The sequence below is a fragment of the Mytilus trossulus genome, chromosome 9 (assembly GCF_036588685.1).
Source record: "Mytilus trossulus isolate FHL-02 chromosome 9, PNRI_Mtr1.1.1.hap1, whole genome shotgun sequence".
In the NCBI taxonomy this organism is placed as follows: domain Eukaryota; kingdom Metazoa; phylum Mollusca; class Bivalvia; order Mytilida; family Mytilidae; genus Mytilus; species Mytilus trossulus.
In genome coordinates, this window is record NC_086381.1 from 61,945,494 (window position 1) to 62,017,582 (window position 72,089).

The 72,089-nt window shown below is 31.7% G+C and overlaps 2 protein-coding genes and 1 long non-coding RNA gene across 3 annotated transcripts in view; all 3 read left to right on the forward strand.

Moving 5' to 3' along the window:
* Window positions 1–15,928: 15,928 nt before the first annotated feature.
* LOC134684831 (peroxidase-like protein) lies at window positions 15,929–53,735 on the forward strand. Its single transcript, XM_063544141.1, has 11 exons — window positions 15,929–16,106; window positions 16,480–16,615; window positions 17,144–17,337; window positions 19,388–19,576; window positions 20,424–20,472; window positions 21,667–21,767; window positions 22,494–22,595; window positions 23,944–24,030; window positions 25,755–26,472; window positions 52,950–53,119; window positions 53,629–53,735. Exons 1-11 carry the CDS (start codon window positions 15,929–15,931, stop codon window positions 53,733–53,735), a joined length of 2,031 nt encoding a protein of 676 aa, XP_063400211.1.
* On the forward strand, window positions 32,374–39,847 carry LOC134684095 (uncharacterized). Its single transcript, XR_010101168.1, has 4 exons — window positions 32,374–32,501; window positions 37,577–37,646; window positions 38,470–38,544; window positions 39,443–39,847. It is a non-coding gene; the product is annotated as an uncharacterized LOC134684095 (long non-coding RNA).
* Window positions 53,736–70,310: 16,575 nt separating the features above from the next.
* Window positions 70,311–72,089, forward strand: part of LOC134684832 (peroxidase-like protein) — a 14,175-nt gene continuing 12,396 nt past the window's right edge. The window contains exons 1-2 of the mRNA XM_063544142.1: window positions 70,311–70,485; window positions 71,074–71,242. Coding sequence (XP_063400212.1) covers window positions 70,311–70,485; window positions 71,074–71,242 — 344 coding nt within the window. The remainder of the gene's footprint in view (window positions 70,486–71,073; window positions 71,243–72,089) is intronic.

The following is a 72,089-nucleotide window of genomic DNA, read 5'->3' on the forward strand; positions in this document are numbered from 1 at the left end:
TGTACGTATGATCCATAGGAAAACTAACTTTCAATCTTTTTCAATCAAAATTTTCTATAAAAAATGAATTTTTAATGTCCTGTCTTTCATCCCAAATGACTATATTTGCAAGAACGATTGTTCTCCCCCTGAAAATATACATGTATTCTCATGGCAAATTATGAACCAGACGACAACCAAATAACGTCTAATTGAATAACAGAATCTTAAGAATAAGATCTAGTGACGTTGCTGCCATAAGAGTGATGTATATAGTGCTATATATAATTGTGACACATTCATCATGTTCATTGTAAATAGTGATTTATGTAAAGCTCTGATTTCTAGACTGGGCTATTCTCTTTATTTCGAGCATTAACAGTAATATTAGGTTTTCAATATGATGGAGGTTTTAGGTCCAAAACACATTAGACTGAAGCAACACTGAATATATTATTGGTCGAAACCTGCATTACGTTATGCTTATATAATTTTGAAAAATGATCTTGACTAATAGCATCGCGTGATAAAGGATGGATTCAAAACAGTGACTGATACTCCATAGTATTTGGCATTATTAAACTAAATCGTATCGAAGGTACCAGGATTATAATTTAGTACGCCAGACGCGCGTTTCGTCTACATAAGACTCATCAGTGACGCTCATATCAAAATAGTTATAAACCAAACAAATACAAAGTTGAAGAGCATTGAGGATCCAAAATTCCAAAAAGTTGTACCAAATACGGCTAAGGTAAGTTTTGCCTGGAAAAAAACATCCTTAGTGTTTCTAAAAATTCAAAGTTTTGTTAACAGGAAATTTATAAAAATGACCACATTATTGATATTCATGTAAACACCGAAGTTTTGACTACTGGGCTGCTGATACCCTCGGGGACGAAACGTTCATCAATCAACTAAAACGTTTTGGTAGACATAAATGTTAAAACTATTATTTGTAGAATCTCATGCTACCATGGACTATACATAAAAATGGTATACAAAAGAAAAACTAAACTGCCAACATTACATTGTAACCCTTTCGAATTTCACTCCTTTCATATCGTTGCATTGTTTGAGAGCACACTTTAAAATTTGAAAAACAAAATATCATTATAAAAAATCATGGTTCTTGAATATCTTTAAATCTTATTAACTTAGTTACACATTTATTAAGTTCACGAATCGACAGTTGGCGTACCCTGGACTGAATATATGAATATTTTATAATTTCCTTTACAAACATGATGTTGATGCTAGTGGAACCCAAACAAATCTTGAATGGTTCATTTTATAGGATTTATATGTCATCAGATAGTGTATAATGTTAACAAAATCAGTAGTACAAAATTACAGTAAGTGTACCTTAAAATGTAACATCAAACCAAATATCATGACCCTGTTAGCTTGATCTACATGTATGTAAAAAATCGCCAAAAAACTCAATACTCTTTAACTTTGTATTTGTTTGGCTTTTTAACTATTTTGATATGTACGTCACTGATGGGTCTTATGTAGACGAAACGCGCGTCTGGTGTATTACATTATAATCCTGGTACCTTTGATAACTAATTAGTCCATCTGCTCCTTCAAGTTATATACAAATTGTAAGCCATCCCAGTTCCGAGGATTAATTTATAAACATCATGATTCAGGATACGTGTAAATTGACTATGAATTATTCAATAGATTAGCAAACATTGTTCATAAAATGATATATAGCTGCTTTATTCGGTTAGTGTAAAATGATCAAATCATCTCTCTTATGTCTAAAATGTGTCAACATTCATTTATGTTCTTTGTTTCTTTAGGAATAATCGTAATCTTGATCACGTACACAGACACGAGAGCTATACAACTTAGTTTCTGTCATCATAACTCAATATATAACTATTATAAACGGAGACAGACAAATGCCGACAAGAACCTAAATTTTGAAAAAGTGAATTTTGCATCTGTTTATAATTGATAAAGCAGATATTTGCTTCAATATGTCAGCTTAAAATCATTGATATTGAGTTCAGAAAACTAAATATTGTTGTTCTCTTGTTTTGGACTGAGGCAGAACAACCAAAACATTTAGGCATTTTAGAAAAAAAAGACTTGCGCTCATTCAAGACTAACAAATGAGGCTCTCTGAAAAACATCTAGATGATATTATTGGATATTTATTCTGATGCAGGGTTTTATATACATATAATTGTACTTTCGAAGGAACTTAAACCAATTCTGTATAAAATTGCATACAGCAAGGTAAAACAAAACATCTACCGCACTCATAAGATATTTCATAATTGGATGTATTTCTGATTTTATTTGAAGTGATATTATTTCCAATGTGTCAATAACAATTATGTATTTATATCATTAATGATCTAATAATTGAAAACGTAACAAAACAATTGTACATCCAGAATGCAATGACCATATTCATACCATCATAAAATTCACGCAAAAGCTGATTCAAAAGAAATCAAGGTTTCATCATGAAGACAGAGGGTCATTCGTATGTCAAGGATTGACTTAAAATCGACATGAAAAGTAGATTTGTCTTAATGTCTCTGTAGTTATCTACTAATTAGGGCTTGAATTATACGGTATATTGGAAAAAATTATAGAAGAAAATGTCTTATTACAAGCTACAATAAAACAGGAATCGTAAAAGATGAAAAGATCAATCTGTCCTTATAAAAAAGGAAACAACACATTTCACATTTAAATATAGAAAATATATAAAACTACATGACAAAATGTAAGTCAGTTTTACTACAAATTAAAACAAAGAGCACTTTTAACAAATAACTCACACATGAAGTCCGAAGTGGCGAAGAAAATTGAGAAAATCTATTAAAGGGAAGAAGCGATGCTTATTTTATATGGATGTGTAAATATGCACAAATGATCGGCTAGAATGGAAACGTTTAATCACATGTCTTGCGAAGAGAGTGCCAAACAAAAAACATAATCAATCAATCAATTGTTCAGCCATGCATGCATGTTTTGGTGCCATGTGTTTAATTGAGAATCCATGACCTCCATTTCTGGATGAACGGATCCCATTCGAAGGGGAGCGGCCATTTACAATTAATTTTATTTTAAAAAAATGGTATTAATCCATAATCGAGTTGATGTGATGTATTTGTAGAGCCTTATTCCATTACACTATTATGATATCTCTGGAACATTTCAAAATGCCAGTTATGGAAAATGGTATTATCTAGCGGTAATGACTCTTGAGATGGATTTTAAGGTGTATTTAGTATAATATAGTCTACTGAAATGACTTTGCAAATCTATGGTTTATAAATAACATGTTCTTTTGTGATGACCGTTTAAAGACCTATAAATTCTTATAACTGTTCACCGGTCATTAAACTACGTCCATCAACAAATGTCAAATTCCGAGAGAGCAAATTTCTAAATGATGAGTAGTCGATATTTTGACATTTTTACTAGCTGTATTTAATATACTGTTTAAACTAATTTTAGAATACTGTTCTTTTAATGGTTCTTCCGTAATGCAACTTATCGTAAATTCAAAATCAAATACATATTTTGAAGCACTTATCAACACAACAAAAAAGGATGCAAAGTAGATACAAAATTCGAGCAAGGAATTACAGCTGTGCCTTAGGAAGATATATTCTTTAACTATGATAAATGTCTTAATCTTTTAAGTAAATTTTAATCAAAACAATATCGGAATTGTCATGTCAAGATCTTAATACTGGAAGTTGGTGCCAGTCTCATATTTTTCTTTGATAGCATTCGAAGTTATGTTCATATTCAGACCTATTGAACCGATATTATTAACTGATTGTCTAAGTTATGTCTTTCTATTGTTCAGAAAATTATACCATAGAATTGCGTTGGCCTATGGTGTAATCGTATACAATTGAGAATAAAAATGGGGAATGTGTCAACGAGTAGAGCAGGAAACAGCACAACAGCACCAATGGATCTTCTACTAATCACGAACTTGGATGTTTGCTTTAGCTGGTCTCCTGAAAAATGTTGATCAGCAAAGAAGTACAATACAGTAAACTCCGATACATAAGTGCCAATGAAAACGCAACACTTTTGTTTAAAAAAAAAATCTTATAATTTTATTTTATTTATATTAGAACTTTGTACAGTTGGTTAAAAATGACTATAAGACAATTGTCGACAACTTTACGGTTGAGGGATTTTTTGAACAAATTTAAATGCGAAGTAAGGGTAACTTTGAACGGACATACAATGAGTTCACCGTTTATAAACCTACGCACCATTTTCACGATTTTGTCATTTAAAGCTTGGCTAATGTCATGCATTTTTCCGCCCATATTGTTAGGAAACTGCAATAAACATGAGTTAATGCCAGGACTTTCTGACAACCAGCGACATGCAGTTTCGGGCATGATCCAATGAAGCCTTTCACAGCATACAATTACGAGAAGACTGAAGTTGTAGCCTCTACAATAACCCAAATCGTTCACAAATTCAACAAAAATGAATCATTTAATGATAAGCCACATCCCGAGGTACAAAAATCAAGAAACGATCAGCCAGACCGATACATTTGGTCTTAGACATATCCGATATTGACTGTAAAAAGGTCACGAGAGTTCAATGGTGGTCAAGGTAGATCCTTTGGAGTAATTTCAGTAAAGCACCATTTGCGCAGAGATTGTTAAAGAGCACCAAAGTCTTTCCTTAGTGACATCTAAACGGCCGTCAGCTGTAAACATCCAATTCTGTAGACCAAACAATCATTCATTATGTACCAAAAACCGTCAGTGGTTGTAACATAGACATTGGACACCCATTTTGGCCAAATGTCACGTGTTTCGCCCGATTTTGGTCCGATCGAGCAAATTTTGCATCAAATTAGACATGGTTAAGACGATGACAACCACCACCAATATCATAAAGTCAGCTTGAGTACGCTTTGCGGGACAAGTGGAATAACCTTCCTCGAGATCACATTAAACGTCCGGGATGATCAATTCCACGGCGCTGTCGAGATTGCGCTGCACAACGGAGTTGTAACATGTTTTGTGAGGACTGTGAGTTGATGATTCGACATTGGATGTTGCGTTTACCTAAAGCGTCTAAAAGATGACAATGAAACATTTTTGGTTGATATCGATCTGTTGTTAGAATGTCAATTTTCAAAAACAATTTATTTTGAAAGATTATCATTTCTAATTTAAATTTTATTTTTGAAAAACCAAGTGTTGCGTATTCATTGGCACTCAGTATATAAATAAAAAAGGAATTAACAACACACTGAGTATGGCTTCCTCTGTCTACTAATATTAATGAAAGAGTTCTCTTTCAATGCATTTGTTTTCATTCATAGTATTGAAGTGTGAGTTGTATTTGATCATTATACATAGCATGTATAAAGTTTGAGGATGAACACGGCTACGGCCATTTAAAATTTTGACAAAAAACATCTAAAAAGTGACGTTTTTTGGAATATTTGATTGATTTTTCACATTTCAGCTTGAATCGGAGCGCTTTTGGATACTACATCAGTGAAAATGTTTCACATGAACTAATTGCATCTATTGAAATACACACTTAAGTGTTTAAAAAAGTTTCGAACATCATTCTGTGTTTTCCTATTTGTCCCTGTTAGATTTAAACTGTAAGAAAAACACATTGTGCAACATTTATCTTTGTTTCAAATAAAAAGATACTAATCTTCAGATTACATTTTGTTGCACAAGGAAAATAAAAACCATCAATGAAAGCAAACCAATCATGTGTTCAATCTTTTTTCCCTGTGTTAAAAGCTCAAGTAACCTCAGCCTCAGCTCTCCGAAATATTTTATAAGAACACAAAAATAAAATTGTGCTTTGAAACGCTCAACATATACGTTCCTGACTAAAGAAACTTCTAACTACAATGTAATGTAGGATTTTTTTCCCTGCCACTGTCAAATGCAATTTAATCTAGTTAGGTTAATTTATTTGTATTACATCAAAAACAGTCATTTCGAGGCTCATGTTATCTACATGCAATGATGATATGAAGTTAATGTTAAAATATTGTTTGATTGACATCTTGTTATAATTGACAACTGCATATCGTTTGTAAATAAAATCATGATGGACACCAGGATTACAATTTTATTCACACGTCAGACGCGCGACTCACTCACAAAAGACCCACCAGTGACGCTCCAATCAAAACATGTTTAGATTGAGTTAAGCCTGCTAATTGATATTTATCGAGTGTTTTTCTATGTTGTGATGTTATGCTATTGTTTCAGAAAAAGGGAGAAGGTTTGGTACCATTAAAACGTGTAAACCTGTTGCAAATTTGTGCACCTGTCCTAAGTCAGGAATCTGATGTACAGTAGTTGTCGTTTGTTTATGTAATTTATACGTGTTTCTCGTTTCTCGGTTTTTTATATAGATTAGACTGTTGGTTTTTCCGTTTGAATGGTTTCAGACTTGTAATTTTGGGGCCCTTAAAGCTTGGTGTTCGGTGTGAGCCAAGGCTCTGTGTTGAAGGCCGAACATTGACCTATAATGGTTTATTTTTTTAAATTGTCATTTGGATGGAGAGTTGTCTCATTGGCACTCAAACCACATCTTCCTATATATATTTTGAGGTCAAATAAAGTACGAAGTGGAAGACCACAGAAGACCGATAATTCCTAAAAGTTTTGACAAATAGAGCTAAGGTAATCTGAGGTAGAAAAGCATTCGATGGGGTTAATAGTTAAATATATAGCTAGTCTGATAATATTACTATAAATAGCAAATAGCTAAACATGTATGATACAGATTATTTAAAGGTCAACATGTTAACTTTAATGCCTATATGGATATGAGGGCAAGTTATTTCGAGTTTATCGATTAAAACTTAATTATACTGAATAATGTCTTTATTTTATTTTTTAATTTTACTTTATTCATGGTTTATTTTTGTTATTCCATGGTAACTGTATTTGATAGAAAGATGTATGGATGCGATGATGAATCTTGTAAATTTAATGACTCAGATTTTTTTTTTTTTTTATTTACCTATATATAATATCGTGTAATTTTACACTCTCAAGTTATGTTGCTTCTGAACATGTTTTGAACTTAATTGACATTTTTGATCTTTACGTTTAACTGACTTTTTTGGCATGACGCGATTACAAGAATGTATTAAGTCAATTTTTTAACATGTTTAATCCAATTAATTTATTGATGTGCATGAATACCACAGAACTTTGTAAAATCAATTGTTGTTCACACATGCATCATTATCAGCAATAATGAACAGCAATTGATAAAAATGTCGACTAAAACTTTCATAAATTGAAATTTTGACATTTTCATTTTCATTTAAGAAACATGAGTCAAGTAAATGAGGTCAAGCATATGTGACATGTCCTTAAGATTGTTTCACTTGCATACCATACATATTAACACTGACAAACTGAATCAATTACAAATATGCATAGATCAACAATCGTGTATACTATTGTGGTTGAGAAAATTAAAATATCAGGTTAGCATGTCTATATATTACTAAAAGACCAAATTAGACTGATAACAAAAGTTTATCACGTTTACCATGTTTACCAGCACCTAAGATGTTTAGCAAAAGATTGTAAACCTGACGTCTTACTTGTATGCCCTCTATTGTAAAGAATCACACTACTTGTCAAAATCTTTGTGAATATACGTGTAAAGTTGATACTCAACAGGTAGAGAAATATGTGGTATACGTGCCAATGAGACAACTCTCCATCCAAGTAACAATTTGTACTTTCTTCCTGACAAGTAGTGTTGTCCTTTTAACGGTGTCGTGGGCGTTTGTATTTTGAAGTTTCGGTGTATCTGTGGTTTCGTTATTTTTCTCTTATAGTTGATATGTTTTTCCCAGCTTTGGTTTGTGACCCGGATTAGTTTCGTTTAAATCGATGTTATAACTATGGAACAGTTGTTTATAACAATTGCTTTTCTTTGTTAAACAAAACCCTCTTTGTTATTCAACCGTGTTCTAACTTTCCTCTGATCGTGGTCTTCGTTGGCTTTATTTTTAATGTATGTCCATTTTTATTAACTAATAAGATCTAAAGAAAGTGTTATAATAGTCCGAATCATACACTTTAAACCGAAGAATGCGTGTCTATTGACCTTAATAATAGAATTGCTATCTTTAAAGGTGTGTTGATCAAATTTAAGGTACGTTCAATGGATGTAAACACAAATCTAAATAAAATGAATCGATACAATTACACTTATTTTCAAAAACTATAAATTTTTCGAAAGTCCTTGCTTCGTAGTATGCATCTATTTTACAAAATAACCATTTAACAGGAACTGACGTCATTGAATATTTACTTAATAAGAATTGGTGAGATGCTAGTTATCAAATTTCAAGGAAACGCGCGGGTAACTGCAAGTTTAATTATTGTTTATTTCAGACTAACATCCCGTTGAAATTGTTTTTGAATTTAAAGGAATTAAATTAATTTTCTTTTGCAATTTTGAATTAAAAAAAAAATAATACTAACAACTTGATTGTTTGGAATTATTTCATAACAACTTTATTAATTTGTTTCCGTATTTTGGGATTTTACTTTTTGTTACTAATGTTAAGTTTTATGTAAAGAAAGATCGAAGTCTACTACTGTACTTAATTTTGAATACAGATTTACTTTTACAAATTGTGACATGGATATAGAGTTGTCTTTTTGACACTCATACCACAGCTTTTAATATCCAATTAAGAAACTAAAGAAAAAAATAGTAACTTTATTATCATACTAAATTGACGCATAATAAAATGTGATAAAAATATAATGTTAAAATACATATTTTTTTTTGGAAGATAAATGTGTATTTTTATTATAGAAAACTTTTTGTGTAAAAATTTTAGTGTATTAGATATTCAATCCCATTCGTGTTACCTTTAGAGTATTTAATTAGAAGGTTACTTATCGTTACCCTAAGGAACTTTATTTTTAAAAAATGTGAGATGTTTTAATTGCAATCTTACAACATCTCTTTATTTGAATATAGTAAAGTAAACGCGTAACATTTACATGTCAAACATACGACAGTAGAGCAAATATGTTTAATGGTATATGTGCCAAAAATTTGAAATTATGTTGAAGTTTTGGAATAAATATACAAAGAAGATGTGTCGTATGATTGTCAATAAGACAACGTTCCACAAAAGACCAAAATGACACAAGTTTTCTTTTCATCCAGAACACCATAACGTTGTTGCGTCAACATGTAACTGGTAAAATGAGTGACCTTTTTATAACAAGGGTTTTGACCCATATTCCTGTGTTTACTCACACTTGGAACATATGAAACTGCGTGCTGGTACGGGTATGATTTGGTCATCGATCATTTGTTTGTGTTGGTTATAAATGATCATAGAAAAGGAAAGCAATTATCTTCTTTGTAAGAAAAGTATTTATTTCTAACATACTAACTGAATGCATACGACGAGGAATAACTCTACATTTGATCACAGTAATTTTGATGTGGTCTTTTAGATCCAAGTTTATTAGTAACAACAGTTCATAAAAAACTAATATTTGGAAAAGAAACACTTGCAGTTATGCCCAGCTTTACATTGCTGTTTGTTTTCTTATTCATGTCAATGCATGTTTGAATATAACATATTCACAGTCAAAGGGAACACGAGTGTGTATTTCGCTATTATTTAAAGGAAAAGATCGTATGATACTGACACGAGGCCATGATAATAATGAAACCCAGGATAAAACAAACATCAACCATAATCGAAATAAAACGAATACGTAATAAGATCAATAATTGTCATGAAACTATATAGAAAATTTAGAAACAGGTTAACAATGCATCGAACGAATATTAAACTCAAATGTTCTAAAGAAGTCAGGTTTATACGGAAAGTGATTTCCGTCTTAATGGTAATATTCATTATGAAAAGTCAAGATCAAAGATGAAAAAAAAAAAAAAACTACGAGGAAAACTCAAATTTGGTTTATGTAGAACAATAATGTACTTACCCTGGTTGTATAGCTAGCTATACCTCTCACTTTTATTTAAAAATCCATAATAATGGCTACGACAACTGTGGGTGAACAAAACATACATAATAGGTAAAGATGTAAAGAATAGAGGTACATTAGAGAATATAGTCCTAATTGTAGAGTCAATCGCGGAATTGGTAATTCTGCTATTGAAACCATTGATTTTTCCTGAAGAATTAGGGATGAAACGACCGCATTATATATACCACAATTTCATATGTTTACGCCACACGTACGTTTTGTCTACAAACGTTTCAAAAGCCGAACCAAAAATTAAAATAGCCAAACAATTCTACTATATCACAAACTACGACACAGAAACATTGGCATTCCAGTAATCAGTTTAACGTATAGCAAATATGTAAAAAAAAAACAAATAACGAACACGGCAGTTTAACATTTGGCAAAAGTATTAACATGCTGAATCAAAGGATTAATGTAAAAGAAAATACATCATTCGATACTGAATAGTATCCCTTTAGCATAAAGTAATTTATTAAAAAAAATACTTTCTATATTTTACTTAGAGGGTCATTCACCGTATATACAATGTATTCCTAGCTGGGTACCCTATTATTGTAAATGTTTCATTGTCAATCTAGTATGGATACACGTTGGGTGTTTTAAAACGAGTTAATATAGTTTACTATCAGGTAAGAACAAAATGTTATTCTCATGAAATACACGTTTGTACACAAGAAACTAAAATGAAAAAAAATACAAGCCTAACAAAGGCCAGAGGCTCCTGACATGGGACAGGCGCAAAAATGCGGCGGGATTAAACATGTTTATGATTTCTCAACCCTCCCCCTATACCTCTAACCAATGTAGAAAAGTAAATGCATAACACTACGCACATTTAAAATTCAATTCAAGAAAAGTCAGTGTCTGATGTCAGAAGATGTAACCAAAGAAAATAAACAAAATGACAATAAAACATACATAACAACAGACTACTAGCAGTTAACTGACATGCCAGCTCCAGACTTCAGTTAAACTGATTGAAATATTATGATTTCATCATATGAATATCAGGCACAATCCTTCCAGTTAGGGGTTTATTATCATACCATCATAACATATATGAGAAGAACATAACCCGTGTCATGCCAACAACTGGTTTTTGAATACATGTGTTTAGTTCCGATGCAAACACACTATAAGTGAATCAATATTAACGCCAAAATAAGCAATCTTTAATGACCTGACAACAGTATCGTAACTATATCCCTTCTTGATAAGTCTATTTAAAGGTTTTGTTAGTTTCTGCGGGGAATACTGACATTTTTGTGCTTTATAAAGAATATTTCCATAAAAAATTGGATGTAAAATACCTGAACGTATTAGAAGTCTGCATGTTGAGCTATATTTACGAATGATGTCCTTATACCGATGATAAAATTTAGTAAATGTTTTGACTAGTTTGTGATATCGAAAACACTGGTGTAATAATTTTTCAGTAATAAATAAATTTCTATCGTTAAAATCTTAAACATTGTTACATACACGAGCGAATCGTACAAGTTGAGATACATAAATACCGTAAGATGGTGACAAGGGAATGTCACCATCTAAAAATTGGTAATTAATAGTAGGAAATGAAAAATCATCTATTTTATCATAAATTTTAGTATTTAGATTTCCTTTAGTGATATATATATCCAGATCGAGGAAAGGGCAGTGGTCATTGTTATTATTAACTTTCTTTAAAGTAAGTTCAGCAGGATACATTTCATTAATATACATACTGAAGTCGTCATTATTGAAAGTCAAAATATCCTCCAAATATCTAAAAGTATTATTAAATTTGTTTATCAGATGTTATTTTGATGGGTCTTTGCTGATTTTTGTCATAAATTGTAACTCATTACAATACAAAAAGAGGTCTGCAATAAGTGGTGCACAGTTAGTCCCCATTGGAATTCCGATAATCTGACGATATACGGAATCTCCAAAGCGAACAAGAATGTTATCAAGTAAAAATTCAAGGGCATATATAGTATCAAAGCATGTCCAATTAACATATTTTTTTTTGTTTAATGCTACTAAAAATGACCTAAAAGAGTTTGAACATATATATTCACATTCTGACTTTGTAGCTTATTTAACATGTTTACTGTCTATAAACGCGTGAACTGAAAAAAAAGAAATAAAAGATCAGTTAGTTCTGCTTTTCATATTTAATGTTTATTAATGTGTAAACTGGAAAAAAAAGATATGAAGAAACAGGTATTACTGCGCACTATGCCCTACATAATCAATCTTGGAATATTATTTTTTGAATAATTGCAGATACTCTTCATATCCCCTATATGTGTCTACAGTATATATTAAAACGTATACATATTCGTATAAAGGATGTCGAATAGCATTAATTGTTTAAATTGTGACATAATGATATTATTTTTCAAAGCAAACGAAATGTAGGTGAGTTTTTATAGATCTATATATAAATTTACGACTGTCTATAAATAAATCTTCTTACGATCACTGTTTTTTTTTTCTATTCAAATTGATTTTTAAAAATCCCCGTAAGTAGATTACATGTATATTAAATGTGTGTACGAAACAGGTGCAGTAACCGTCTTAGTTTCGCCACATATTGAGTCCAGTTTTTTAAATGATTTTTTTTTTTATAACTTCAAAATTTATTGATTATAGGAACAAAAAGCTGTAGAAGGGGAGTAAACAGATAGTGGTTAAATAAGGAATACAAATATTCTACGATTTTTTGAACAAAAACAATAATTAACGAAAGGTAGTAGCGCATTCATCATTGTTCATAGTATATAACAATAGATCGGTCACGTGAACAGTTTGGTTTTTCCCCCGTAATTTTGTGTATTTTTTTGGAATAGTTACTCCATTGAGTATTCTTTGTATTAAAATGACTTCCTCAAGGATTAATACTCTTGTGTAAATAAAATAGAAATTGAAAATAACTATTGCAATATTGTAACGCCATCTTTGTTTGCCCGCTGTATTCTTTACTATTAAAATTCAGTATTGCATTACAACCAAAGTAAAAGATTGAAATATGGCTATATAATTATAATAATCTTTTTCTTCTGAATTGAAAACTCATTTTTAGGGATATGGTGTGTTCATTGAACTGTGCTTAATACAAACATTCGTTGTCATTCACATTGAGTGTTAACTAATGTTGTACTACTAGTAGTAAGGTATATACACAAAAAAAAAACCCAACGGAATGAGCAAAACTATAGTTCTTTGTGACACCTATGGAGTGAATAATATGTTTTATTATGTTTTATTTTTTGCACTGCAAGTGTAGTACACTTACTAGGATATTTTTTATCAGCCGGAACGTAAGCATTGTGGTAAACTCAGTCATTATAAGATTATGCACGTGTGACTTAAAACGAAATGAAGATAACATGTTTAACTGTCCATTATTCCATAAATAACCAAAATGGATTTGAGAGGCTTTATCTAGTCATGTGAAAAAATAATTTAATCTCATACGAAAGAATAACCTCAACAAGCTTTAATAATTCATAGTTGAAAACTCGTTCTGATACTCGGTTGATTAAAGATAGAAATGTCGGTCACTATTTTGCATGATATATATAGTTCACGACTTGTTCATATTCATCGTCGTTTATTGTTACCCAATAACTCAGGTACGTGTAATGTTTGTGTTTTTTTTTCCAATTTCGTATAGATTTTTCTTTAAAAAAAAGAATAACTAATGTTATCTATAGTTTCTCGAATTTGTTTATTGTTTGCTATTAAAGCGGGTGGTTTGGCATGCCACAAAACCAGGTGCAACCTTTTATTTTTTATATAATGCCCTGTACCTACCCAGGAAAATGGCCATTGCTATATTATAGTTCGTTTCTGTGTGTGTTACATTTTAATGTTGTGTTTCTGTTGTCTCGTAGTATTTTTTATATTTGACACGTTTCCCCCTGTTTTAGTTTGTGCATTAGTCTTTTTTTCTGTCGATTTATGAATTTCGAACTACTGTATACTACTGTTGCCTTTATTTATGATATGTTAAATAAGAGAGTCAGTATTTGAAAGGACAAAATGCGATAACGTTTCTTTTCGCTAGATATGCAATGTCATATTTCTCAAACTCAGTTTATTTTTTGACAGACGTCGATTGTATCTAAATTTAAAATAAAAGATACGGACACGAAGTCAACAAGATTATTTTGAATTAGAACCAAATGTAGATCGAACAAACAACCAAAGACCAATAAAAACAGAAGAGAAATGGCCAAGTATTGCTGTTTATCCGTCTGTCTCGAGTTTGATACTCATTATATACATTTTTTGAGTATTAAACTAAAAGTATCTCGGTATGTTGATATTTTACAAAACATGTTTGGTTCTGCGACATGATTGAGCCAGTCTAAGCCTCCGACCTTTGTCACACTTGTATATTTTTTTTATTTTGGTTCATTCATATGTTTTTGAAGTAAGTGAGATGTCCATTTTCACTAAACAAGTACACACTTTTTTTAAGAGCCAGCTTAGAACCAGCTGCATTTGCAGCATTTTCTCGTTGCGTTAAAGATTGGTGGCATTTGGCTGTTGTCTGCTTTTTGATTGGGTTGTCTGCTTCTGTGACATATTTCCCAATTCCATTCCCAATTTGTTTTCTTCCTATGTGAATAAAGTAGGAAAAGCAAAGAAATGTTACAGGCGTTGTCAGTTTGTTTTAGATTTACGAGTTTGACTGTCCCTTTGGTGTCTTTCGTCCCTCTTTTACAACGTTTTTTTCAAATTTCGTTTTTCGTGCAACACCATATTCAACGTCTTGATCATTGTTGACAATACAGTCTTTTATGATATCCGTTTTTTTAATTGACATTAAATCACGTTATGGTTATCCAACCAATGTTATAATTTGAAGTATAGTTTGTCCGGTATTTTCTAGAGTACAAATAGCCCTTTTCCCCCTCTTTTCCCCTATACAATACAAAATATTTTCGTTTTTTAAAATGTCATTCCTTTTAGCATGTTTAGTACGACATATTTTATTCCCAAAAAAAAAGCTGATTCAATTGTAGAATTTATTTAATTATACAATGCATAAAAACTGAAATGAATTTGGGAAAACCAACGACTTATACACATAATTGACGAATAACAAATTTTTGAAGTTGTTTGATGGATAAATGTAGATATTTTTCTTAAAATGTCCGTTAAAACATATGGTTACAGATTTGATTCTTACATATATTCACTTTAATTAGAATTCAATCAAAGAGCTGTAAATAAGATATATATTATAATGTTCGTTCTTTTCTGTAAAACAAAATAAATGCAGAGGCAAAAAAAATAAAAGTAATAGCTGGTTAAAACACGTATCTTTGTAGTTAAAAACATATTATATATGTTTTTTCTTCTTCTAAATTTACATGCACTTTAGTATGGTCAATTTGTTTCGACATTTGATATCCGCAAGAAAGGTAGTCTAAATGTTTATTTAATTCATCAATTGATTCTTGACACGTGATCTGAACAAAAATAAAAAAAACAGGATTGATTTGTATTACTGCCCACTATTCCCTAAATATTCAATCTGGGAATGTTAATTTGTTTATAAGTGCAGACAGTTGTTCATATATCATTCGGAACATGTGGTTAGAGATGATTATAGTTTACGTGTCAAAATATAAGTAAGTACTTTTTTAAAATAGATTGTCCAATATTAAATTTCGAAAAAATATTTCAGAAATGGATTTAAACAACTGCATCTAAAAGACATTTTATTTGTTGCTCTGTGTTTCTGAATTTCTGAGTTTTGAGATCTTATATTATTCCAACAAAAAACGTAATAATTTACAGCGTTAAAGGAGTACATTCAATTAAAAAAATGTTGGTGTATTAAAAAGTAAGACTATTTATCTTCGTTACAGATAACAAATAACTAAGCTTTTATCCAAATGAATAAAAGGAATTGCCGGAATGTTCTGTTGTTGGTTCTGGCTAAAATATTAGTATGTGTACACACACAAGGTCATACGTATTACAGTATTGAAGCGGCAGTCTCTGATGCCACAAGGGAAGTGAATACAAGAAGATCTGGAGAACTTTTAAGACAAGTTCAACAAGCTGCTGCAGGTAACAAAGTACTGCGTTTGTCTAACTATCTTTAAAAAATAAAAACTTAATATATGTATGCTAATAAATAGAAATTAAATATGTAATTCTATCAAGGTATGTCTAGATTTGCACTAATAAAAGTTGTTTCGACGGAATGCAGTGCTGTTAATCAAACATATGATTATCTCAACGAAGGCTGGGGATTTTGTTCAGTTCTAATTTAAAATAAAACATAATTAATATAAATAAATTGCGTTTCATTATACAATATTTGACAACAAAATACAGTGACGGATCAACAAAATTGAATTGTAAATGTTTGTAAATCTTTTTGTATTATTTAGATATATATTTTTATGTTAGATCATATTGATATTTTCTGGTTTTGAAGGGAAAACTTCTCAATCTACTGACAATATACCAAAGTGTTCCCGACACCATAGTCAGAGACATGCTCCTGAATTGGATAAAGCCATCAGTTATGCTGGAGATATTGCAATTACAGCAACAGCTAAATATGCCGAAAGGTTGGTACAAACTTTGCTGAATATTAATGTTCCTTGTCGCATATCTTGATATGTTCTAGTTATACAAACAGCCATAGTTTTTTTTTTAGAAAAGTGAAAGTAATTTACTTTATCCTTCTACAGGTCGTATTTAATTTTATACTCCGACAGGTCATATTTTTGTAAAAATATAAAACGCTTTACGTTGTTATACGTCATCAATCGTAAAGCATAATGGATGACTGTAAGCTTCGGAACCGATCTGGCTGTGACACAGCACATAACCAATAATCATATTTTAATTTAATCCGAACTGTAAAGAAATGTTTCACTATATTTTGAGAGTTATATTTATATTCAAACTATTTTTTAACATTTGTACAATGACATATTTTTCAGGTATGTGTTCTTCGATCTTTTGGTCATGGTTTAAAGGCATCAGTAAGACTTATTTTTTGGATAGCCTCTTTGTTTTTGGAATTCTTTTTTTAATTGTAAACATTTATTCATATTCGCTACGTTCTCGATTATAATCCTCTTAAATTTTAGGAATGAAGGTGCTATTCCAGATCCAACCGAATTCAGAAAACTAATGAAACCTTATTGTCCAAATCGTGCCACAGCGTGTAATCGAAACGACCTCTACAGAACAGCAAATGGTTCTTGTAATAACTTACATAATCCTTCATGGGGAGCATCTTTAACAACGCAGGCAAGATTAATGCCTCCTTCCTATGGCGATAGTGAGTAAAAGTGTTTATAATTAGTTGTTGTTCATTCGTTCGATGTTTTTTTTTATCATATAATTATGCCATTTGATTAGGGACTTTCCGTTTAGAATTTTCCCCGGAGTTCAGTTTTTTGTGATTTTACTTTTTGATATGAAACTATACATGAAATTATTCATTATCTTCAGTTAAAATATACTTAATAGACCTGAATTAATTCTCCAAATGTCCTTGTTTAAACGTTTTTATTATTAGGGGTAAATAGGTTACAGCAATTTAAATTGATGCCTTGGGTTGCAGATGGAATGTCTGAGACGAAATTTTCATATTACACTGTCGCTTTTTTAAGAAATTAATTATTTTCGCAAATAAATTATTATAAGTATTCAACTATATACTTCAATGTGTAGGGCACACTGTTCATTCTCAACCTGTATTTGTATTACTAGTAAAATTATCGTTAAATGGTAAAGCATTTTGCCACATTTCTCACAATATCAAATGATAGTCCCTTAATGAACTTTTCTGAACATATGTTACCAATACTGTTACGCTTGATCGTTATGGATATGTCCCTACTCATGCGTTTTCCCCATATTTCAAACGTCTTTGTAAGCAACCAGCTACATGCTTATAATGGACGTAGAGGTAGTGCAAGATGATTTTAAGAAGTGTGTGTTCCTGTTCGGTACCACTGCATTCATAATGCAGGGTTCACACATTGCCGATTATTGCTCCCGATTGAGATCAGTAAGCGATACGACACGAAAAGTGAAAAAAAGTCGGATTACTATCCTCAATTTCCTGGAATGTCCTATCATTGTCTGAACGCAGTCTTGTAATTTCGTGACAAATTCCTACGGGTCGGGAGGGTTCAAAATAGTTCGGCTAAGCACCCCGACAGCAACATTCGGGGGAACTCAGTCGATTTTGTCTAGTCGGATTAAAATCGTGTCAATGTCGTAACAGATTCTGCTGTATCGGATCAAAATCCTAACAATGTTCTGTGTTCCTGTGGAACGGAAATGATCTGTGAAATTTGCATTGCTTTTTTCTATCGATTGCGTCCAGATTGCATCCAGCTGTTGTCGATAGAGAACCGTTTTTGTCGAAACCGTTCCGGAACAGTCTCGTTATTAAAATATAATGATACCCACGTCAGAGTCCCCACAATTACAGAATGCAATACGACTGAGACCAGACAAAGCCGTTTGTAATACGATAGAGCGGACCGTGATAGGATTACGTTTCGACAGTATCTGACCATCCCAAGTATACCGACAGTTTTCGAACGGCTAACTTCCGTCAGCGTCGGTTCCCTGTCTGATCACTGTCTGATATCTGTCGGATTACATTAGGTAGAATCGGGATGCAGTCGTGACAGACTCGGTCGAATTTTACCAAGCAAAAGATACAAATTGGATTCGAAATTGATTGAGAACGGGATTATCAGGATAAAGTCGCTTGGAAACGGTTGAATATCGACTCTTCCTGGACAATATCTGATTTTTGTCGTGATTAAATTATTTGTTTTACAAATTTTAATTAAAGTTTGAATTTCGATCCACGATTTACAGGATCTTGATCAGAGTTTTGACATATTTTAATGGGAATGGTCTTGTCAAGGACGGCAGTAAAACTCGTGACTGTGTGTTCCCAGCTTAACATAATGTAAATTTCTGTTAGAAAAGCACTTTAATATCTCATAATCACATTGTGCTTTCTATTATTATTTTAAGACATATAATCTTCATCCGAATTACGTTCTCTAAAGTCAGGAATTATAATAGAATAAAAAAGAAACTTATTTAATCCTCATAACATCTGAAATATTAATATGGATTAGTTTCCAAATTAACTAATCACATACTTAATATAGTGAACAGGCGGAATCTATGATAGACTGAATACTGTTGAAAATGTGTTTGTCAATATACAACGTTTTAAAGAATTTCGGACATCAGATAATTTTAAGAATATAACACTGAATGTACCAAATCATTATAATATCAATTATTCACAATGCCTACCAACGTTACGTCATATGTTTTTTTCTTTTTTGTAGAATTTAACCTTGGCTTGTTACCACGTATGCAAAGTGTAACAGATTGTCCGCTACCCAGTCCCCGAACGATATCGAACGCATTGTTCAGTGCAGGGACGTCTCCACCCAGGAGTAAAAGATTTAGTCTAGTTTTAACTCACTTTGGACAGTTTCTTGATCATGATTTTATCTCAACACCTCCACTTACAGGCAAGTAGAATTATTTCTTCAATGTACCTTATCCACGGTATGTGTGGATTGAGGAAAACTTGAATATAAATGGATATTTTATTTGGTGGTTTTGGCAAAATATGTATACATTATACATTCCTTTAAACAATTTGTATTTCGTTGAACATTTAAGGTGGTACCTAAAACTTTAACTAAAATTAATTTGGCTCATTAAATTTTCTTAAAATTTTGACAAAGTATTCATTTTGACCCTTTGACAAAAATATAAGAATTTCAAAAAAATTGAAAATTACACTGGTTAAATGACAGTTTGACAAACACCTTTTTTGATCTTTGAGAAGCTTAATATTCCCTTATTAACACAACGTCATTAAAACGTTCTGCTGATTTTACAGAGTTATCTCCCTGTAGTGTTAGGTACCACCTTAAATATAGGGTTCCCCTGTAACATCGAAATCCGCAAAAATAAGTTATATATGAATTAATCCTTACTTCGATAGACGGTATATGATTTAGCGATCGATTGATTGTCAAACTCATTAATCGAAAATACCAACCGACAAACACAACAGTAAACAAAACACAACATAGAAAAAAAGAGCAACGCGAATCCCACAAATAGCTACGGAAAGGTACACAGCTCCTACTCTACACGATATAGAGATACATGTATGTGAAAGTATCTTTTGTCTTAAATATCAAAATTGAACAAATCATTCAGATAAGTTTTTAAAGAATTTTTGCTTATGGTTAATGAAGACATGCGAAATTATTGGAGTATGCGAAATAGTTCCAAATGCTAGGCAGATTAATAAGTACGCAACATACCCATATTGATTATAAAAAAAAACATCTTTGTTTTTAGATGGAGGCAATGCCATAGCATGCTGCAATGGTAGTATTCCTGTCAACAGGTAATTGCATTTTGTCTCAGTTTAAAAAGTTACACTCGTTTATGGTGGGAGATTTTCGACACTTCATTAAACATGTTAAAAGGGTTTCACTCCTTCCACATGTTATAATTACACCATTCAAAGGCAGTTGTTACAAAGAACGCCTGATATCGACACTACACAAGTTTTCAATCGCTATCATAAATAAGTTATGTCGTTATACAACAAAATCACTAGCGACATGTTTTTACCGGTACACAATCTTTGGATACCAGTGTAATCGTTAGAGATGTAATTTTATGTTTACCGATTTTGACATATTCCTGATTCTGCGATGATTACTGCGTGTGAATTGATATGGCGATTGGTGTAAGGTTGATGAAGATGCTATCATATGGTCAATGTGCCTGTCCAAAGTATCGAGATCGCTATTGGGTTGTTGCTTTTTGGTAATAAACAGGATTTTTTTGGTATCGTGCTCTTCGCTCTGTAAGAAATCATGTGAATGGTTTTCGCGTTTGATTTTTTTTTTTCAAATTTTGCCTTGCAGGGTTTTTATAGATAACTTTTCTTTATGGTCTCACGGGCAAACATAGCTCATCTAATTAATTTGTTGTTTCAAACTGAGGTCCAGAAAAGTACGCTGAATTTTATCAAATCTATACTGAGCTCGTGTAGTACAAATGTACGCTTTTGAGATTTAATACACTTATATAACCATGTTTCTCGTTTAAAGGGGAATAGTGTATTAATTCATTTTATTAGTGGTGGTTTACATTTTTAACTTTAAATGAAGATGTATGGTCTGAATTAAAGAGTGTGGGTCACTTCGACATAAAGTAGACACACTAAGTGTCAATGTAAAGCCCATAGCAAGTACCACTTTTTATACTATTTTACGGCGTAAAAGTACAATAATGATACTATTGATATGCTTAAGACTCTTTTAGAAATAGAAGAATCATGTCATTCATAATCACACATTCAAATATCTCATTTAACATTCTATAGCAGTTTACCTAAATGTATACGATTTTGAACACAGTTCCTTTTACTTTTCAACAGTTCCGATAAAGCATAAAATTAAGGGATAATGAAAACTTAATCCTAATCATCATAATGTTCTGTACGCATACCGGTAAATCATTTTACGGATACTTTTTAAGATAAACAGTGTATTATATGTTGCAAGATTAACTATCAAGTATTTTTCAGACCCGAATGTGCTTCTTTCCGTACACCTCCCGGCGAGTTTTTGACTACATGCATGGCATTTGTCAGATCTGAGTTTGGTGTGGACCCGGATTGCTGTCCAGGTAAAATCTTCATAAAACTAAAAGAAGGATACGTATGCGTGCTGATCTAAGGTCGTTGTTAATTGCTGATTCATGGCAATTAATTTAAAAGAATTAGTTATTATTCAGAATGATGTTAATATCAATCCATTTAATAAGGTTATTTGGTTTGGGTACCATGAAAACAACTCTACATCCAAGTCACAATTTAAACAAACAACAACCACATAACAACATGTTCCTGACTTGGTACAGGTGCAAACGAATGCAGCAGGTTGACCACAAAACAACACTTTCATATTCTTGTTATCATTTAAAAATCATTTATAATAAAAGTAAAATAGGCATGTAGAAATGCAGAAAGTAGGAAGGCTAGTTTTTGTAAGGTCTTTACTGGCTTGAAATCGGAATGTTAGCCAAAAAAGTTAGGCTAACGAATATCCTGGATTAAGAGGGGTTTGTTTAGAAACATATTATCAAATTGACCATACTGTTGAACCTAATTACAAGTTTATTATAGCTTATACTGAAAACATTTGTAAACTTATTGTACTTATATTTTGTAAGGACCAGTAAATCAATTAAACCAAAGAAAATCCTTCATCGATCTCTTAACTACGTATGGGGATACACTGAATTAAGAGGGGGTTTGTTTATAAACATATTATTAAATGGACCATACTGTTGAACCTAATTATAAGTCTAATTTAGCTTATACTGAAAACATTTTGAACTATTTTTTGTAAGGACCAAGAAACCAATTAAACCAAAGAACATCCTTCATCGATCTCTCAACTACGTACGGGGATACACTGACCCAACAAAATGATCTACGAGAAACTGGAACAGGTAATGTTAAATATTCTTCCTAGATCTTTCTGTGACGCATAGTAATATGATAAAGTATTTTTTGCCGAATAAAAAAAACAGGTACTTTTTTACATCCTCCTGCAATCTACTGTAAAGCGGGATATTTTCGCGGTTTTTTTCGCGTATTTTCGTGGAAAGATAAAAATCACTAAAATACAATTTCGTCAATTTAAAAGTGCACATACAAAGGTATTGATAGTCATTTTGAATCCGCAAAAATGATAATCGCCAAAATATTTCGTATACCTTATTTGATGAAAATCGCAAAGTGTTTCAACGGCGAAAAAAAATGCTATACGTTATTTGCTACAACATGTACAATAGTTAAAACTTGATGGATAATATGATCTGAGAGGAAAAAGGAATAGGTGATATTTAATAATCTTTCCAGTGATATATGTTATGCATAGGTATGCACGAAAAGGACACAATGATCTACCTAAAAATAAAATCAGTAAACAAATGTTATGGTTATACGTTTTCCTTGTTGGTAGTCTTGAAAAGATTTATTTAGAAAAAGAAATTAGTCTTATTTTCAAATATCTAATGAGGTAGATCTCTATTCATTAATTTATTAATCTTTTAATCAATTAGTAAATTATATGATTAATCATTTGATTTGTTAATAAACCACATTCACGTGACTTCTCGAAAACTGTCATTTGATGACGCTGTAACTTAATTTGATTCATTAATCATTTATTAAATGTGTTTAACTGGTGACCCTTTGGTTGCATTTTCCGGTCTTGAGCACTCGAAATCAACTAGATTTGAAATAAACATGAGATCGAAATAAAACATAAAGTCATTAGAACAGGGGTCACAGCTGCATGCTTGGAACGAAGTACTATAAATGTTGCTGCAATGTGTGATACTTTATCAGAAATACACAAATACAACAGTAGTATATCGTTGTTCGACATTTATAAATCGATTGAGAAAAAAAAACAATCCTGATTACAAACTAAAATCGAGAGAAGTACACCAAATATAAGAGAAGAACCGCAACACAAACAAAAACACAACACTAAAATGTAACAAACAGAGAAACGAACTATAATATATCAATGGCCATTTTTCTGACATGGTACAGGACATTTTGAGAGAAAAAATGTGGATTGAACTCATCATAGAGAACCATATTGAAATTTTGTATTTGAGCCAGACGCGCATTTCGTCGACAAAAGACTCGTTAGGGACGCTCGAATCTAAAAAGTAAAAGAAGCAAAATAAGTAAAGGGGAGTTGCAATATGAAATACTGGTTTAAACAGTATTTTTCAAAGGTTGGTTGATAGCTTAAAATTGTATCATTATGTTTATGTTTAGGCCGACTATCAGAAGGATTAAACAGAATTTTACCAAATGGTCCTTCTGGTCCCACATGTGTTACTGGAGATGTGTGCTTTAAATCTGGTAAGATTACGTGCACTAGAAAGTAGACAAACTGAATTTCATGTATTGAAGAGCATATCTGTATTTCAAATTTATCGCGAAGTTTTCTTTTGATATTACTGACTGTTAATTTCCTTTCTCAGCATAGTAGAGTTATTGCTAGAAAATAATGGCGCACGTGTTGTTGTCAATCAAATTTACAACGTCGTCATATATAAAATAGCGATAAACAGATTATCATTGTTCAACTAAACTTGATTGCTTTTCTCATTTTTGCCGTTACGGCTTTAACGAGAAAATCATCTCTCTGAGATGACCAACGATAATCCATAAATGATGTCAGCAGGTAAACTCAAAGTCAAGTTTCGTGAAGCGAAAAAAAAGGAATCAAAGTGTACACAAGGCAAATTGCCTAAGTTCGATGAATTGGTTTTGTATTATCTTCGTTATAATGACTCAGAGAAAACTATTTTCAAATATGAAAAATACTGCTCTCTCTAAAAGAATTGTTTTCGAATATCATGTATATGGTGAATTACTATATACATTTATAATGGTAAAGCAAAATTCACTAGGAGTTCGGGTCTTCCATGTAGCATCGGTTTGCAATATTTAATAATGCAGTATCGGTTTAATTAATGAACATATGCTTGTTCAAATCGATATCACAAACTATAAGGGGCATTTGAATCGCACTAAAAATATCATAATTACGATTACCTTTTGAGAAATTAAACTTTACTGAAGACAGCCACATGTCATATCAAAGCTATGTGCTAACATAAAAAGTGGGAAAATCATTCGAATGGAGTATATAAACATTTAAAAAAAAAATCATAAGAAAACAAATCAGTTAGAACCAGTAAGACGGGTTATGATTATATTGGTATTTTATATATGTTAAAAATGACTTTTATCTTAATATTTCACGTATGAAACCGTATTAGTGTAAAAACACTTTCAATTCGAAGTGTGAACTTTTATTAATTGCCAAAAAAAATAATCTTACTTATGGTAAAACATTCGTTTCTACAGGTTTAAGTAGGTTATGCTTCACGAAATAAAATGAATGACATATTATACCAAAATGTAGTTCAATGCCGTACCACAGTCTTGCGGGTTTTTATCTCAAAAATTCCGACGGTTCATTATTGGTCAATCTGCGTTAACTCGCTTTTACAACAAACACTGAGCGTGAGTCTTATTTTTACACAAACAGAAGATGAATCTTTGCAGCGTTAACGTGAAAGAAAACGACTGCTTATCTGTTAAGTCTACTGAAATTGTAAAGTGAAAGCACGGTTAACGCGGCGTTTACATGAAGTGCACGCGAGTAAACGCCGCGTTAACGTTTTGCCAATCCTTTACATGTTCTGCTTGTTCTGCATTCGTCCATCTTGTTATTCTTTCTAGAGAAAGTATTATTATATTATTAAACTAGCGAAAAAATATATTGTTTAGGCAAAAGAGAAAATTGTCAATTATATGGTGTCCTAATAATTCCATCTTTTGGGAAAATATTGAAGATACAAAATGAAAACTAAAGAACAGATATAATAACGTATGAACTATTAGCTATGGAAAAGTATGTTTTTTTTTGTGTGATCATTCTCAATAATTTGCCTCCCAACTAACACACACATGTGCATACATACAGACACACACATACTTTCAGAAATGTTCCTACACCGGTGGAGTAATCCTTGAGGTTTTACATGCTAATATCCACATACTCTTTCTTGTAGGAGATGGTAGATCAGCAGAAGTTCCTATGATATCTGTAATTCATATAATATTCCTACGCGAACATAACAATATTGTGGAAAGATTGAGGTCATTAGGATGGACTGACGGAGATTTACTATATCAAGAGGCTAAAAAGATCCTTACAGGAATTTATCAACATATAGTTTATAGTGAGTATTTGCCAATTATTCTTGGAGACGAGGGAATGTCCATGTTTGGACTTTGGAGTACTCCAACTGGTTTCAATACACAGTATAATCCCTCTGTAAATCCTACTATAAGGAACGCATGTGCAGCAGCAGCATTCCGATTCGGACATTCTGAGGTGGGATCCTTTGTTGAATCATTCAATGAAGACTTTACACCACTTGCCAAGATCCCTATGGAAGATACTTTCTTAAACACTCGTTCCATAAGGAATTTTGATGAAAGATTTGGTCCGGATGCAATTGCTAGATGGATGACAACACAGTTTCAGAGTAAATCAGATCGGTTCTTTTCGCCATCAGTGAGAAATCGGCTTTTTCAATCAATGCCGAAGAACGGTTTTGACCTTCCTGCACTAAACATTCAGCGAGGAAGGGACCATGGAATACCGGCATACAATAGGTGGCGAGAATTCTGTGGGTTTCATCCCGCTCAACATTTTGGAACAAAACATTTTGGTCTAACCGATCATGATTCTTCGGCTGCAAAAGCTTTAAAATCAATTTACAAGTAAGTACATAAAATGTGCCTGTCCTTGCTATTTGGAAATATATGCATGCATGTTACATGTGTTATTGAGTTATTTTCATTTTAAACATGTTGTAACGAAATAAATGTTTATTAAATGAATATATTTTGTAAGCTTAAAAATATTTTGGTATACTTGTTCTGGTTGGTCACTGATTATTTGACTCTAATTAAGTCTTTCCACTTTTCTGTGGAAAGACTTATTGTTTTTCTTCTGATTATTATTATTATTAGGTCTTTCCACTTTTCTGTGGAAAGACCTATTGTTTTTCTTCTGATTATTTTTTTTTTTTTTTTTTTTCTTCCGCCTAATTTTGTTCTTGCGATAAACATTTGTTTCGCAATATGTCGCTTAGATATTTGGTATATGATATCAAACAGTTTATGCGCTTTTGAAATTTACCCTGCGTAAACGAATACTTTTCTTTGTAGGAGTTATCTCCCCAAACACTGTTTTCCTTGTTAGCGCATCTCCTACGCAACCGTAAAAGATTATGACAAATTTATTTTACAAAATTGCTCGTTATAACCTTCGCATGATTTGTCCTATTTTGACCGAAGCGATATGATCGCTCCATATGAGAGTTATTTCCCCTTATGCATCTGATATAAGTGATATGAATTTCTATCTTATAAATCATAAGTGATAGAGACCTAGGATCTTTTGACTTGAGGTCCTTGGTCCCAAAAAAATAAAATTAGGTCAAGGTCAAAGGTCAAGGTCATATTCTAATATTTGGCTTATTTTCACTTATACCCAAAGACTGTATAAGATATCAACAAATTATTTTTACTAAATTGTTAGTTGCGACATGTCGTAAGATGTAAATTTTGATTGCAAGCGTACGTTGAATGTAAAAGGGAGTTTTCTCCCCTCTTGTATTTAAAAATACGCGTTTAGTGATATAACTCATTAACTAAATATAATAAAGACCTATGGTCTTTTGATTTGAGGTCCTTGGTTTATGACCTTGAAATTGATCTCAAGGTCATAGTTTAATTTGACGTTCTAGATTTTGACCTTTGCTTTTATTCTATATGTATACATGATAAAGATATACAACTTTTAGAAAAAGGTATCAAACCATTTAACCTTGTAAAAAACAACCGGAAGTGACCTTTTGTAAACCGGAAATAGCTATTTTTTTGTACTTTATAATATAAAAGTATATAGAACCAGATATTTTTGGAATCAGTGTCAAGTAAATATTCAAATATAATCGGAAGTAACATTTTTCAAACCGGAAGTAACAAATTATCTCCCTTATTTAAAAAAAATGTATGGAAACAATATATTTTTGGAATCAGCTTACTAGGAGCTATCATTTGACGATTGAAATAACATTTTAATTTTAGTTTCACAACTTTTCATATCAAAATACATTGTTTTGATGGAAAGACCTTCAATTGTTCTCTGAACAATTGGTTTTTAATTAGGTCTTTCCACTTTTCTGTGGAAAGACCTATTGTATTTCTTCTGATTATTATTATTATTATTTTTTTTTTTTTTTTTTTTTTCTTCCGCCTAATTTTGATATTGCGACAAATGTTTGTTTCGCAATATGTCGCCTAGATATTTCTCATATTGTATCGTACAGTTTATGCGCTTTTACATTTAACCCTGCTAAGCCGAACACTTTTCTTTGTAAGAGTTATCTCCCTATTCACTGTTTATCATCAGAGTGCATCTCCTTCGTAACAAAAAAAGATAGCGACAAAATTCTTTTTACAAATTGTTCGTTAGATCCTAAGGAAAATTTGGCTTATTTGGATCGAAGCATTTCGATGAAATTTTATAGGAGTTATCTACCTTTACAAAATTATTTTCTCAATATGTGTTATTAACTAATAAACCGTCAACCGTATAACCCTGGAATGTATTTATTTGAGATCCCTAGGCCCTTTATTAGAAAATGGGGTCAAGGTCAAAGGTCAAGGTCAAGTTCTAAATTCGGAATTTTCCATGTTTTTGCATTTTCTCCAACCCTTGAAAAGGTACATATTAAAGAACAAGTGCAAAATGATTGTTATACAGTTATGAAGATATGTTACATTTGGTCTGATACAATTAAATAGCATCTAATAGGAGTTAGTGCCCCTGAAATGTCTTGATATGAGGTTATTTGATTATAACTTCAACTAAGTGCATTTTAATGGCATTTGACCTTGTACCAAAGGTTGGATGACAAATGACCTTGAAAAATGACTACCGGAAGTGACCTTAAGAAAACCGGAAGTAACCTTTTTTTGCAATTTTTTCGTATAAAAGTACTCAGAATCCATATATTTTGTCATATAGATACATAAACTGATTACTGAAGACTAAAAATGACTTCCAACAAACCGGAAGTGACCATGTATCGCCCATTCTAAATACAAAAGTATATAGAAACTATATATTTTTGGAATCAGTGTGAAAGAAGCTATCATATTAGACCGGAAGTGACATTCATTTCACCGGAAGTAGCATATTATCTCCTTTATATCACTTAAAAATATGATTAAACCATTATTTATCGTATCAGTATGAACAACTATCTTCTTATCAAAATTTCTTTGATATGGAAAGACCTTCAATTGTTCTCTGAACAATTGGTTTTTAATTAAGTCTTTCCACTTTTCTGTGGAAAGACTTATTGTTTTTGTTCTGATTATTATTATTATTATTATTATTATTATTATTATTATTTTTTTTTTTTTTCCGCCAACTTTTGTTCTTGCGATAAATGTTTGTTTCGCAATATGTCGCTTAGATATTTCTCATATTGTATCGTATAGTGTATGCGCTTTTAAATTTCACCCTGCTAAGCCGAACCATTTTCTTTGGAAGAGTTATCTCCCTATTCACTGTTTATCATCAGAGTGTATCTCCTTCGTAACAAAAAAAGATAGCAACAAAATTCTTTTGACAAATTGTTCGTTACATCCTCAGTAATTTTTGGCGTATTTGGATCGAAGGGATTCCATGAAATTTTAAAGGAGTTATCTACCTTTACGGAATAAATTTGTTTGTATGTTTTTTTAACTTATAAACTGTTAACCGTATAACCCTGAAATGTTATTATTTGAGTCCCCTGGGTCCTAACTTAGAAAATTAGGTCAAGGTCAAAGGTCAAGGTCAAGTTCTCAATTGTGACTTTTGCTTGTTTTTGCATTTTCTCTGACACTGTGAGAGATACATAAAAAAGAACAAGTGCAAAATGTCTGTTTTATTGTTATGAAGATATGCCACATTTAGTCTTATACAATTAAATGGCATCTTAGAGGAGTTGTTGCCCCTGAAATGTCTTGATATGAGGTTATTTGATTATAGCTTTAAATAAGTTCATTATAAAGGCATTTGACCTCTTACAAAAGGTAAGGTGACAAATGACCTTGAAAAATGACTACCGGAAGTGACCTTGAGAAAACCGGAAGTAGCTTTTTTTTGCATTTATTTCATCTAAAAGTACTCAGAATCCATATATTTCGTCATATAGATACATAAACTGATTACTGAAGACTAAACATGACTTCCAACAAACCGGAAGTGGCCAATTATTTCCCCTTCTACATACAAAAGTATATAGAAACTATATATTTTTGGAATCAATGCGAAAGAAGCTATCATATGAGACCGGAAGTGACATTCATTTCACCGGAAGTAGCATATTATCTCCCTTATATCACTCAAAAATAAAAATTTTGGCTAATTTGGATTGAAGCGATTCAGAATAAATTTGTCGGTATGTTTTTTAACTCGTAAACCGTTAACCATATAACCCTGGAATATTTTTATTTGAGTCCCCTGGGTCCTAACTAAGAAAATTAGGTCAAGGTCAAAGGTCAAGTCAAGGTCATATTTAAGATTTTCATATGTCTTTGATTTCCTTATAATTCTTGAATGGTTATAGAAACAGAAAATTTAAGCAGTGAAAAATGCTCAGTACTTCTAGGGGCAACTTTGCTACAGTATGACTTTATTGGTTTTACCATTATGTAAGGGACATAACCCCCATTGATGGTTTATAAAAAGCCATTATAAGACAAAACTCTTAAACAAAAGGTCCTTGGCCCATATGGTCTTTTGTAATGACATTGTAAAGCAATGACCTTGACGAAGGTCACAAGGTTAAATGTCAAGGTCAGGTACTAAGAGGCAAATTATGTGATTTTTGGAACTATTCAAAGAGTTTTATCTGTGTTTGAATTTCAACCAACCAATCAATCAATCAATCAATTAATCAGTGCATGCATGTTTCTGTCTCATGTGTTGAATCAAGATCTTTTTTGTTTCTTTTTTGCTGTTTCAATTTACCCTATCCAATTTGTTTAATCAACCAACCAATTAACCAATCAATCAATCAATCAACCAACCAACCAACCAACCAATCATTGTATGTATGCTTCCGTTATGTGTGTTTAATACTAATGTGCTGCAATTTATGGTCCAACGGAAAAATTACAATCTCAGTTATTTCCATAATATTGCTTGCTATATATTATGTATATATGTAGTCTTTGGTACTTATAAAGTGATACTGCTTTGAAATGACTGTTTGGTGCTACTTACCAATGAATTCGTACATGTAATACATGAGCAATAAACAAATAAACAGCCACGCGGTGATGGGAGAGTATCTTTGGAGGAAATTAGGAGTTAACTAAAATCAAGGATTTGTATAGTTAGTGTAACTATAAAAATCCTTGCTAAAATGAAAGCCTTAAACCTTAGAATTGTATGCTGTTACACAATATTCAAGAAGCAGCATATAACACAATAAAACATTTTGTTATCAGGATTTTGGAATATTAATTTGTTCTTGTATTACTCCGGATATCGTGGTACCCGAAATCCGGATTTAAAAACATGAAATCCGGAGTCCCAAATTTTCAGTCAAGAAATTTAAATCCCGATTTCCCGAAATTTGAAAAAAAAAGGAATTCACGGATCTCGACAGGATCAATCCCGAAATCACGAGCTTAAATATACCCAATCCCGACGTCTCGAAAAAATGTCCCCCATCTTTATAAACACCAACTAGGCTGTTGCTCACATTAACACGTATTTGGTAGCGGCCAAACTCGCATGCAAAATAATCAGAAATTTAGGGGGTATTTTAGCGCGGCAAGGTTTAAAACCAACAATCATGCAAAATGCTCAACTGTTGAATTTAAAACATGCATTACAAATATCCAATACCTTGAAAACACATTATAAGTCTAACACCAAAAAATATATACTCAAATAGGTTTAAAAGACTTTAAGTCAACAGTTCTGGATGACACCTACTTTGAATTTTGATTGCAATCATTTTACTGAACATTAGGCATATTCAACATATTTTTCATTAGTACCGAGATGACCACATTAAGTGTCGATTTAATCAAGTGTAGATTTGGCTACACCCGGGTGGCGATTTCACCTGGTGGCGATTTGGGCCTGTTACCTGTTACCTTATCTGTAATTTCCGCCTCTGTCAGGCGCATCATACGGTGTAACTTGGCTGTTGGTCAAACTTTTTTCAGGGAATTTGTTAGAGACCTCCTCCTACCTACGCCCTCTCAATTTATGTTAAAAATAATTATAATTTATACTGCTAAATAAAAAATTCACCATTCTGTTCTGTTTTTGTAGTATTCCTCCACTATCTTGGAGAACCGTTGTTTAAACAACGTAATACGTCCACTACTGTTCTTCAATTTTGGACTGAAACACCACCTAATCGTCTGGGGAGATACTTATTAAAAAAAAAAGATCCTAGAATTAAAATTATTATATAAACAGAAATGCAAAGATCTTCATTACAGAAAAACATTAATTTTGAAGACATGACAAATCCGGAATTTATATCCAGACAAGCCGGGGTTGTTAAAGTATTAGAAAAGTTAGACCGGTTTCCACATCCGCTTACATGCTTTGCATACTGGCACTGACTTATATATCACAGGGTTTGACATTTCGAAGTTAGTTTGTACATTTTTGAAGAAACAGTTTTCTATCGTCATTCATTCATCGTTCTTAAGTTTAGGTAAGCACAACGAAGTATCCGCTCACTGGTTATTGTCAAGGCACAGACACAGGCATTTGTTTATGAATTTATAATTCTTTGACTTTGTTTATAATATCCATGGGAAGGTCGACTAACTATATAAAGCTTCTGTCTATATCATATGGACAGTTGACCTTCCCATGGTTAAAAAGTGTCCTTGTTATTGTAATTCTTTTTGACATTACTGCCATTAATAGGAAATAGAAGGGACTATACACCTTGTTGCTAGATGCTATGAGGTATCAGGTCCGTTTGCGCCAAATACACTTCTGCACCCTAAACGTTCACACCTTGCACGTTCCCACCAAAGGTCTGTTCCCACTCTCACGTTTGCATCCAATTTAAAAGCAAATTCTAGTTGAATAATTAGAAAAAAGGGATTGTTGTTTTTAATTACGTTGATGTAAATACTGCATGTATCCAGCTATAAACATTGGTAAGTTGTTCACCTATGGACATTTTTTTCTTACTTTTTCTGAAGACTTAGGTTTGATTTTTTATTACCATGTATTAAATTGTCAAGCTTGGTTACTTTAAATACACCTACATTTGTAATCGCTATTTATTCCATTCGAATAAGTTCTAAAATTACACAACTTTTTCATTCAGTTGAAAATATAAATAAGCTTTATTTAGAGTTGGCAAGGTATATAAACATAGACAAACATAAGTTTTAATGAGCTTTTAACTGACATATATGTGACCTTTTTAAGAATACAACATTTATAACAATACAACACATTGTATCTTTTCCAAAATAAAAATATTCTTTTAAAAGTTTTGTTAAAAACTTTGGTTTAAGATAGATTGACAACTAAACATTATTTAGTACAAAATTTTGATAAATCATCAAGTCATTTTTGAAGACCTGCCTTGGAACTAGGAAAAATAACAATATCATCTACATACATGAGGCAGTCAATCCTGTGACCGTATATATCATCAGCATCTTGGCTTTCCTTAAATGCATCCGGTAAATCATTTATGAAAATCTTGAAAAGGTTTGGACTTAAAACTTGCTTTTTGAGAATAAAAAGTAAGAGTTAGCACATCACCTCCATTTGTATTTTAACACACAATTCACTTTTATTGTACATGTCTCTCAAGATTGCATAAAAGTTACCACCTACATGTATATTATATTTTAATAGCTTATATTTTAAACCAGAATGAATGACTTTGTCAAACGCCTTTTTGAAATAAAAAAAGCAAGCTTAAAGTTTCCCACCTTTCATACTGGTGTACTTATCCATTATAGTTTTTGATACAAACATGTGATCTGATGTCCTACTTTTACTTGAAAAACAATTCAGACATGGATTTTGTCTTTATGTGTGACGTCATGAAGTCATAATGGATTTCAATATTGACCCTCAATATACATCATATACATAGAAATAGAAATATATCGTCAATATACCTCATATGTACCTTTTTTCTCAATTTCATATTGTCTACTTTTCTCCGGACAATATGCCGTAGCGTCATGACTATATGAATTCCAGTCAATATTTGTTGTATGATAATACTTTTTACATTTCAATGAAGTAAGAATTTATAAGTAGATATACATGTAGGAAGATGTGGTATGAGTGCCAATGAGACAACTCTCCATCCATGTCACAATTTATAAAAGTAACCATTACAGGTCAAGGTAAGGCCTTCAACACGGAGCCTTAGCTCACACAGTACAGCAAGCTAAGAAGGGCCCCAAAAATTACTAGTGTAATACCAATCAAAAGGGAAAACCAACAGTCTAAACTTCATAAAAACTAGTAACGAGACACACTTATCAACTACATACAGTCAGGGGTACTACGTGTACATGTACAAGTGTTTTTTATTTACTTGAAGAAGTGAAAAAAATATACAACTATAAGTGAATAAATGATGTTTAAATAATCTCTCTTTAATTTTCTCAAAAAAATACTTGTATGATAATAATAGTTTTTTTATATTATTAAAATTACGATTATACTAATATGGTGATGGTAGATATAGGTTAAAATCTTTTCTTAAATGTAGAATATTTTTGTCAATAGTTACTCAGCTGCAAGGTTTATCTATACCATTTCATCATATTTGAATCGTAACGGTGCACTGGATTTGTCTAAGCGCTTTAAAAATTGCCGTTGAAAAATTCTGGATGATTATCGTAACTCGGAAAAAAGATAATCATAGTTATAGTATTTAAAAATGAAAAAATAATCATAACTGGAAAGTGTTTTATTGATATTGACACTAAAAACGTATATCTGATAGCATATTATGAAATTATGGCGATGAATTATTCATGAAACGTTCCAACATTCTTATGACATTTCTTTTTATGCATATATTATTAATAGTTTTTATGAAAACAGCTACATACTAACATATCATAAAATTGGAAGGGTGAACAAGCTTCAAGAAATTTAGAAATGGGAAAAAACACGAACTATGTTTATATATACAGAAATTTCCAAGAACTAGGTATGCCACAAAATATGTGAATGAGCGATGGAAATTATGATACATGTACATGTACATGACAATAATTGTCAGGCGACACGCATGTGTCACCCTACACCAGATTTCTGATTGAGACAGTAAATGAAAATTGATTTATCCTGAAGTAAATGATATAGTTAATATTGTTTAAATTCATACATAGCAGGTGGCTATATGGGCTATTTCTGCCCCTGGGAAGCCACTGTTGATTTAATTCTAGAACATATCCTATTATGCCATAACGAAGAAGGAAAGGCATTTAGTATTCGTCAAAATCAGTTTGACGAGAAATTAGGGGCTACAGTTTTCATGACACTTTATTTTTCATGGATGATAACACAACTTAAAAGTTATAAAGAACAAGGGATAACTTTGAAAATTAACACAACCGACAAAAAGATAAAAATTCATACATACTCAGTATATGAAAAGTATGCTGCATACATATGCATGGAAGATATTGTAGAGAAAAATATTGAAGGTACTTTACAAGGAACATTTTTGTATTTGCATACTTGCCATATAATAAGTACTTTTCTAGTAAATGAAAACAATAAATATTTAAAATCATACATGTATATTATTATATCAGTATAAAATAGAAAAAAGTTAATTCAAGGGAAAAAATATGGACGGCAATATTTATTGAATTATAAGGAAAAGGGAAATATTAACAGTTTAACACTCATATCACCCGATAAAAGTATCAACTAATAAATCCGATAATGCAGTCATAAAGTTATTGATGGAAACTTTTGTTCATTTCGCACATAATTTTAGTATAAACGTGATATTGGAGGCAAAAATATGACATATGAAAATGTGGTATACGTGACTTTCATTTTGAGCAATGAATTGAAAGGATTGCACTTTTGGGATATGGGATATAGCTAATCCATCCTTTTTCTCCCCCTCCCCCACACACACACAAAAAGAAACAAAACAACAAACAAAACAAAAACAAACTTAAACGCGCACACAACATTGAAACTTTGAAAAAAAATAAAGATATCTACTCACCACAATAACTGACTTTTCCTTAGCTAGCTATAAAACCAGGTTCAATCCACCATTTTCTACATTAGAAAATGCCTGTACCAAGTCAGGAATATGACAGTTGTTACCCATTCGTTTGATGTGTTTGGACTTTTGATTTTGCCTTTTGATTTTTGATTTTCCTTTTTGAATTTTCCTCGGAGTTCGGTATTTTTGTGTTTTTACTTTTTTCCATATCTTTAACAGGTACATGTATATATCAAAACGTTATGTACAATGTATATCGTTGTCAGTTAATATGAATAGAAATGTATAGGTAAATTTGTCCTAGATGTTAACCTGTAAGTTTCTTCATTTATTTTTATATGCGTTAATGTCATCGTTAAACTGAACATTTGCATTTTTAACACACAAAATACCATTAAAATACTGAAAGACACATTTATTATGGTTCAGTTACTATTATCCGATAAAGAAAATTACAATTATCAAAGAAGAAAAGTTATAGATTATCGTTGATCATCTCAACGAGATTGATTTTCTTGCTTGAGCTGGAACAGTCAATGTCAATTTCATGTCAATTTCGTTAGCAATGCCACGTGGCCTCCTTAGTTTCTAGTGATAATTTTTCCATCTCAAGCGAGAAGCATGATATGAAAATTATCACAAAAGAAGATCAAAAGAAAAATGCACAAAATAGCGATAATTATGATTATCATCCCAAATTTTTCAACGGCTATTTTCAAAGTGCTTAGACAATTCCAGTGCACATTTACGATTCAAATATGATGTAATGGTAAAGATAAACGTACATTTAAGAAAAATTAGTATTAAGATTTTTCCTATATCTACCGTCGCCATATTGGGATAATCGTAATTTCAGTTACGATTATCTCTTTAATACCAGTGATTGATTCAACAAAGAAACTAATTGCATAAAGATCTGAAGTATGTGCACAAGGTCTTCAAAAAATGCTCCTTGGGGGCTTGTAAATGAGCAGTGTTCTGAGGATAAAACCAGGAAGCCATTCCCCCCCGACATATTTTCTGTATGCAAAGTAACCTCAGTGTGACCCATTTCCTAAAAATCTGATGATTGCAATACGCATGGATGTCCTTAAAATAAACTATTATCTGAATTTTAATGTTAAACACGTGCTCAATTGCCATGCTTTTTTGTTTGTATTTTGTCCATTGTTTACGAACTGGTGACAATCGTTAAAATTTGGGTTCAAAACACAAACTTCAATTACCTGCCATATTTTCACAACAAGACCGATTGAAAAAAAAATTGACGATTAATATGAAATTTACATGAAAAAAATGATAAATGTGTGCTCAAAAGACTAAGTTTATGATTTTTGTATCCATTGGTTCAAGAATTGGAAGAACATTATTTTTCACCGGTCACTCGTTTCTTATGACTTTAAGTATCCTACAAATTTACTTATAATGTGTATATGTTTTTTTCTACTTCTTCAAGTAAATAAAAATAACTTAAATAAGTAGTACCCCTGACTGACATAAATAAACAATAAGATTCATTATGTTTTCTTATTTATTTTCAGATAATTAGCATTGGAGAATAAGCATTTGACTGGTCTTATGGTCACAGTTGGTTGCATCCTGTATAATTTAGTAAGGATTATTCAAGAACAATGTGAAACATTAGACAAATCTTTTCATACCATCAGGTGCACAAGACAGATTTCTTAATTAAGCACATTCATGACATTTGAGACCAAAAATCTAAAAAGTTGCCAAAAGATCATATTCATTTAAGTTTTAACACATCTGAAACCAAAAATTTAGAAAACAAGCAATTAATTTCATTAAACACTTTCAAAAACCAAAAGTTTAGGCAGCTAACAAAAGTAAAGATCAAACACACTTGAGATTATTTTCAGAAAGAAAAAAAATATGCTGGTAATTTTAATCAGGAAAAACATAGTCAGTGAGCTAATAAAACACATTTGAGACCAAAAGTTAAGAAAGCAAAGAAGTTTTAAGTATTCTTCCTTGGACACAAAGGAACCCTTGCCCACATTGACAATTTTTTTTTATTAGTGTCTTTCTTAATATCCTGGGTTAATTATCAATTGAAAATCCAAACTTTGTAAAGAAATATTCAGTGTAGTATTGTCCACTCTTTATTTATAAATATATATAACAATATGTCAAAGCTTAAAAATATATAACAATATGTCAAGCTTAAAAATATATAACAATATGTCAAAGCTTAAAAATATATAACAATATGTCAAGCTTAAAAATATATAACAATATGTCAAAGCTTAAAAATATACAACAATATGTCAAAGCTTAAAAATATATAACAATATGTCAAAGCTTAATGGTATTTTTATCCCAGTTGCAGTAACTACTATTTTATATTGATACTGATAATATTAGTGTTAAGAATTTGTCAGTTTTATTAACTTTGCATTTTGATTTTTTTCAGATCACAATATAATTACTGGAGAATTTGCAGTGAAATTAGCTAAAGGTCACAGTTGGCTGCCTACTTTATATCCTGGTAAGGATTATTCAGTCAGAACAAAACAAAGATTTGTGATAAAACAAATCCTGTTATGCTTGCAATATGCACATGACTGGTTTGTTACTCAAACTCATGTTAGACCAACAGGTTAAACAATGAAAAATAAATGGCTCCTACATTTAATACATTTCACGCCAAAAGTTAAGATTCAGACATGTAAAGGTACAGTACTCTAAGGACATACTGAGATTGACAACTTTGAGAGGCATTGTATTGTGTCTGACATGACAGTCTTAAGGACAGACACAAAAACTAGGTGTGATCCCATGCTGTCTAGTAATTAAGGTTACCTGAATCATGGAGCATGAATGATAAACTGTTAAAAGTCTTCATTAAACACATTTTTATTATAAAAAGATTTAATAGAAAACAAACGCATATAATATGTATAAATTAAAGTTACCTTCACCGATGTAATAGCAAAAGATTTATGAATTCAATAATACTTAATTTTAATTGTAATATACTGATTGGCATGTCCACAAAATGAGTCTAAAATCACATCTTTTACATCACCTACTACCGGGCTACAGTCCATGCTTAATGCAATGTTAACTGAAAAAAATGAATAATCTTTACCCATTGGTGCTTACAAGCACTTTTATTAATGTTTTGTCCCTTTATAACCTAATAGAATATTTTTTTTCTGTTCTCTAACTTAAGTTTGTCTCAACTAAATTTGATAAAATGCATCTATAATGTTTGTGAACACTGAATTAACCCTTTATAATGTTATATGCTAGCTGGGGCAGCATCTGTGTCCCTATGGACACATTCCCTAATATTTATCAACAAAAGCAGAGAACTTAAAACTTTAGTCATGATTGTAATGCCAATGTATATATGCTATACTTAAAATCTTTTTCTCTTATAGGTCACAGTGAAGTCCTTGAACTATAAATCTGGTTGTTTTTCCTGGATACAAAAAACAGATTATACTTGGTAGGAGTCATTAGAAAACAAAGAAGAATATATTTTAGATGTATTAGATATTTTATTCATAATAATATAATTTTGTTTGATCTTAATTATGGATGTAAATTACCATGAGAAGAAGGGAAGGCTTACGTGTATGCCCTTGCCCATGTTGCCCCAAAGCAAATGAACGTTTTAAAATTATACATCTATATGTAAGAAAAAATGTTTGTTTTGATTACTTCATTGCCACTATTAAGGAAAGAGCTATTTCAGTATTATGTATGGATTCACATTGATATGAGACACAACATTGTTACCTTGAAAAATTGAAATTATAATTATACATTGCTCTTCAACTTCATACTTGACCTTTATAAAAAAATATATTATAGCATCACTGATGAGTATTTTTGTAGATGAAGTGCACGTCTGGCACAACATCAATTTTCAATCCTGGTATCTACATTTATGATGAGTTTATTGTAAGGTCTTTTATGATGAGATGGATAAACTTCAACCCAAATAAAAAAAAACCAGGATTGAACTATATAATATAGCAATATTATCAGGCTTGTTGTGAAAAAAGTGTAGTTAACATGATTAATGAATGCTATTGTCATTTCATATTAAAGCCGACTAACTGCTCCTGGCTTCTCCAGTGACATTTGAATGTTAAAATTGTTTTGTCCATCCATTGGACAATGAGTTCAACCCATTGGGGCTCTTTTATTTTACTACTTCAACACTTACTCATTATTTTTTATGCCCCCACTAAGTGGAGGATTATATATCCCTTGTCTAAGCCGAGGGGGCATTAAGTGTTACCCTTCAGTACATCCTAAAGTGGGTTTCCTATCTCTAACTTAAGTTTGCCTCACCCAAATGTTATGAAACTTACACACAATTTTTATTTTTAGCAAACTTAGATCAAGTTTGAATTTTGTGTTGCAGATGTCACTTTACCACTCTGAGTCATGCCCTTTACAAATTGAAAATTTGCACAACTTTTTGTTTTGTTTCTGTTCTCCAACTTCAGTTTCCTCAACCAAATGGTTTGAAACTTTCACACAGTGTTTATAAGCACAAAATACAGGTCAAGTTCTCATTTTTGTGGTATTGCTTAAACCGTTCTAGAGTTATGTCCCTGTACAAATGGAAAAACTGCTGAATGGTTGTTTCCATTTTCTTACTTAAGTTTGTCTAAACCAAATGTTATGAAACTAATTCACAATGGGTATTACCACGAAACACAGTTTACCCTAAAAATTCTATTCTGAAGTTATGTCCCTTTACAAATAGAAAAATTGCAGGAATTTCCATTTCCCTTACCTAACTTTAATTTGTTTCAACCAAATATTAATTTACTTATACACAATACTCAGTACTTATAACCTTGTAACTCAGATCAAGTACAAATTTGCATCACTTTTACAGTCATAAATGGTTATGTCCATTTATAACTTTATATGATATGCAAGTGGGGGTATCATCTGCGTCCCATGGGCACGATCCCTATTTACTTAAAGATAAAAAAAAGTATAAATATCCTGTACATACTTGACATTGATGCCTTATGATTGGAAAATTTTGTCATGCATATGTCTTGTTTATGACTACGTCAAAAAGTACTGGTATATGGTTTTTATGAGCAATCTTTTCTGGGATCATCGATGATAAGTTATCTCTATTTTACATTTATATGTAGAATCATTGCAAGGTATATATGTTATCACAGGGAAATTGTAAATTCTAAGCATACTATACAGTTGGATATTTGTGGTACAATCATGTAGTTGTTTCATTTTTGTCTTTCGGGTTTTGGTGGATATATGCCTCATTGGCAATCAAACCATAAATAACACATTCTTATAGTTCTTAATTCTAGGGAGTTGTGAAACTGTAACAACACTGTTGTTGGCATGATTATTCTTATTCTTCCTGAAAATGCAGGAAATACTTGCCACTGGATATTAAGCATAAGACTATCAACATAATTATACTTCTTGTCATCTTTAAATGGTAACATTAAGATTAAAAATCTAGATAGTTAAATATGTTCAAAGCACCTCTAAACGAAAAAAAATATGGTTTACTACTGTGTGTATAACTGTTTGCTAAATATCTGTCAAATTATAGATTTCAGGTATATGAGAATTAGAGACATGGGAACATAAGTTGTCTATTGACAATAAAATACATAACTATATTTGATGTGCAACAAGTACCAATTACAAACTATAAAACATAGATCAACTGCAATAAAGTTGACAAACTACAATAAACTCATTATAGATACCAGGATTAAATTTCGTATTTAAGCCAGACGTGTGTTTTGTCTACAAGTTAAAAGACTTCAGTGATGCTCAATTCCCAAAAAGTTAAAAGGCCAAATAAAGTACTAAGTTAAAAAGCATTGATGACCAAAGCCACTGTATACTATGCAACAATGATCTAAACACATACATTAGTAATCAATAAAAATAACATGATGCTTTTATGAAAATAATTATGTCAGTCTGCAAAAATGATGACAACAAAACAAACTTTTTAAGGAAGCTAATTTACTTTCAGGGATAAATTCCCTGATTTTGAAAACAATATTTGATAGCTCAAGAACGATTCGGTGCAACAATTTAACTGTTTAGTATCCAGCGTTGTGTAACTGATAAATTACAAATATATTTTACTCCTACACAACTTGTTTTCGTTATTTGAGAAACTAGAATATACAATATTAAATAATATATTAATTTTCTTTTTCAGATAATGCCAAAAAAAAGCAAAAAGGCAAGAAGTACTAAGCTGAAAGAAAATAAAAAAAGACAGAGAAAAGCTAGACAGGAAAAAAACAACAATCTTAGGGATGGTCAGTGCAACAACCAATCAAATAGTAAAGATCAGAGCAACACCTCTCTAAACTTTCAAAATATAGATCAGAGCGTCATCTCTCAAAACTGTCATGATTTAGATAAGAGCGTCATCTCTCAAAACTGTCTTGATTTAGATCAGAGCATCATCTCTCAAAACTGTCATGATTTAGATCAGTGCGTCATCTTTCAAAACTGTCATGATTTAGATAAGAGCGTCATCTCTCAAAACTGTCTTGATTTAGATCAGAGCATCATCTCTCAAAACTGTCATGATTTAGATCAGAGCGTCATCTCTCAAAACTGTCTTGATTTAGATCAGAGCATCATCTCTCAAAACTGTAATGATTTAGAGCAGAGCGTCATCTCTCAAAACTGTCATGATTTAGATCAGAGTGTCATCTCTCAAAACTGTCATGATTTAGATCAGAGTGTCATCACTCAAAACTGGCATGATTTAGATCAGAGCGTCATCTCTAAAAACTGTCATGATTTAGATCATAGCGTCATCTCTCAAAAATGTCATGATTTTGATGTAAATGAGAGAATTGTATTAGAAAATGAAATTGAAAATATAATAGAAAATGAAATTGAAAATATATTAGAAAATGAAATAGAAAATATATTAGAGAATAGAATTGAACATTTATATGAGAATGAAACTGAAAAACTAGTTCAGAGCGTCAGCTCTACAAACTTTCAATACAAGAGAAATAAATATGATGATAATATATATCAGAGTAAAAGTGATATACAAAATCAGACAGAAAAACTAGACCAGAATCAGGTTGAAAAACTGGATAAAAAGCAGATTGAAAAACTGAATAAAAATCAGAATAAAAAAATTGTTCAAAATCGGACAGAAAAACTCGATCAAAATCAGATTGAAAAACAGGATGAAAATAGGATTGTTAAAAAGAAGTATGAAAATTTGATTGAACAACTAGATCTAAAACACAATTGTCCATATATAGAAACTGAGAGTGAAATAGTACTTATGAATAAAGTTCAATTGGAACAATATCAATGTAAAATAAAAATAAAAAACTTCAATCAAAGCACAATGTAACAACAAAATAAACACAGCTAAGGTTAAGGATAGTGTAAAGATTAGTAGACCAGGTATTAGAAATTCTTTTGTACAAGGTAGTTTTCACCAAGGAGATTTAAGGTTTGGTTTAAACAGTGGTAAGCAATGTGTGGCAAATTGTTGTTCAGCTCTTGCTTTTAGTAAATTGAAAGATTTAACCTATTGGGATCAGAAATATTTAGATAAGGTTCTGATTTATGGGAATGATTTATATAGCCGTGTTAGTGGTAATAATCATCACTTATTAATATCCGACCTACCACCAATATTAGATATATCAGGAAAATTGATGCAATTGTCACTAAAAGAGTCGATATCTGCTGTAATAGATACATCAGAAAGTATTGATTTTAGTGAATTTGGTAATTCTTTGCCATTAGATCAAGCTTTACAGGAATCCCTTGTAGATTATGATGCTTGCTTTATATGTGCATATGATACTTCATTTTTAGCCTTGAAACATGGCGTTGATTTATTTTTGTTTGATTCACATGCAAGAAACGAGTTTGGTTTAAAGCACAGTAATGGCAAAAGTTTACTTTTAAAATTGAGCAGTCTAGATCATCTTTATCAATACTGTTGCAACATGGTATCAGGAGCAAGTCAAAATCAGTGGTTTGAGGTAACTGGAGTAAGCATATCTATAGTTGGAGAACCTGTAGTGTACAATAATGGTGATAAAAGTCCAGAAAACCATAAAGAAATGAACAACACCAACTATAGTTATATTGGAAATTATGAAACAATGAACACCAGTGACTATGAGCTGCCTGAAATTGTTGAAGTAGAAAACGAGAAAGGGTCAACCCTTACAAAAGTTCACGAAAAAATAAATGTAACATTTGACATCTATAGCTCTGAAAGTAATGCCAATAATAATATCAACAAGAATGAGTCTGATGTTGAAATTGTGTCTGCAACTGACATGTCTTATGATTTTAAACCAATCAACACTATTGCAAAGAAAAAGCTTTGTCTCATTGTTAAGATACCAACTAAGCATATTCACAAGCAAATCACCAATACTATTTTTGATATGGGCCCCCCATCTTCTACAAAATCTATCACAGGTGATGGCAATTGTTTGTTTCGAGCTATTTCATATGCACTTTCAAATAGACAGGAGTTTTATGGAAATATAAGAAAAGCTATAGTTGATCATTTGATAAAAAATGCAGAAATGTTTAAATCTTTTTTACAGCCAAGATTCAAAACTATCACAGAGCACATACATTCTCTCCAGATGAAAGAAAATAATGTATGGGGAACTGAGTTGGAGATTATAGCATGTGCAGACCTGCTAAAAACTGACATTTACACTTATTACAATGATTCGTGGATTAAATATTCTTCATCTCAATTATGTAATAAAAACAAAATTAATGTTCAGGCAATCTATCTTCAACATCTAACTGGAATCAATCACTACGAAGTTGTCACAGCTGTAAGTCAAAAGTCAAGGTATCAAAACAGAATGCAATCTAGTCCAGTTGAAATGGAAAAGTCTGAATTTGATAGGAAATGTGAGGTGCCAACGTTGAAAATTAATGATTCGGATAACTCTTCGGATGATGAATCAAAAGTCTTATCAAAAGCTGAAAAAGAAAGGATTAGGTACAGGAAAGATGAGGAATTTAAAGCAAGAAAGATTTCCACTCTGAAAAGAAAATATAGGGAAAATGAGACATACAGAGATATTGCAATACAAGCAGGTATCAAGAAATATCGAGAGGACAAAGATTACAGAGATGCTTTAAAAGAATCTGGAACTCAGAAATATAAAGAAAATGAGGATTACCGAGATAGCTTAATACAATCTGGAATTCAGAAATATCAAGAAAATGACAAGTACAGAGAAAAATTGAAACGAGCTAGTGTATATAAGTATGAAGAAGATGAACAACACAAGAAACATGTCAAACAAGCAAGTGTTCAAAAGTATAATGAAGATGAAAAGCACAAGGAACTTGTAAAACAAGCAAGTGTAAAAAAATATAAGGAAGATGAAAAGCACAAGAAACTTGTCAAAAAAGCAAGTGTTCAAAAGTATAAGGAAGATGAAAAGCACAAGGAACTTGTAAAACAAGCAAGTGTACAAAAATATAAGGAAGATGAAAAGCACAAGAAACTTGTGAAACAAGCAAGTGTTCAAAAGTATAAGGAAGATGAAAAGCACAGGGAACTTGTAAAAGAAGCAAGTGTACAAAAATATAAGGAAGATGAAAAGCACAAGAAACTTGTGAAACAAGCAAGTGTACAAAAGTATAAGGAAGATGAAAAGCACAAAGAACATGTGAAACTAGCAAGCGTAAAAAAGTATAAGGAAGATGAAAAGCACAAAGAACATGTGAAACTAGCAAGCGTACACAAGTATAAGGAAGATGAAATGCACAAGGAACATGTGAAACAAACCAGTATAAAAAAGTATAAGGAAGATGAAAAGCACAAAGAACATGTGAAACAAGCAAGTATACAGAAGTATGCAGATGATGATTCACACAGATGTAAAGTTAAACAACAAACAGAAACACGTCGTGAAAATTTAAAACAGGAAAACAAACAAATAACTGAAGTTATCGGAAAATTTAAGGATGCTGTTAAGAAAGGTCCAGAATGTGTTTGTTCTTGCTGCTTGAGGCTGTTCTTTGAAAAACAGGTTCTAATCTGTAAAAAGGGGTCCTATGATAGTTCTATATATGATTCATGCACAACAGAGAAATATAAACACATATGTACAGATGACTGCAATACTCATTGTGCTTTTGAAGGAACATGCAGAACGAGTCTATGGATTTGTTATACTTGACATCGTAAAATGATGAGAGGTAAAATACCTGCAGATTCGTTTTCAAATGGTTTAATGCTTGAAGATGTTCCATTAGAATTAAAACAGCTAAATTCAATAGAGCAACAACTAATAGCCCTGAATATTCCATTCATGAAGATAATGGCTTTACCAAAAGGAGGACAAAAAGGTGTTCATGGACCTGTAGTTTGTGTGCCGTCTGATTTGACAAAAGTTACAACAATACTACCACGTTCAGAAGATGAAAGTCTTTTACTTAAGGTTAAACTGAAGAGAAAACTTAACTACAAAGGCTATGACAAATACCAATATGTTAGACCAAACCATTTGGAGCAAGCACTTGTGTATTTAAAGGATAAAAACGTGTGGTATAAAGATGTTGCTATCAATGATGAATGGATAAACCCTATCCCTGAGGTAAATGATGATCAAGTAGTGAATGATGAATCCGATTCTGATTCTGATGATACTAAGATGATGGGGAATAAAGAAATACAGAAAGATGAGTTAGAAAACATTTCAAAGTCTTCCAAAGTAGGCAATGAAAGAGAGGTAGAAAGCGAACAATATAGCTATATTGATGATAAGTTACGTGGTGTTCAATTAGATACTTGTTTACAACCTGCTGACATAGGACAAGAGGCTTTAGATTTATGTTTTGATCAAGTATTTAATTTAGCCCCAGCAGAAAATAACAATCCTCTTAGTGTTCTAAAAGAACCAGGTATTGAAGCTAAAACCTTTCCTGTGCACTTTCCATCAGGTAAAAATACTTCGGATGAAGACCGTGATGAAAAACTGACAATTGGAAGATACTTTAATCTTCGATTAATGAGTGTTGAAAACAGATTTGCTAGAGATACCAACTACATATTTTTCAGTCAATATTTAACAGAGCTCAATAGTGTGATTTCAAACGTTCAGATATCTCTAAGAAAACAATGTCCTTTTTCGAAAGAAGGAAAGAAAGTTACAAGAGAAATGCTTTGCAACAAGGAAACCTTAAAAGAATTATTTAAGAAAGATGAAGCTATAAAATATTTAAAACCCATTCGTGGAACTCCTCCCTATTGGCAAAGTTCACAAAAAGATATATTTGCAATGATAAGACAGTTAGGAGTCCCCACATTCTTCTGTTCTTTTTCTTCTGCAGACTTTAGATGGTTAGAAATTATAAACACAATTTTAAAACAGCAAGGTGACACGAGAAATAGTGAAAATATGACATGGGATGAAAAATGTAAAGTTCTGTGTAGCAATCCTGTAACAGCAGTAAGAATGTTTGATCATAGATTTCATATGTATCTGAAGGATGTTATCATGTCAGAAGCTCAACCAATAGGAAAAATAATCGACTATTTTTACCGAGTTGAATTTCAACAAAGAGGTTCTCCCCACACACATTGTTTGTTTTGGGTAGAAAATGCTCCAAAATTTGGTGAAGATGATATTGATGACATTATTACCTTTATTGACAAGTACATAACATGTGAGATACCAGATGAAAAGGAAGACAAAGAATTGCATGACATTGTTATGGCAGTACACCAACACAGCAAAAAACATTCCAAATCTTGTAAGAAAAAGGGAACAGTATGTCGGTTTAATTTCCCAAGACCTCCCTCATCTAGAACATTTATCTCAGAACCAAGTGATCCAGATAAAGATTCAGAGGACGATGAAGAATTAGCAAAGGAAATATTGTCCGACTTATGGGAAGTTATTAAAAATCATGAAGATGAAAACTTAGATGTTTCTGAAATTTTCAAGAAGATAGGACTTACTCAAGAAAGCTTCGAAACATATTATCGTTTTATCACCAATCGCAATACAGTAGTTCTCAAACGTCAGCCAAATGAAATATACACCAATCAGTATAACCCACATCTTTTGAGGGCTTGGGATGCAAACATGGACATACAATATATTTTGGATGCATTTTCCTGTGTTGTATACATTATAAGTTACATAAGTAAAGCTGAGCGAGAGCTAGGATTACTCCTCCAACAGACTAAAAATGAAGCAGAAGAAGGAAATCTAAATGCTCAACAGACTATGAAAAAAGTTGGAACTTCATACTTACACCATAGAGAGATAAGTGCACAGGAAGCAGTGTTTAGAGTAACTGGATTAAGATTACGAGAGTGTTCAAGGAAAGTAGAATTTATACCTGTTGGTGAAAATCCATGTAGAATGAGCGTTCCTTTGAAAGACCTAGAGAAACAACAAAATTGTAAGTCTTCTAAAAGAAAAAGGCATAATAGTGACAGTGAAGATGAAGTTGAAGATGAAAATAGTACTTGGATGAACAACATTGTTGATAGATATAAAGGTAGACCTCACATTGATATCTTTATCAAATTGTGTCTTGCAAGATTCACTTCTGAATACAGTGTTGTACTAGAATCACAATTACCACAGAAAATTAATAAAGACACAACTTTCAAACTTGATGGCTCACTTGGATATATTAGAAAACGCACAAGAACTTCACCTGCAGTTATAAAATATCCTCGTTTCTCTCAGGAAAATTCCCCAGAAAAATATTATCAAAGCATTTTGCAACTGTATTTGCCATACAGATATGATGAACAGTTAAAACCACTCTTATTTCAAACATATGAGAATTTCTTCACATGTGGAAGAGTTAAGTTTCAAGGGGATAACACATTAAGTTCTGTGAAAGAAATTGTTATCAAAAACATGTCAGACTTTGTGAAAAATGGTCATGATTTAGAGGAAGCAGAAAAGCAATTTCATGAAAAAGATCCTAAAGAAGATGCTTGGTGTGAGTTATGCCCAGAAGCAGAAGTGAATAGAAGAGAATGTATAGATGACGGCAAAGTATCTAGTGTGATTGAGGAGGATTTATCAATACCAGATTTGAATGAACAGAGCTCATCATCTGTTGGAACTAATTTGCTGTCTGTTTCTCTCACAAAAAATGAAATAATTCCAAGGCTAAGAAGTTTGAATGTGAAACAGAGAAGAATTCTCTATAAAATAAGAGATTGGTGCATTCAAAAAGCAAACGGAAAAACACCAGAGCCTTTACATTTATTTATCACTGGAGGAGCTGGAACGGGTAAAAGTCACTTGATCAAATGTATTCAATATGAAGCAACTCGAATATTAGCACAAACAACAAATAATCCAGATGATCTCACAGTTCTGTTAACAGCTCCAACTGGAACGGCTGCATTTAATATCCATGGATTGACAATTCATAGTGCTCTTGGAATTTTCAAATCACTCTCACCTGATCATGCAACTCTTAGTGAAGACAAAATTAATTCGCTCAGATCAAAGTTAGAACATTTGCAAATCTTGATAATTGATGAAATTTCAATGGTCAATAAGAAATTGTTGTTTTTCGTTCATGAGCGACTCAGACAAGTTAAAAAAAGACCAGACAATTGTTTATTTGGAGGTGTTTCAATAATTGCGGTTGGCGATTTTTATCAGTTACCACCTGTTCGAACAAAAAGGGTAGACAAATTGTATGTAGATGACCCTTCTAATCCCTCAAATCAGCTATGGAATGGCTTGTTTGAAATTGCCGAGCTGGATGAAATAATGCGTCAACGTGAGGATGGAATGTTTGCTGAACTACTAAATAGATTGCGTGTTAAGCAGAAAAATGAAAGTTTGTCATCATCTGATAAAGAAACATTACAACACTGCTTTGGTGATAGCCCCGATGAAGCCTTGCACATATATTCTACAAATGCAGAGGTTGATACCTTTAACAAGGAGATGATAATGAAGCAATGTACAGAATCAAAACTAATTGAGGCACAAGATTTCCAAAAAGACAAAACTTCAGGGAAATTGACTCTGAAAAAAGTACATTGTTTAAAGTCAGATGTCTGTCTCCCAATATCTATTCTTTTAGCTGAGGGAGCAAGAGTAATGCTAATCAAGAATGAGGACACAGCAGATGGTTTAGTAAATGGTGTAATGGGAACTGTTATATCTATCAAAGACTTCTCACCAAATTCCCTCCCAAGTACAATATATGTTCACTTTGACAATGAAAGAGTAGGAAGAAATGCAAAGGTACAAAAACTCATCAGTGGAAAACACTGTGTTGGATTGAAACCTTCAAGTGAAGACATTCCTTTAAGCAATTGTGTAAGAAAACAGTTTCCATTGAAGTTAGCTTGGGCTTGCACAATTCACAAAGTTCAAGGATTAACAGTTGAAGAATGTGTTGTTGATCTGAAAAAATGTTTCACATATGGTCAGGCATATGTAGCCCTTAGCAGAGTTACATCAAAATCTGGTTTACACATTGAAAGCATAGAAGCTGACAAAATTGACAAGAAAATCTTCTGCGATCCTGATATTGTAAAGGGTGTTTCAGAAATGACAAGATTTTTGCCTGAAATTGAGAATACAGCAGAGGAACATACACAATCTTTTCAGATAATGTATCACAATATTCAAGGTTTACAGACGCATGCAGAAGATATTAAACAAAATCCAGACTTTAGAAGTGCGGATTACATTTGTCTTACTGAAACCTGGGCTAATCAAGAATTCACTTGCTTTGAAATGGTGGGATATGATGGTTTTCATTTGCCCAGATCTTTAGCTTTTCAAGAAGATGATTCTTATTATTCTTCTTTAAAGGAAATGCAGCATGGTGGTGTGTGTGTTTTTCACAAGCTTTCTTCAGAAACAGAATTATGCAACTTGACATCAAACTTAGAATGTATAGTTTTCAAGATTCCAAGTAGAAATGTTTTTGTTGCTACTGTTTACAGAACCCAGAGGTATAATCTAGGAAAATTTTTGGAGAACATGGAAACATTAATCTGTAAATTGGAAGACTTATCAGAAAGAGTTGTTGTAATTGGCGATTTTAATCAAGATATTTTGAAAGGTAGCTGTACAGTATTAAGTTTCATGTTATCAAAAGGTTTCAGACAACTTGTTAGTAGTTCAACAACAGAAGGTGGAACTCTTATTGACCATGTGTATGTAAAAGGATGTCATGATACACAGGTTACAATTATTCCAACATATTACAGCTATCATGAGGCACTGAAAATAGTTGTTCCATATGACTAATGAGGGTACGAAGAAACAACATGTAGAACCAAAAAAAACCAAAACAATATCGTCAGTATTAAACGAATGTCAGTTTTGATTTTAAGAATGACATAAATTAAAAAAAAATATGCCTCCTGAAGTCCAACCCTTCGTCCCCGTCGTAGGAGGTGGATGTCAGTACTGAAACATGACTTAGTGCTGACAACAAACAGGGCTCTGGCAACAAATACCGTATATGACCATTGTAGTTATTTAGGTGTTTGGTCATCCTGAATATGCATGAAACATTTGCCACTGGATGTAAAGCAAAAAAAGATCCAATCAATTAATCAAGATAAATGACTAGAATAGAAAATTTCATAAAGTTTTTTACACATATGTGAATGTTTATTTCATAATTTTATGTTGTATTCTTACAGTGACCATTAATGACTAACATTTGAAAATTAGTTTACCAAAAATATGCAGCAGCATCAACATACAACTTAGACATAGTCCAGGAATTCTTTATAATTAATTGATCATCAATTTATATATTTTACAGAATGAAAATTAATATTCTACAGAAATTTCAATTGTTTTAGCTCTTGTGCATTGTTTTGAATATAAAATTACAGCTGCCATGAGGTGAAATAGTTGATAATGATTAATCATCAAAGAAGGATGGTGTGACTTTTAGCATGGTTGTTGAATCAATGGCTTTTAGAAGAAGATAAAAGTATATAGAAACTTTATATTTTTGGAATTAATCTTAAATAAGCTTTCACATGAGACTGGAAGAAACTTTACTTCACCGGAAGTAGCACAATATCATCTTATACGAAAAAATTGCTTCATTTCATAATTTCTTTGATGTGGAAAGACTTCAATTGTTCTCTGAACAATTGGTTTTTAATTATTATTTTTTTTGTTCTTGCGATAAATGTTTGTTTCGCAATATGTCGCTTAGATATTTCTCATATTGTATCGTATAGTTTATGCGCTTTTAAATTTCACCCTGCTAAGCCGAACCATTTTCTTTGTAAGAGTTATCTCCCTATTCACTGTTTATCATCAGAGCGCATCTCCTTCGTAACAAAAAAAGATAGCGACAAAATTCTTTTTACAAATTGTTCGTTACATCCTCAGTAATTTTTGGCGTATTTGGATCGAAGCGATTTGATGAAATTTTATAGGAGTTATCTACCTTTACAAAATAAATTTGTCGGTATGTTTATTTTACTCATAAACAGTTAACCGTATAACCCTGGAATGTTTTTATTTGAGTCCCCTAGGTCCTAACTTAGAAAATGAGGTCAAGGTCAAAGGTCAAGTTCTCAATTGTTAATTTTGCTTGTTTTTGAATTTTCTCCAACACTTTGAAAGATACATATTAAAGAACAAGTGCAAAATATCAGCTTTATTGTAATGAAGATATGCTACATTTGGTCTTATACTATTAAATGGCATCTTATAGGAGTTGGTGCACCTGAAATGTCTTGATATAAGGTTATTTGATTATAACTTCAATTAAGTTCATTATAAAGACATTTGACCTCATACAAAAGGTTAAGTGACAAATGACCTTGAAAAATGGCTACCGGAAGTGACCTTTAGAAAACCGGAAGTAGCTATTTTTGCAATTTGTTATTTTTATTTATAGGCACCCAGATGATATTGACTTGTTTGCTGGAGGTATATCAGAAAAACGATCACCAGGGGCTCTAGTTGGACCGACATTTAGGTGTTTGATTGGACTCCAGTTCAGTTTGTTTAAAACAGGCGATCGATTTTTTTACGAAAATAATTTCTTTCCGACAGGGTTCACGACAGGTAGGTATAATATAACATGTATAAGTGGTATACTTAAGAAAAAAGGAAAACACCTCTTATATTCCTAATTTGTGTATTGTACCGCCATTTCCTTATGTATAACTTCAACTTACTTTTAAAACCTTAACCATTATTAAAACAAAACATATGTCAACAACATACACACGGCATATCGATTAGGCAAAAATTAAAGACAACAATGAAATAAATGGCCAAAGCACAATGACACGAGGGTCGAATATAGCAGTACCGGATCACGACATAAGGTTCCACGTTAAAAAGATCCGATCCTTTAGATTGTTGATCTGATTTTTATGTTTTCCAATTGTTCCGACAGACATTCTTTTATAGAATGATTGATCACTTTTCAAAGCAGCTCTTAAAACTGTTGTCAGTTTGCCATAGTTATGAATTTTTTACCATACGAAATTATTTTCTTTAAAGTTTAATAATATTTGCACAATTATAAAAGTATTACTATTTATACAGTATAAGATTGTTTTTTTCAGACCAATTACAACAGATAAAGAAACAGTCATTGTCGGCATTGTACTGTAGAACTATGGCCGTTAATTCAATGCCTAAAAATGCATTTGAATCTCCATTAGCAGAGTAAGATATATTCAAATAGTCACGTGTTATATCATTAAAGCAACATTTTCTTTTTTTGGAGTAAGGATACCTGGCGTATACATTTTTTTAGTTGTTTGATGGGCAGAGCTATCAAAAATGTTCGGCTTTGCTTTTATACTGCCATCAAATAATGATGTCTTAAGTTTTGTAAATACAGATATTCATGATAGTTGTCTTAAAAATTTTATGGGTTTTCACCACTGTGGAAAGAGTGCTTATCAAAATGAATATGAGATCAAGGTTTTATCTGTCAAACAAATAGGGGATTTTACATTTTTTGTTATTCATTCAAAGAAGATTTTTTAAAGTGGGAAAACATAAAAAAAAAGTGAAATAAAATAGGGTATCTAGATAATTTATTGATAAACTATATGTTTACCTCCTCAACTGTTTCGGTTCTTATTCATCCTTGGTTTTGAAATATTCGGCTCTGGACGTTCTTTGTGAAGGTAAATCCAGAAAAGCGCTTCGGACGCATTACATGTATAACGTGTTATTTTAGTTTTGGATTTTATAGTTAAACGAAGTTTCAAATACATGAATATTTTTTAAGAAACGCAAGCGTGGGATTAGAAAAAAAGAATCAAACCTAACTCAAATGTAGAAATTATGGTATGCTGACTCAGATCTAACGCTCCATAATTGCTATGTTCTTCATTAGTTTTGTTGTCTAGATGTTTAGTAATCAAGAGGGGGATGAAAGATATCAAAGGAACAGTCAAACTCATAGTTTTATTTGAGAAAAAAAATATATCTCGAAATTATTTGCAGTGAAAGAAGTTACTTTTTTTAACCGTTTAAGGATGGGTTTCTTTGATATAAATAATAGCTGGTAAAGGTGCATCAAACGCAAATATATTCAAAAAAGAACAAATACAATTTATTGTTCAAAATGTTAAGCGTAAAATGTAATTCTTCTTATTTTTTTCAGGATAAAGCGTGTACCGTGTGAAATGTTTCCTGAATTAGACTTTACACCATGGGAAAAAACTAAAAAATATTACAAATAAGAAAAAAAGAATACAATAAATAAACAGAATATATGTATTCAATCTATTTCGTTGTTCAACATTTGTCATTACGGAATATTTAACTTATAGTTTGCTATCAGCAGTCAGTTTGGTTGAATTATGTCAAATCTGCCTAAAACTTCAGTGATGTATTACATACTTACAGGTGAATCATTAAACACAAATAATTACGAATTAATTCGACCTTTAAAATAACTCTGAGGTACAGATATGTTGTGTCTATGCAGCCGTTGTAAGTGTAGTAACACCAAATAAAGTAAACAGGAGTATACCGCTGTTCGAAATTCATAAATCGATTGTGAAAACGAAAATCCGAATAACAAATTTAAACTGAGGGAAACACATCAAATGTAAGAGGAGAACTACGACACAACAGGAACACAACATTAATACATTGTATTTAACAAACACAGAAACGAACTATAACATAACAATGTCCATTTTCCTGACTTGGTACAGGACATTTTAATAACAAAATGGTGGGTTGAACCTGGTTTTGTAACATGCTGAACCTCCCGCTTTTATTGCAATGTTAAAAATAGCATTAGAATGACAACATTACATGACAGGACTACAAGAAAAATAAATTGAAGAAAATATAGGACAAATAAACATACGAATAATAGATAACAAAAGGTACCTGATTTAGAATTTCGTACACCAGACGCGAGCGTCGTCACCACAAGATAAATCATTGACGCTCTGATGAAATAGTTCGAAAGCCGAAAGAGGTCGAAAGATACCAGAAGGAGAGTCAAACTTGTAAAAAGAAACATAAAGAAGTTATATTTCATTTTTTGTTGGACTTTTGTATATGTTCATGGCATATTTGATAAGGTCCTTGAAATGTATTCCCACCTTTTAAGACAGGTTATTTTTTATTGTGATCTCTGTCATTTTTCATCATCATCATCATGCAAGAACTCTACTGTATATGTATTGCTTCCGTGCATTAATAAATAAATGTGTGCTAAACTTAGATACACTAAGTTGTTTTTTTATAAACGAATTGTGGTAATTAGAAATCAGTGACCAATATGAAAAATTAAAGATGCTTGAATGCTTTGAATCTCTTAATTAAGCATAAAATCGTCTATTTGCGGAATCAATTTATTCTTTTTATTTTTCTTTCATTTTTTTCTTCTTTTTTTTGGTTATATTATGTCGGGTTTGTTTTCAAAATATTGTTGTATAACACATATCTGTTTTTTATTCAACCAAAATAAATTGGGCTAATTTCACATAAGGTGCCTTAATTTTCCCCCCAAAATTATCTATATCTCAAATTAATGTGTTTATTTTAGATTATAGCAACGTTAACAAGCTGTAAAGTTGTCTGAACATTTGGTACGACGCCAAATGTCTAAGGATCGTAAAAAGTTTGAAATGTAATATATGTGAAATACAAAAATCCACGGAAAATTCAAATCAAAAAATTATTTATCAAATGGCACATTTAAAATCTCAAACACTTCAACATATTCAAACAAAAAAAAACTCCCCACGCAGTACAGACATTTCCAAATGTAGAACATGGATAATTATACGAAACAATGGGTAACAGATCTCAACATTGTGGTATAATCTTAGTAACTATTAAAACTTAAAAACAATGTCTGCAACCAAAAAAAACGCATCAACTATCGACACGGTATAGACAAAATGAGACAAAGCACGACAACAATAAATGTGATACAAAAAATACTAAATTTACCGTAACACAATGGTGGTATTGCAAAGGAGACAATTCCTTTATTAAGTTTATGTGATAGAGTGAATATTCTTTTATTTCTGCTGGTTGCATTGATAATACCAAAGACATTAGTTTGGATATCTTTTAAATACGATTTATAGTTTTATCAAGTAGTAGAAGATGAACTATAGGGACAGTCAAACTCGTAGATAGAAAATGAACTGCCAGCGCTGTGACTAAAAAAGACAAAGACAAACATACAAATATTAGTACAGAACACACAACATAAAAACCAAAGAACTAAGCAACACGAACACCACCTAAAACTAAGGGTGTTTGCAGGTGATTCTGAAGGGTAGGTAGATCATGATCCATATTGGAATAGTAATAACGACATACGAAACCAGAATATATCATCTGTGAAAAGATAATTCCATAACAATATGCTGCTTGTCATTTTCATTATAATGGTGACTTAATGAACTGTTATGCTGATAATAAGATGTATTCATATTTATTAAATTTGGCTCCAATTTCATCAACACTGCTGCACACAAAAAGCACAGATTTTTGATAAAAATTTCTGTTTTTCTTAAATTTACAAAATGAATGGCCTAATGTTGTTTGTTTTTTATTTAACGTACGATGGTAAAAAAAATCAGCTTAAAAAAGGAAAATACAAGACTATTTTTTTTAACTTAAAATGTTTGTGAGATCCCTTCCGACAGGGTGACCAACAGCAGTTCTTTGTATATCTTTCAAAATTATGTGTAAAATGAGTGACACATGTTGGCATATATTTTTGTAAACTTACACAGACTTATAAAGATTCACACGACAATTAAATAAAAGCATTTTTTTGTTTCTACAAACAACGGTTACCGTGCGATCTGCTGTAAATTGTTAACACACGTTATCGACAGACGACAACGGAACTGGTACCGTGACCCAGATATATAAGTGAAATATCCTAAATTTAAAAGAGATAACCAGTTTTACATCAGTAAAATGTTGTTATCTCCCTTAGTATCGGAAATCTAAGGCTTTTCTATATCAGGAATAGATTACCTTAGCTATATTTGGCAAACAATATATGAATTTTTGGTCCTCGATGCTCTTCATCTTTGTTCTTTTTGGCCTTTTAAAAAAAAACAGTTATTCGAGCCTCACTGATGAGTCTTTTTTAGACGAAACGCGAGTATTGCGCCGATATAAAATTTGAATTCTTGTATCTATGATGAGTTTATTTGCAACTACTGGGTTCTATACCACTGCTGGTGGTGATTTTTTCCTTATCATTGATATGTTCATACTTATAAATTAACTGTTAACAAAACTTTGATTTTTTAAAAAAACTAAGCTTTTGTGCCTCAGGAATAGAATAACTAAGCTGTATTTGGCAAAACTTTTGGGACATTTTTGTCCTTAATGCTCTTCAACTTGTACTCTATTTTTGCCTTTTGAACATTTTTTTATTCTAACGTCACTGGTGAATCTTTCTTGACGAAACACGCGTTGATCCTGGTATCTATGATGAGTTTATTAAGTCAGCTTAAAGTGAAAGAAAGATATACTCACGTTGATTAGAAGACAATTTTGATAACACAACCTTAGATATTCATGTTTCCTGGAATATTGTTTAATAAAGCTTTACGAGTGAGTTGTACATACTTAAGAATTGATACTTCTCTCCCTCTTTATGTTCTTTTCTCCTGGATTATTTTTAATGTTGCTACTCCGAATGAAATTAAAATATTCATAACATAAAAGTAATAGATGTTCAATTTTTTTTTGTAATCTCAATAAGATGGACAGTTTTTTTGTTTACATAGAAACGGTTAGTGATTTTTTTTATCAATATCGCTAATTGTAAGTATAAATCAAGAATATTTTTCGCAATTTTCGTCTTCACTTTCTGTGATGTTGATTCTGTACGTTGAACTTGTAAACATTTATTTTATTGAAAAGTCGTTACATTGGCCAAGGAAAAACAGATCAACCTACACTCAATGACGTAGACACAAAAGGTAAGTTTGGTTGAGAACTTTTGTTTTGACCGATGGTATGAATCTTGCTAATGATAATATGATATTCGTACGTTAAAATAGTTTAAAATAGGTTCCCCAAATGTACAAGTGACTCTGAAATATTAGTTAGAGAGAATAGCTGACCGGCTTAGTTTAACTTATGTTAACAGTGCTCGTGATTGTTGTTTTTGTAAGGTTTTATCAATAATGTTCTTCGTACATTTTTGAAAACCAGTTAAGATGACATTATGTTTTGGATAAATGATAATACCTTTTTGTAAGATTCATTTGTCAAATTTGTGTAATTAAATCTTGTAGTTATAATCATGTTTATTGATTTCAGTATATTATTCATTAAATTATATATTGGCCAGACAATTAGCTATGCATTGATATGCAAATGGACACTAATATGATATAGGTTTAATTGTGTAGCTGTTGATGTTGTGTATTGCACAAAATCAGTTCAACCAATTGGTTTATTTACCAAAGTGTGTTAATTGATTGTAATATATTCTATTAATTTTTACCTGTATGATTTTACAATAACGATTCTTTCATTAACACTTTAACATACTACATAGGGACTATTCCCTCGTATTATGATTCGTAAAGCAAGAATGTCATCAGGTCAAAAATGTTTATTCATATTTAATATAAATGATAATTAATTTGTAATATGTTAACATACAGTATATAAAAGAAGCTCAAATCATACTATGCATTTTAACTTTTGTCTAACCTTTATTTATGTATGGCAAATAAAATATGCTAAAACTAAACTGTATATACCAAAGATAATAATATGTATAATGAATATTATAGAAAAAATAAAGGTCCACCTGTAGGATTATATGTACTTATTTGTAAAATGTAAAATGTCCTAAGTCAGGATCCTATTGTTCAGAGATTGTCGTTTGTTGATGTGGTTAATAAGTGTTTCTCGTTTTTATCATACATAAGACGCTTGGTTTTTCTGTTTGAATTCGTTTACACTAGTCATTTTGGAGCCCTTCAGTGCGTGCTGTTCGGGTTAAGCCAAGGCTCTAATTAAGGCCGTACTTTGACTTATGATTGTTTTTAAGTAATTGATGCCACGTTTTCGCATTGACACTCATACCACAGATTTTTATTTCTTTTAGTGATACAAACAACAGTTATATGCGAACTGTTTTGCTCTTCAAGTTCATACTTTATTTGGCCTTGTTACCATTTTGGATTCGAGCTTCATTAATGAGTCTTTTGTAAACGAAACGCACGTCTGGCGTACATATGAAAGGTTTATCCAGGTATCTTTCATGAGTTAATTTACAACCACTTGGTCGATGCCACTGCTCGTGGAGATTTATTTTCCCGAGGGTATCACCATCCCAGTAGTCAGCACTTCTGGGTTGACTTGAGTTATTATTAATATGTTCAAAATCATCAATTACCTGTTAACAAAATTTAGAATTTTTAAAATACTAAGGCGTTTCTAACTCAGGAATATATTAACTTAGCTGTATTTGGCAAAACCGTTTGTATTTTGGGACCTCAATGCTCTTCAACTTCATACTTTATTCCGCTTTTTCATCATTTTGGATTCTAGCGTCACTGATGAGTCTTTTGTAACCGAAACGCGCGTTTGGCGTACATATGAAATTTTAGTCCTGGTATCTATAATTAGTTTATTTTCAACCACTAGGTCGATGCCACTGCTGGTGGAGATTTGTTTCCCCGATGGTATCACCAGCCCAGTAGTCACGCTTTTGGGTTGACTTGAGTTATCATTGATATGTTCATAACAATAAATTACCTGTTATCAAAATTTAGAATTTTGAAATATTAAAGCGTTTTTACCTCAGGGGTAGATTACCTGAGCTATATTTGCCAAAACTAAGGATTTCTTGGACCTAATTGGCCTTCAACTTCATACCTTATATGGCCTTTTCAGCATTTTGTATTCGACCTTCAATGATGAGTCTTTTGTAGATAAAACGCGCGTCTGGCGTTTTTATGAAATTTTGATCCTGGTACATTGTATCTATGATGAATAAAATTGAGAAAGAAAGAGTTTGTTTGTATCTTATATACTTATTTGTGTCATTATTTTATTAATTATTAATTTAGTATTTGTATTTTTTTGTTACTGTTTAAAATCCATGTAATAGAAAGATTAATAGATGTGATTACGTATCTTGTATAGTTTACGAATAAAGAACTCTTGAACCCAGAAAATTAAACTTTTACATTGACATGAAATATCGTGTTATTTCACAGCTTTCTTACATGTTTTTGTACTTCAATGAGCTTATGTTTCACCTTTCGAAGAAACGAAGTATATAATGAGGATATTCAGTCAATTCAGTTAATTTTTCTGACATTTTATCTGCACTTAATCAAGTGCTATGTTCTAATTTAACAGTAACGATGATACAAAAAAAGGATCAGGTTTAACATGTATATCATTATAAGCCATACCTAGATTAAGACTATAATAAAATGGCACGGGCAGTACACATGTATTTTAAAAAATGTCAAATAAATATTGATGTATATAAATCTTTCATTAAAATAAACTATCGGTCAAGTAGGTTTCAAAAGTCTTCTCATGCTTCTAATTTTTATAAAGACATTAAGGTTTAAACTATCTCAAGCAACCGTGATCTTGTTGGATATTGATATTTTGTGGGTTTATTTTTTGTTTAATATATAGCTCTTCAACTGTCTTCACAATTGCAGCCACTTATATAACTAAAGAAAGGTATCAATGATGTGTCTTGTTGTTTTTGAGGGGTTTATAATTTAAAAACGATATCAGTAATTTATACGTTTGTTTCATATATTTATTTGATACGAACCAATCACGCTATTTTCATTAATTTTGTTTTGTTGATTCAGATGTTATCTCCATAACATTGCTTATAATGAAGTGAAAAGTAACATTTTCATATGGAATTTATATCTCCCATTGCCATTTGAAAATTGAGAATGGAAATGGGGAATGTGTCAAAGAGACAACAACCCGAACATAGAAAAGACAACAGCAGAAGGTCACAAATAGGTCTTCAATGTAGCGAGAAATTCACACACTGGAGGCGTCCTAAACAAATATGTACTAAGTCAGTAATAATGAACGCCATACTTACTAAAAGTGTTTGCTTTTATTATCATAACTTCATTAAAAGATTATTGGTGATGTTCAGGAAGCTATCCAAGAAGTTTTGTTTGATTAAAACGTAGTTCATTTCATTTTCGCTATCGTGATTTGGTTGACCGATATGACCACTGTCCTTTCTCACAGACTAAGACGATTTTGAATTAAGAAATAATTCTATCCTGCCATGCTCTATGCTCATTTAAACATCGGTATGCATTATATTTGTTAATATCTTAATACCGAGCGTTAGCATACCCATGTTAAAATGAGCATAGAGCATGGTAGGATAGAATCATATTGATTCTAATAGAAATATTTGAACTTTTTCACTTCGAAACGGACCTATAGTAAGCTCTCGGAATGTCGCCATTTTGATTTCCTGAACCAAAAACGTTATAGAAAATCAGCAGTATATCAATAAAAAAAACCTGAAACATTTAAACTTACTTTTAGAATGTTTTTATTTAATTTCCTAGCGAGCAACACCAACAACAATGTCCATTTTGATCTCTGGCGTTGTTCAAAATTTTTCTGACGTTGCAATTTCAATCAGTCAGTCACGTGCAGCCCATGTTCTTTTTGAATTAGAACATGGCTTTGTATCCAAAGCTTAAGAAGAACGTCATATTAGAATTCGACCTTTAAAGTACTTGTAATGAATAATACAATAATACCACCAGTAGAAAAGAGTCTGTTCTACCTTTCGGAGTTTGTATGATGCCTCTATTCCGATTCATTTTTAGTAATGTGGGCTAAAAAAACATTTACTTCATTTTCGTTGTTATGGTGTGCTCTGTTTGTTATTTATTTGACTGTTTGCCTTGGTTATTGGTTTTTATGCTAAACCTACGGTATTTGTTAAAGAGGGCAATATACTTTTCTGGTATGTGTGTTTGTATTGTCTTTTGGTATCAGATAAAAAGAAAATGGTTTAAAGAAGTTAGATATATTGTTTTCAATCAGTTTACTATACAATTGTGACATCAACATGACGCTGATAACATATGCGACTTTTTAAAAAGTAAAATCACAAAAAAAGTACACTAAAAGGAAATTCAAAACAGAAAGTGCCTAATCAAATGGCAAAATCAAACGATAAAACACATCAAACGAATAAACAACATCTATCATATTCCTGACTTGGTGCCAGAATTTTCAAATGTACAAAATGGGAATTGGGCCTGGTGTATTAGCGCTTAAACTGTCACTTGTATGACAGTCGCATCAAACTTCTTTTTATTTACAACGATGTATGAACAAAACAGACATAATAGGTATATAGTTAAAATATGGGTACATCAGTTATCACTGTGTCAAAATCTCAAAACAATCAAATTAAAGCATACTTGCAAGATTTGAGTTTTAACCTACATATGTCGATTTGTAAATATAACACACGTATTATTATTTGGATATAATTTTTATGCTTGAGCGTAGAATTTTTTGTTATATAAGATAAACCTGTTTTTCTTATTCACAAACTGAATATAAATTCGTACGATTAGGAATAACTCTATATTTGATCACGTTAATTTCAGAAAAAAAATCGAAATCATTTATAACTATCGCTCAGTAAATATATAAATAGTTAGAAGAAACTATTACAATCATGAAAAGCTAAAAACAAATATGTTGTTAGTTTAATTTTATTATCCATGTCTAAGCAGATAATCCGATGCAAGGATTAACCAAATCTGCCATTGTGTTACTGAGAAAATTCAAACGATGCTTAAGTGATTTGAAAACGGTTTACAATAACATGTTTTGTGACCTGAACAAAATTAGTCGTTGACTTTATGCAGTAAACCATTTTCCTATTTTTGAATTAAGTAACCTAACATGGTTAATCTGTTCTGGCCTATTTATTTCCGAAAATACTAATTCAAGTGCTTAAATGTTAAATTTCAAAATGGTTAGATATAAGAAAAAAAATCTATTACGTGCAGATGTTCTACTTTTTTTTTATTCACGACACGTATTTACAGAAATTCTATTTACGTATGAACAGTCATATGAAGGACATCAAAGAACAGTATTTTGCGATTTTTCTGTCGAAGAGAGTAAGCATATGTAATTGACCTTTCTTAGACCTACATGTATAAATAAAGATATATCACGCAAATCCCTGTTCGCTGACTACATATAAATAACCGTAAGTAAATTATATTATGAATGGGTATTGAGAAGATTCGTTCAACGATACATTAAGTCCATTATTTTATATGACAAGCTTTTTTTTAATTGTTTAATTTGTATTTTTTTTAATAAATTCAGATGTGTTTTGTGAAAAAATAGAAACATATTCCATGCTATATTACACGAAACATAAGAATTACGAAAGAGCGTAATGCAGTAGTGAAATTCCACTATTATTTAGTTTACAATCATATTTTGTTGATTTTTTTTTATATACTAGTTAGCTATATAGAAAGTAATTAAGTATTCTTCCTATTACAATGACATCTTAGTGTTCTTGTGTAAATAAAGTAGGAAATGTTAAAAACTATTACCACTTTGTCACGCCATCTAAAAAATAAAATCATGAAATACTAAACTCCGCGGAAAATTTAAAAAGGAAAGTCCCTATTAAATGGTAAAATCAAAAGCTCAAACCCATCAATCAGATCGGCAACAACTGTCATATTTTTGACTTGGTATAGGCATTTTCGTATGTAGAAATTATAAATAAAACTTGGTTTGATAGCTATCTATACCTCTCACTTGTATGGCAGTCGTATAAAGTTCCATTATATTGACAACGATGATTGAACAAAACAAACAAATGTAATAGGTAAAATATCAAAATAGGGGTATAGCACTCAACAATGTGTTATTATCTTTAACCCTATAAAATGAACAGATATATCAACAAACATCTACCATGGCACAATAACACAATGACTAGATGTATAAGTGAAAAGCCATGCGATACAGAAACAATAAAAGGTACACAGACAACACCACATAACCAAAAACGACAGACAAGAATACTGACATTATCATAGTATAACACAATGACGGGGTGTTTAATTACAGCGCCAAGTAACCAAGAAACACAAAAAAGGTATACACAAAAAGCATATTTGCAAAAATGAAAGACAAGATTACATAACTTATCAGAGAACAATAACACAATGAACGGGTTTATAAGTACAGACCCACGTCGAATGGATACCACCAACAGAACAGACTTAACAGTTAAAGTTATGTGCATATAGACAAATAAAAGAATACCATAACACGTTATTAAGATGATAAAGAACGTCAGTACCCATAATTTATACGTATACACCATTGTGCATTACTTTTTAAGTTGATGCGGAATATATATTTATCTAAGTCTTGGTACCCTCTGATGAACGTTTTAGAAAAAAAGACTAGTTGTATCACATACGCCTGGTTCATCAACTTTCTCCTCAGAGATAAATGACATTTTATAAAGTCTGAGTAGTTACTACATTCTCTTTAAACCGTATAAAATAACTGTATTGATTTAAACCTATATCGTGCTTTGTCAGATAGAGAAAATTTGTTTTATTTCGGTAGCTTGCTGCAATCGACCGTTTTACTAAAGCCCAATAAATACAAGTAGTATTCGCATATATGTCCTGTATCATGCTTTTAGTGGAAGCGGACGGATACATTTGAAGCATTGTTTATGTTGCAGTTTATTTTGCGGTCCAGTTAAAAAGTTGTCGCTTTGATTGAAAAGTAACGTCGGCAAAATAAAGGTACATGGTTTCATGCGTAAATTATAAATTATTGGCTAAAACATGAGTTTGTACTTTGAAGAAAAATGTAACATGGATGTGAATTCTTTACAAAAATGGAGAAAACTAAGCAATGATACTGGTGAGAAGATTTACAAAAATACGTTAATGAGCTCCGTTTTACAAACAAAACTGTTATACGATTAGTCAGCAAAAAACTATATATATAGACTAATTACAAAAAAACTCGAGTTGTACATATGTCTAAATTGGATAGTCTATCAAAAAGTATACTTTGGAATGTAGAGCGGGGGACCCTGCCAAATTGACACATGTGTTTCACTGTTTTGTCATGGTCTCAGGAAGGGTAATGTTTTGAGTTTTTTCATTATCTTATTACGTTTAGCTTTAATTGAGAAAACAATCGGTTTTTTTTTGTTTTAGAATTCTGGAACGAATCAGTAACTGAGTATTGTGGTTTAATATACTAATTTTTCGATCTTTTTTCATTCATTTTTTGACGATGGTGTTGTTAGTTAATTTTGTTTAACTTAAAGAGTTCGAAATTGTTTCATTCTAAATCTAAGACAAATACAGAATGGATATGAAACATAGATTTTTCAGTAGAAACTATACCATTTGACGATTTATTGAACAACACAAGAAAACATACGAAAGTGATAATTGAATGAGTGTTGCCGTCTTCGATGTGTCACAAGATTAGTATTTTCATCTGATTTTTGAATGCTTCAACTAGTCCGTAACTGGGAATTTAGGAGATAACTGTGTATTTTGTAGTTTAAGCTTGGTTTTCGTAAAACGAAGATTTTACTGTCGCAAATTGAGTTTACCTCGCGACGCGTATATTTGCCACAGTAAAATCAAATTTTACGAAGGCCACGTTTAAATTACAATAAAATTTATTCCATTTAATAAATACATTGGCTTAAAATGACAGAAATGGAAAAAAACTGTTGCACTGTCTTAAGCAACTAAATAATGTGACGTCATATGTATAATCACTATGTCAAACATAACACTCTAGACGTATGCTTACCGTGTGTACCCTTCAAAACGGTTTGAACGATGACAAAAAGTACATTTGTACGCTCAAAATGTGACTGTCATGTTTATTTTCTGAGAAATATATATATCAAACCAAATTCGGAATTCAGTATGTTGGCTTTTTTAGTTACAGACTGGTATGTAAAACAAAGTAGGAAATGCAATTAATTGTTACAAATAGTTGCCAACTTCTTAATTTGTACTGATGAATCTTCATTGCAAAATGCCTTTTTTTTTATGAAATCCGAACCGTGAATAACATAATTTGGTTTACATGTGTAACTACATGTATCGCTTTATTTTTATGTTTGACTGTTAGATTATAGTATTGTATTGCATTCAATTTAGTAGAATGAAGTATGATTGTATAGTATTTACACCTCTAGTGGTAAATCCCAATGCTGAGGTGTATTCAGAGTATATAACACTGATATTGATACACACATTTACAATACGCCTTGTGCACTGGTTAGATGTATAAACCGTTATTGTTAATATTTTTGCCTTTGTTTTAACATATAGAGAAAAAAAACAGTCATTTAGCTAATTCACAGCTTTTTGTTAGACACATAGGAGTACTTCATTCGTTTCTTCGATTTTTTCACTAACAAGAACTTTTAATATAGTACATGCGTGCTGACATTTGTCATCCGCTAGATCTTAATCCGTGTGCCTAACTAATTTATTCAATAACTATCAATGAGTGAACCATTGTGAACTGAAGAAAAACAAAATGAAGAATATATGTAGCACTGCCCATAAGCCCATAATTAATTAATATGGGAGTGAGAGATTTCATACGTGCACGTACACATTTAGCTTCATTCTAAAGATTAACCTTTGTAAAGGTTTAACCTCATTATGATTAAAGGTTGATAAAGGAGGATAATATAGGTCAAAACCTAAGACATATATAAAATAGGGCTTATCATTCAAATAACACGTCGTTCAATTTTTATCATTGACTCATCAGTCAGGTAAGGCCATTATTTGTGCGTGTTTTTATTATTATTTTTCATATCGTTAAGATTAGAATGAAAAGTAAACCGTATATAAAATTATGAAACGTTACATTCATTAAGTGTTGAAGAGGGTTGAAATAGATGGTTAATTGGAACAAAGTTGATTCACAACTCATTGAACAAGACATATAGATAACGAAAACAATTAGCGGATCGCGAATAAGTAAAGAAAAGCTTGCGATCAATCAGTCGCAAGCTAATTTTTCTCAATAATAGATTTGTGATTTTTTTTAGTAGCACCTTCTTTTGTTTAGAAAAGTAAGAAATGCCAAAATCTATTTCACCTGTGAAGCTTGATATACTTCCCCTGTCGGAGCACCTGAGTTAACCATTAACTCTTAGGTGAGGTTTGGATTGCTCAGTCTTTCTTCTATGTTGTGTTTTATATACTGAGTCTGTTGTTTTGATCTATTATTTTTTGTGTTAGCGATGACGTCCTTAGATTTTTTTCCACTTTTAAAGAGATTAAATGTCACTTTGGCATCTTAAAGTACATCTCTTATACATCCGTTTTACGCCTTCGTTTGTTTTCCTACAATATCTTTGGCAGTCGCTTGACTATACGGTGTTTTATGAAATCAGAAGAGTAAAATGACATGATTTATTTGATCTGTGAAAATATCGATTTTTATTTTTATCTGAATTTAAATCATATAATTGTGTTGAAACATACTAATAAATTGAAGTATGATTGTATTATCATTTGCTGTCTGGCAGTACAACCAAAACATCTGGCACGTCCATTAGGATGCATCTACAATAATATCTAAGATGTGTACGTCGTTTTTCGTCTACATGCACTTCAATGTAAAAAAAGCAAAACAAATGCTAAAGGAATATCTGTTTTATTTTCCCCACGTAAATCATTATTTTTTTTTCGATTCTCAAATATACATGCAATGTTAACATGGTTAACATGGTTCAATAAATTTGACATGTGTTGTCTTCAGCAAAGGTAAACTTATGCCTAGTGCAAGTCTTATTGATAAAATTATTATGACGTTTGAACTGAAAATAATATCAACAGATGTGTATAACTACCAATTATTTCATATGTTTCTCATGAATAATCAGTTTAGCAGTAAGAGGTGTGAAACACATTCGAAAAATGACACCATACAGTTTTAATTATATATTTTACATTTATATCAAGACCTATCTTTCAAACTTCCCGCTGCTCACTATTTGAAACCTAGATTGAATTAATATTCCTTTTTCCATTTCGTATAAAGTATGCTGAAATATATTTTAATATGCATTTTATGTAAATCTGGCAATTCAAAAACTGGTCGACCTTGCATGTTCGTGTAAGCCTTTCCGTGTTTTCGTTGTACGGTTCTTCAAGCCAAGAGAGTTTTTCTTTCATTTTCATCATATATGTTTTCACATAGACCGTTACCTCGATAAAGTACTATCACGTTCAAGTTCTGGTTGAGTTTGTAAATTTGAACAATACACTTCATTTATGAATTGAATGCTTCTTTTTGTAACTTCATTGGGGCGTATAAGGGTTCACCGAAGTACATTTTTGTGTGAAAAAAATGAGCACAGTCAACGCTTTTACAACCCCATGAAGTTAAAAAAAGAAGCAACCGATACTTATAGCTTCATTTGTTAGCTAGTATCATGAAAACACGATTGTTATCTAGTTTTTATTTAATTTACCTGTGCACTATATTTTGGAACCTTTTGTCATCACGAAATATAAATTATATTGAGTAATGAAGTTCGTTAATGATTATCGCGAGATTGCAGTGTAGCCAATCAGAATAACGTATTTTAATGAAACATACATCTAATGTAATTGTATGTATATTCAATACCAATTTCATAGAGAAACAAGTTGCATAAAACCTGTAATAAATATATACACATTTTGTTTTTATTTTAGAAATAATGTTGTTATGCATTATTTTTATAATGTATTTATTTTACACAACGTTTACGTCCATAAAGGCTTTTTTTCAGAAAAACAGCAAACATATGTGTTCTAAGTACTCGATCTACCAGATTTACCAATTTACATTTTTAGCCATGGCGTTGTCAGTTTATTTTCGATAATGAGTTTGACTGTTCATCTGGCATCTTTCGTCCCTCTTTAACAAGACGGCGTGTTACTAAAACCAGTATTAGGTCTAACATAAACTGTGAATGTTAGCTTTCTTTTGTGTATTTTTACAATTTTTCTTTATAAAAAGATAAAAAAAACACAAAACACAAAGATTATGAATATGAGTGAAATTAATATGAAAGAGGCAGTGCTTTAAGTGTTTTTTTTTTACAATAACTGAAAAGGGGTAAACAAATACCAAAGGGACAGTCAAACTCATAAATCGAAATACGCTGATAACAACATGGCTAAAAAAAAAAGACAAACACAAAAATAATAGTACACAGGACACAACATAAAAATAATAGTACACAAGACACAACATAGAAACTAAATACTAACGACATGAACCCCATCAAAATCTTGGGTGATATCATGTGTCCCGGATGTGCAAACTGATCCTTACCCGCATGTGGCACCCGTCGTGTTGCTCATGTCATTACAAATCCGGTGAATAGTCTGATTCTGTAGGTGATATTTGTGAATGGAAAGGGGATTGTAGTTATGACCTGTGAAACGGTAATTCCAAAACGATCAACCTGAGTAACGGGGATTGTTAAAACAAAATTTCACAGTTTATAACAGACTGAAGATTACATCTCTATAGTCAAGATTACATCATTAACCTATCTTTAGTGACTGTCATTTTATTTGTAGAATGTTCGCATGCAGTTGAAATATTATTTGAAGATGTCTTTAAACGAGTTAGATTTTTGTTTATGTTTTTACAGAAAACAAGTTAATAAACATCATCTAACCAAATGCATTTAAGAAATTTCTGGCGTGTTCAGTTGTTGGTTCTTGTACAAATTACTGCAATTGTACACACACAAGATCCCTCGGATAACAGTATGGAGGCAGTGATCTCTGATGCCACAAGGGAAGTTAGTGCAAGAAGATCTGGCGGACTTTCGCAAGTACAAAAAGCAGCTACAGGTAAAAATGTGATGCTCTTGTCCATGCACATGCTAACGCCGCTCATGTATGCTAGTACATACAAAGTAACGTAGAAGAATATATTGGACATCATTCTTTGTGGTAATCGTTTTATTATTTGCATGAACTTGTTGAATATAAATTCGTATATTACTTTTTTTTTATCGTGAGCTGCATCAGTTTCTTAGTTTAATTCTTCTCAGTATAGACATGCACATCATATTGAAGATCAGTGTGACCTTTGTCTTAATTTTGCTAACTTAAGCCTGAAATACCCACATAGTAAAAAAAGAAACGTGCAAAAAAGAATATGCACATAGATATTTTTTTCACATAAAGAAAATCAAGATTGAACAAACAATTTATGTGTTTGTTTCTGCATTGAAAGAAAGAGATGGACATGTCCAAATGGAAGGACCATGATAGATAATATTGACAATATGCTAATGAAATATTGAATTTGCAACATCCGTAGTTTCTTGCATTAAGTTACAGCATGATATAATTCATCTTAAACTAGTACTGTTTGTCAAATCGTTATAATTAGCCTTCATGTATGTATTATATTGGTATCTTTTGTTAATTAAGGTACAATGGGCTTGGAAGGAATGAATTCACCACCTTCCATGTCGGCAACAGTCACACCAATATCAATGTATGCCAAATTTTCTAGTCGAAGAGAAGCTCCTAACTTCATGGAGGCCATCGGTTATGCTGGAGATATGGTTACTACTGCAACCAATAAATATGCCGAAAGGTTCGTACAAGTAAAAAAAAGTAAAAACACAAAAATACTGAACTCCGAGGAAAACTCTAAAAAAAGGAACGTCCTAAATCAAATGGCAAAATCAAACGTCCAAACACATCAAATGAATGGACAACAACTGTCATATTCCTGACTCGGTACAGGCATTTTCTTATGTATAAAATGGTGGATTAAACCTGGGTTTATAGCTAGCTAAACCTCTCACTTTTATGACAGTCGCATCAAATTCCATTATATTGTCAACGATGTGTGCACAAAACAAACAGATACAATAGGTAAAATGTCAAAAATAGGGGTACAGCAGTCAAAATTGTGTATCATCTTAATCACTATAAAAACAATTAAAAAATATGACGAAGAAGCACAAAAAGGCATGCATCAATTTAACATCCTCATTTTGCTGATATTATACGATTTTATTTATCCTTGTAAAATCCACCAATAAAGGATGGAAGGTTTTAAGTATTGGTGCATAATTTCGCGTTTAAAATTCGCACATGTAGACATAAAATAACTTGGTCGTTCAAAGTATAATGGGACATAAATACAGAGTCATGTAAAATAGATATTACATAAAACAGACTTAACAGTAAAAGTAATAATAGTAAATACACTAATTGCGTACGTTGTTCAAAGTATTACGCACTACATAAGTACAGAGTAACGTCAAATGTATCTCACCAAAAAAAACAGTAAAAGTAGTATTAATAAATACATAATGTTGTCATTCAAAGTATGACAAGATTCATAAGTATAAGTAATATTAATAAAAAAATAATTTTGTCGTTCAAAGTATGATGGGATATATAAGCACAGAGTCACGTCAAATGAATATCTA

Excerpts from the sequence above, each read along its gene's own strand:
- LOC134684831 (XM_063544141.1), top strand. The coding sequence starts at position 15,929 with ATGAATAAAAGGAATTGCCGGAATGTTCTGTTGTTGGTTCTGGCTAAA. Across the intron at positions 16,616-17,143 it reads ACAGCTAAATATGCCGAAAG|GAATGAAGGTGCTATTCCAG; the intron begins GTTGGTACAAAC and ends CTTAAATTTTAG. Across the intron at positions 22,596-23,943 it reads TCTACGAGAAACTGGAACAG|GCCGACTATCAGAAGGATTA; the intron begins GTAATGTTAAAT and ends GTTTATGTTTAG.